Here is a 72,089-nt window from a genome sequence, read left to right on the forward strand (position 1 = left end):
GTTCCACCCTAGGTGTGAGGAAGGAGCATAAGTCATAACGCAATGACGTGTATGTGTGGTGTGTGTGTGTGGGATGAGAGGTGCTGTGTGAATATTCATCCATCCGTTGATTAACAGTGTGAAAGCAGGGTGGGTGTGGTGATGCGCCATACACCTTCCAGTCCTTTCAATTCTTCCTATGTATTCATGACGTGGTTTAACTTTCCTGAACTTGGATGACCATTAAGCTATTCCTGCCACTCTCCTGCTGTCTGGGGGTGGTCAAGGTGGCACTCACTGCCTGTGCTACACTCTTCTTGCCAAGGGGAGTCAGTGAGTCTTTATCTTCATCTCTGCTGATAACACATTCACTGATTGGGTGGCACGGTGGCACAGTGGTTGGCACTGCTGCCTCACGGCGCCAGGGACCCCGGTTCAATTCTGACCTCGGGTGACTGTATGTGTGGAGTTTGCACATTCTCCCCGTGTCTGTGTGGGTTTCCTCCGGGTGCTCCAGTTTCCTCCCAAAGATGTGCGGGTTAGGTTGATTGGCCATGCTAAATTGCCCAATAGTGTCATGGGAATAGCAGGGTAAATACCTGGGGTGAAGGGGATAGTGTCTGTGGTTGGTGCAGACTTGATGAACCGAATGGCCTCCTCTGCACTGCAGGGATTCTATGATTCATCAGGAAATCTGGTAGCAGTTAACACAACAGGTTCCCACTGCAGTATATTCTTCTGCCACTGCAATCAGTTTCTGCTCAACTTTCTATCTCTTTCTCTTTTTTTTTTAACCTTTGCCTCTCTTTCTCCAGTTTAAATGTGTCTGCTCATTTTAAAGTATATGTATTAGTGTCACAAGGTGGCTCACATTAACACTGCAATGAAGTTACTGTGAAAATCCCCATGTCGCCGCACTCCGGTGCCTGTTCGGGTACACTGAGGGAGAATTTAGCAAGGCCAATGCATCTAAGCAGCACATCTTTGGACTGTGGGAGGAAACCGGTGCACCCAGAGGAAACCCATGCAGACACGGGGAGAATGTGCAGACCCTGCACGACAGTGACCCCAGCCTGGAATTGAACACAGGTCCCTGGCGCTGTGAGGCAGCAGTGCTAACCACTTGCCATCGTGCCGCCCATTTTAACCTCTGTGGCCCTTTAATAGCTACATCTTAAATTTCATTTCCTTTGCAAAGTAAACCAGTCAGTAGCATGAATAACGCCGGAAACTGCTTCGCTGTTTGAGATGAGGACTGCCCCAGGAAAAATAGAGCATGCCTACGGTGGTATTTCCAACATTGTAACAAGTGAGCACAATTCAAAATTATTTACTTGGCTGGGAAGCACTTTGGGATGACCTGTGGTTGTAAGCAGTGTTGTATAAAAGTACAGTCTTTCTCAAGTTCCCTTAACATTACTGTCTTCTGTATTACAGAACAGCAACATTCAGCCCTTTGAGTTTCCATTGCTAAAACTAGCTCCTTTACCTCATCAGCAAAAGAATCATAGAATCCCTACAGTGCAGAAGGAGGCTATTCGGCCCATTGGATCTGCCACCAACCACAATCTCACCCAAGCCGTATTCCCGTAACCCCATATATTTACCATGCTAATCCCCTGACACTAAGGTCAATTTAAAAACATGATCAATCAACCTAACCCGCACATCTTTGGACTGTGGAAGGAAATTGGAGCACCCGGAGGAAACCCACGCAGGCACGGGGAGAACGCGCAAACTCCACACAGACAGTGACCCAAGGCCTGAATTGAACCTGGGTCCCTGGCGCTGTGAGGCAGCAGTGCTAACCACTGTGCCACCGTGCCACCCTTAATAGCATAAGCTCACATTTTTAGACAATTATGGTTCTGTGGCTGGGATGAGGAACTTGCTTCGAGCAACGTAAATGTAGATATATAAATGTTGAGGTCATCTGATTGAATGAAACCTGTGTTGAAGTTTTTTAAAGTTATTCTTTCATGGAATGTGGGCATCACTGCCAAGGCCAGAGTATAAAAAAAGGGAAGTTTTGCTAAAATTGCACAAGGCACATGTTGGATCATATCTGGAATACTGGGAACAGTTTTGGTCCCCTTATCTAAGGAAAGATATACTGGCATTGGGGGCAGTCCAGAGAAGATTCACTAGGTTGACATTGGATATGGAAGGATTTTCTTCTGAGTAAAAGTAAAGTGAAGTAAAGTTTATTTATTAGTCACAAGTAGGCTTATATTCACACTGCAATGAAGTTAGTGTGAAAATCCCCTAGTTGCTTTGGTCCGGTTCCTGTTCAGGTACACTGAGGGAGAATTTAGCATGGCCAGTGCACCTAACCAGCACATCTTTGGAGGAGCAGTTGAGTAGATTGGGCCTGTACTTACTGGAGTTTAAAATGATGAGAGGTGACCTTATTGAGACATACAGGCCGGAACTCTACCACCTCGCCTGCCACGGTATCGGAGTGGGCGAGGATCTGACAACAGAAATCTCCGTTGCCCTCGGGTGGGAATTTCCAACCTCGCCCGAGTGAGGCCATAAAATCGCACCCATAGCGTGCAAATTTTATTGGCTGTTCACGCCACACTCCTGTTCCAGCGAAGACGGAGAATCTGGGACTCAGCCAAAACTCCATTCACAGCAGCGGGATGGGAAAATCCCGCCGACGTGAACGGCCATAACATTCTCAGAGGGTAAATGTTGAGAGGTTGTGGGAGAGTCCATGACCAGAGGGCATAATCTCAGAATAAAACAGAGATGAGGAGAAATTTCTTCTCTCAGAGGATAGTGAATCTGTGCAATTTTGTACCGCAGAGGGCTGTCGAGGTTGGGTCATTAAGCATCAAGGCTGAGATAGGCAGATTTTTAATCAGTAAGGGGGAATCCAGGGTGATGTGGATAAGGCGGGAAAGTGGAGTTGAGGATGATATCATTGAATGGCGGAGTAGACTTGATGGGCTGAATGGCCCACTTTTGCTCCTATGTCGTATGTTTTATGGTCTTATTTGTTCTCCATCCCTAATTACCCTTGAGACTGAGTGGCTTGCTTGGCAATTTCAGACTCAATCACAATGTGGTGGGTTTGAAATCACATGTAGGCTGGATATAATGGCAGATTTTCTTCTCTGAAGGACATTAGTGAATCAGATTCACAGATAGTTCTCATTGTCACCATTACCAAGACGAGCTTTCAGTTCGAGATTTATGAACTGAATTTTAATTCCATCAGCTGCTGTGGTGAGATTTGAACCCGTTGTTACGAAACCCGTACTTACTTCTGGAAGTATGGAGCTCCGGTTTCTAACAAACCTCGGGCCTCCTGAGCATTCACGGACTGGGAAATGGCCACACTTGTGCAGTTCTTTTTTTTTTGTTCTTCAGGCTGGGGGTTGGCCATGTGCAGGAGGGAAAAGAGGAAATAGCATGAAGAACAGGCCAGAATGAGACAGCGTGGTGGTTAGCACTGCTGCCTCACAGCGACAGGGACCCGGGTTCGATTCCCGGCTTGGATCACTAACTGTGTGGAGTTTGCACATTCTCCCCATGTCTATGTGGGTTTCCTCCAGGTGCTCCGGTTTCCTCCCACGGTCTGAAAGACGTGCTGGTTAGGCGTATTGGCCATGCTAAATTCTCCTTCAGTGTACCTGAACAGGTGCCAGAGTGTGGCGACTAGGGGATTTTCACAATAACTTTATTGCAGTGTTAATGTAAGCCGACTTGTGACTAATAAATAAACTTTAGCTAGATAAGATGATTTGGAGTGCCATCATAGAGTGTGCGCCCCAGGGAACAAAACAAGGGAGGAGGATGAGGATAGGTTCCAAAAGATAGGGGACAGGGGACAGGAATAGGTCCCGTTAAGTAAAATTAGAAGAAAGGCATGGAGTTATAGGCTCCATATTCAAGAAAGAGCTATAGGGAGTTGACTTTGAGCCAAGTGAGCGTAAGAGGGGACCCAAAGATCAAAGAAGGCAGGTTGTTGACTCCATGCTGCGGGCCTTCAGGGGTGGGAGTAGGGGGGGGGCGGCTAAGGTACCCCTTTGGAACAGTAACATTCTGCTTGGCACAGCTGAAGATCTGAAAGGATTCATGGAAAGTGAAGTTTGAGTACGCTCAGAGATCCAGGGGAAAGGACTCTCAGAAGACGAGATTGAAACTCTGCAAGGCAGGTCATTGTTGAAGATGTCCGAATGGGGGTGACCTTTGAGGAGAATTCCAAGGTGAGATCTTCAAATGTGGAGATCATTACCCTGTGAGAAAGACAAAGTTTCAGTGAGATTGGTTTGGCTCACTATGTGATAGGCTGTTGAGAGATCCATGGAATCTGTTTTGGTCACATCTGTCATCTATTGTGCATATTGATTGAATTAGTGTGGTGTGTCCGACCATAGTTCACCTGTGTACATCATACTTACCCTGAATGTTAGAGTATAAGATAGATATTGTAAATTGTTTTATCTTTCTGGACTTGGATAGTAAAGCTTATTTTTGTTTCCATGGACTCTTGTGGCTTTACTTTCTAGGTAAATGTCTCGACTCGCAAACTTTATCCACTTTAAATAAAATGTTATTGGTCCTTAACTGGATCTCTCCCCCCACGTCCCAAGATCTGACCAAGGATAATAATATTGTCCCCGGAACTTTAGCCTCTGAGTTATTAGTCCAGAGATGTGACCACCACAGCACCATTATTGTCCTATATGATGTCTATACTGTCTACAGTAGCAGCTCTGCCACCTTACATGTTTCTAGTCAAAATCTGTCAGAGGACCCCGAGGAAATACTCCCCCTAAACAATTATCATTGTTCCAAAGTCAATCAGAATGTCAATGGAAGGGAAAGGGAGCCTACAGTTCTCATACAAACAAATGGCACCCACAATAGATATTTAATTGGCTTCTTAACCTCCTTGCTCCATACACCACTTCCCTATGTCTGGACTATTTGCTTAAGTGGCATTTTAACACCATCTTGCTTGTTTAAAAATAGACGATAAGTTAATGGTCTTTACAGAAAAGGCATCAGTTACCTTATCCAAGAGAATGGCAAGAACACTTAATTACAATTTTGACTCTTTTTTCTCTTAAGTATTACACACCTATTGAGGGATATTGATTAATGACAACAATTAGCTGAAGGAAAGGCTTTACTTATCATTGGATTATGCTGAAAGATTCAGCAAATTTATCCGAGGAATTGCCTTCCGCTGCAGGAAGCGGGCAGCTTTACTCGGTGTTGAACTCTAGGTAATCTTCTGTTCCCTCAAAAAATTCAAACTGCGATTAAACCCCACCCCCATTCCACATGGTCAATGGTGAAGTTCGGTTTTCACTCTGCTTGCAGTGTAGATCTATTCAACAGTCTTTTACTTTGACTATCCCTTAATGAGCTGGAAACCACATAAGGTCAAAACTGCAACTAACACTCAGCAAACTTCCAGATCCATTGAAAGCACAGAAGGCCGTAAGTTCCACCTATCATCATGATGACTATGTGATGTCCCCAAACTACCCTTTAGATTAAGTATCCATCATGGATAGATAGAAGATTGAAATATAAGATAGGGTTCTATTTTCTATCTATCTATGGGATTCCATCTTCTATCTATCATTTATGATTTCTTCTTTGACCTGGTGAAGTAAATGGGTTTTACAACTTTTCAGGGTTCACTAAATGCTTTTAAACCTCACAACACCAGTTAAAGTCCAACAGGTTTATTTGGAATCACGAGCTTTCGGAGCGCTGCTCCTTCATCAGGTGAGTGGAGAGGTGGGTTCACAAACACAGCGTTATATATGTTATAGGCCTGGGCCTCCCAACTGTCCTGGCTTGAGACAATTCACACCTCTATAACCTGTGATTATTCCTCTCTCCACTCATACTGTCTGTACCTGTAAAGACTTGATTACCTGTAAAGACTCGCATTCCAACCATTATCTTAAAATTGAGTCTTTGTCTATATATGCCGTGTTTGTGAAACCTACCCCTCCACTCACCTGATGAAGGAGCAGCGCTCCAAAAGCTCGTGATTCCAAGTAAACCTGTTGGACTTTAACCTGGTGTTGTGAGACTTCTTACTGTGCCCACCCCAGTCCAATCCTGGCATTTCCACATCATGTTTTTAAACCGATTTAGCATTTACTCACAAAAAAGGCATCTCTCTGAACTGCCCTTATTGCAATTTGCAGACATCATGTCTAAAAATCAACAAAAAATTACCTCTGAAATATTAACATGAATCATGAGCTTGATGATTGGTCTCTCTCTCCAGAGGTGTTCTGGAAGCTCCTGTTAACCTAAGGCAAGCAAGTATATCTGTGTTTTGCTAACTAATTTTAAAGAGGAGATTAAGTCTATAAGAGGAATATTGCTTGAATTACAACTCATAATGATAGGTTAGCAGTTAAGACTTATATTTTGCAATGTTTAAGTACTGTTCAATTGTTAAAGGTTAAGCTAATTCATTTGTTATTGTTAAACTATGTTGTTAAATAAAGTTTATTTTGAGAAAAGCTTCCTGGTTTGTCAGTCGAATCGTGTCTGGAATGAGACACATTCATGCCAAAATAGAAAATTGTTGGGTTCCAATTTGGCTTCATAACATACCTTGGAGTTTCTGATCTGGTATTCTAACAAAATTGTTGCGATTGTGTGAAATTTGGCATTCTTGAATTTGTCCTGATGAGTGCAAGATGAAAAGCTTTAGCGGCACTTTTCAGAAATAGTCAATAAAACTTAAACGTCCTTTTTTTCCATCGGGATACCGTGTGAGTTTCTCATGGTTCATATATCCCAGTCTAATCCTGTGCTGAGTGTCTGACTGGAGTTATTTATGGTGCTACAATTCGTTTGAACTCTGCTAGGTTATGGATGAGGAAGATCAGTCAAGGTTAACAGTCCTGGCCAATATTTAGTGACATTTGCATCTGCGACATTAGGCAAGGACAGGATAAAACTCCGCCATTCCATTAATCTTACAGCCCACTGACAGCGAGACACTGGGAATATAAGGCAGGAAAAAAAACCCACTAAGTTTCTTATAGGTGAATATCCATTTACCGAATCAGGGGACATGATGGTAGAGTGGTTATCACTCATAGCTGCCTCATAGCGCCAGAGATCCAGGTTCAGCGCCAGCCTCGGGTCACTGTCTGTGTGGAGTTTGCACATTCTCCCCTGTATCTGCATGGGTTTCCTTCGGGTGTTCCGGTTTCCTCCCACACTCCAAAGATATGCAGGTGAGATGGATTGGCCATGTTAAATTGCCCCCTTAGTGTCCTAAGGTGTGTCAGTTAGGTGGATTGGCCATGGGAAATGCACAGGGTTACGGGGATAGGGCCGGGGTGAGGGACTGGACGAGAAAGCCAGAAAGTCAGTGCAGACTCGAAGGGCCGAATGGCTTCCTTGTACATTGTAGGGATTCTAGGAAGACACTCTGATGATTCACAACCATTTTACTGTGATACTAGAGCTCGGTACAAATTCTAGTTTCCGTGCTTTCCTTCTGGATCCTCTCCCTGTCCAGAAGCCGAACCCTCCCTGCCACCGTATCCCCACCCGCCGCCCCCCCCCATCACCCCCTCCAACCCCCACTAGGAAAAACCCAGCTCCCAAGTACAATGAGCATCAGCTGCTTTCAACTCACTCTAAAGCAAGCCCTGGTTTAGAAACATTGAAACATGGAAAATAGGAGCAGAAGGAGGCCATTTGGCCCTTCAAGCCTGCTCCATCATTCCTTATGATAATGGCTGATCCTCCAACCCAATAATGATTTCCTCCCATATCGTTTGATCCCTTTACTCTTAAAGGGACCTGCGCTCCTGACATTGTCATGTGGACCATTTGGCCCATTGCCGTGTCTGGCAAATGTTTTCCATGACATGTATCGTTCCCAGTGTTAAACATTCCTCTGTATCCAACTCACTCCCGAACTTGCTGGTATAGTCTGTTGGTATACCCCCTTCCTTTCCATCCATGACATATTGTTCTTTTAATCTATTCCTTCCACAGCAGTCTTGCTATAAAACCTATGAGCATGTTAAACAATGCTAAACATTGTCCAGGCTCTCATTTTGAGGATGATGCTGTATAGATGATGATAAACTAGTCTCAGTTAGGGCTGTGTGGATGTTTTAAATGACCCAACCTCCCAGAGTAAAACAATACATCGCCCACTCATTGCAACCCACTTCATGGCACCAGATAAAATAGCCCCGCCAAGATTATTTGTATTTGTTCTTCCAAAAATCAATGATTATTATTTTTTGTTACTAGTTTGTCGCTCCTTATGCAGGGAGGGGATGGTTGTACAGGGGAATGGGTGAGGGAGGGGGGTGGGAATTGGCTATCTGTGATGGTCCCTGCCCTTTCATCAGCTTATGTACAACAGAATTGTCAGCTTTGGGGCCGACAACACTGCTTCCTTCATCTCTCTATCACAAAGCGCTCCAAAGCAGTCCATGTTAGGCCTCACAGTCGCAGTTCGATGATGCAAGTCCTGCTTCTTCATAAACTCTACTGTGTTGCACAACTCCACATACACACCCAACCCCCAGTGCCACCTATAGCCCCTTTATACATCAGTGATTTCTATTGAATTTCGCTGGAGTTTAGACGAATGAGGGGGGGACTCTCATAGAGACTTATAAAATTCTAACAGGACTGGACAGGGTAGATGCAGGGAATATGTTCCCAATGGTGGGAGAATCCAGAACCAGAGATCATAGTCTGAGGATTTGGGGTAGGCCATTTAGGATGGAGGTGAGGAGACATTTCTTCACCCAAAGAGTGGTGAGCCTGTGGAATTCATTACCACAGGAAGTAGTTGATACCAAAACATTGAATGTATTCAAGAAGCGGCTGGATATAGCACTTGGGCCGAATGGGATCAAAGGTTATGGGGAGAAAGCAGGATTAGACGATTGAGTTGGATGATCAGCCATGATTGTAATGAATGGCGGAGCAGGCTCGAAGGGCCAAATGGCCTCTTCCTGCTCCTATCTTCTATGTTTCTATGTAATAATTGACATCAAATTAAGATTTAAGTGGAAGGTCTGTTCACCCATTCCTAACAGCCCAGGGCTGGCATGAAAGTCTCTGATAGCGAGGACATCAAGTCTACTGGCACTTTTTGCTGACATTATTTATCCCTGGGGTGAAGGCATCCTGGTCCGAAAGATTCACTTTATGCAGCCTTTTTTTAAATGAGCAAGATCTAACTCGATGTGAGATGCAACCTATCTCCAAAGTACTCCAAACGTTGCTCTCTTCAGAAGGGTTGAGAGCTTATCAACCTTAATCCAAAGATGTGTAGGTTAGGTGGATTGGCCATGATAAATGTGTAGGGTTACAGGGTGGGGGAAAGGGCCTGGGTAAGATGCTCTGTCAGAGAGTTGGTACAGACTGGATGGGCCGAATGGCCTCTTCTGCACTGTGGAGATTCTATGATTCTATTATGGGAATGCAGCAACTCAAGGTTATTCAAATGCATCCTCCGAATCTACGACCTTGAATACCTAGAAGGACAAAGGCTGCAGGTTTTCCACACTGCCCACCAGCTCCCCCTTTTAAAAACATATTTTTACTCCATCCTTAAAGTTGCAAAGCCAATGCTCAGAGTGCATCGGGCAAACCCGAACCTACCTCCTTGCTTGCTCCAAAAACCAAACTCAAATTCCAATTGAATCCAATTCATGGTCCCCACAAGAGAGACAAACAAGATCCAAGCTGGCAAGATAAGGCATTGCACCCCAGCTTGGGCTTGGTCTGACGCTTGATCTTAGAGAACACTGCCCACAAGTTCACCTCTAAGCCACACGCCATCCTGATTTGGAACTAGATCACTGGTTCCTTCACTGTCGCTGGATCAGAATACTGGAACTCACTCCCTAACAGCACTGTGGGATTACCTACACCGCCCGAACAGCGGGGAGTCAAGAAGACAGCTTCACCACCACCAAGAGGTCTATCTGAAGCTAAGTGCTGCCTGATGTAATTGGGGGTCCCCTTCCTAAACCTCTCCTCCTCACTACCCCCCTTTTCTCCTTTAAGATACCTCTGATAAACTACCTCCTCAACCAAGGAAGGCACGGCGGCACAGTGGTTAGCACTGCTGCCTCACAGCCCCGGGGACCCGGTTCCAATTCCATCCTCGGGTGTCTGTGTGGAGTTTGCACATTCTCCCCGTGTCTGCGTGGGTTTCCTCCGGCTGCTCTGGTTTCCTCCCACAGTCCAAAGGTGTGCGGGTTCGGTTGATTGGCCGTGCTCAATTGACCCCTTAGTGTCAGGTGGATTAGGAGGGTAAATATATGGGGTCTGGGTGGAATTGTGGTCGGTGCAGACTCAATGGGCCGAATGGCCTCCTTCTGTAGGGATTCTATGGTGATTCTAATTTTTATCCATCTGTCCTAATATCACCTCATAAGGCTTGGTGCCAAATTTGATAATTGCCCATATTAAACATCTCGGGCCGTTTTACTACAACAACAACTTGCTTTTATGCGATGCACTTTAATGCAATAATTTATAAAAGGCGCTTCATATTGCTATTGATTAAAACAGTGAATCTTCAGCATATTAACACATATTGAACCATATTTTTAATATACTGTCTTTGAAGCAGAAAGAGAAATTCCCATGAATCTTGAGGCAAGCTGCACTGGAAGGGAATACTGGCCCAATCAGCACTCTGGCAGGTGGCACAGTGGTTGCACAGCTGACTCACAGCGCCAGGGACCCGGGTTCAATTCCTGGCTCGGGTCACTGTCTATGCGGAGTTTTTCACATTCTCCCCGTGTCTGCGTGGGTTTCCTCCGGGTGCTCCGATTTCCTCCCACAGTCCAAAAGACGTGCTGGTTAGGGTGCAGTGGCCATGCTGAATTCTCCCTCAGTGTACCCGAACAGGCGCCGAAGTGTGGCGACTAGGGGATTTTCACAGTAACTTCATTGCAGTGTCAATGTAAGCCTAGTTGTGACACTAATAAATGAACTTAAACTCTGAGCTATGCTTCCGGTTAACCTGGCCCTCTACTGGAGGATGGTGGAATTGCTGAATTATCCAAAATGCTCACACCACAGAATCATAGAATCCCTACAGTGCAGATGGAGGCCATTCGGCCCATTGAGCCTGCACCGACCACAATCCCACTCAGACCCTGTCCCTGTAACCCTGCTAATCCCCCTGACACCAACTGGGGAAATTGAGCATGGCCAATCAACCTAACCCGCACATCTTTGGACCGTGGGAAGAAACAGGAGCACTCGGAGGAAACCCACGCAGACATGGGGAGAACGAGCAAACTCCACACAGACAATCACCCGAGCTGGGAATTGAACCTGGGTTCCTGGCAGTGTGAGGCAGCAGTGCTAACCACCGTATCACCGTGCCGCCCCAATTGTGAAATGTTCCAATATTATTTAAAAATCATTATTTATTTTAAATGAGTTACTATCTCAGTTACATTCGGGGGCGGGGGACTATCATATAAATATTCTAAAACTCTAAACATTCACTTCTATGTTTCTTACTTTCTTAGTTGGTCCAAATGTTTTCAATATTCACAGAATCACAGAATCACAGAATGCTACAGTGCAGAAGAGGCCCTTCGGCCCATCAAGTCTGCACCGACGCATGAAAGGCCCTGACCTGCCCACCTAATCCCACTTGCCAGCACTTGGCCCATAGCCCTGAATGTTATGACGTGCCAAGTACTCATCCAGGTACTTTTTAAAGGATGTGAGACAACCCACCTCCACCACCCTCCCAGGCAGCGCATTCCAGACCCTCACCACCCTCTGGGTAAAAAGGTTTTTCCTCAAATCCCCCCTAACCCTCCCACCCCTCACTTTTAACTTGCGTCCCCCTCGTCACTGACCCTTCAACTCAGGGGAACAGCTGCTCCCTATCCACCTTGAATTTCAGTCCCTGAAATAATACAATTTGACCTTATCTGTCTGCCCGTACAGGTGGATGTACAACATCCTCTGGCACTTTGAGGAGCAGGGTATTCTTCTGGTATTCATCCCCTTAGCTAACACAACTGAGAAATAAACAAAATGGCCTTTCATCCCGCTGCTATTTGTGGGACCCGGTTGCACACAGTCTGGTTGTCATGTCCACCGCACATCGTAGTAACTAACTGGCTGTGAAGTACTACGAGATGGCTTGACAGTATGAAAAGTGCCAGCAAGTTCTCTTCCTTTTGTTCTTCAAATACACTTTACATTCAAAAGGACAACGCTGGTTTCATTGATATGCACTGCAGCAACTCACCAAGGCTCCTTCAACAGGACCTTCCAAAACATGCAACCTCTACCACCTGGAAGGACAAAGGCAGCAGATACATGGGGACATCACCAACTGGAAGTTCCCTCCAAGCCACTCACCATCCTGACTTGGAAATATATTCCTTCACTGTGGCTGGGTCAAAATCCTGGAACTCCCTCCCTAAGGTGCTGTGGATGTACCTACACCACATGGACTGCACCACATGGACTGTGGTTCACGAAGGCAGCTCAACACCACCTCTCAAGGGCAATTAAGGTTGGGCAATAAACACTGGCGTTCCCAACAATTACTGCATCCCATGAATGAGTTAAAAATAGTTTTTTTGTCATGCGTTCACAGGGTACGACTGGCCAGGCCGACAACAACTCAGGATTTTGACCCAGCGACAGTGAAGGAACAGCGACATATTTCCCAGTCAGGGTGGTGAGTGGTTTGGAGGGGAACTTCCAGGTGGTGATGTTCCTGGGTATCTGCTGCCCTTGTCCTTCTATGATGTGGAGATGCCAGCGTTGGACTGGGGTGGGCACAGTAAGAAGTCTCACAACACCAGGTTAAAGCTCAACAGGTTTATTTGGAATCACGAGCTTTCGGAGCGTAAAGACACAATTGCAAGATAATTACTGATTAGAATGTGAAGGATGATTGGAATGTGAGTCTTTACAGGTCATCAAGTCTTTACAGTACGAATAGTGTGCATGTAGAGAAGGATAATCACAGACTCGCATTCCAACCATTCTTCACATTCTAATCTGTGATTATTTTGCAATTGTATCTTTGCCTATATATGCCATGTTTGCGAACTAACCTCCACTCACCTAATGAAGGAGCAGTGCTCCGAAAGCTCGTGATTCCAGATAAACCTGTTGGACTTTAACCTGATATTGTGAGACTTTTGACTTGTCCTTCTAGATGGTAGAGGTTGCGAGTTTGGAAGGTGCTGTCGAAGGAGCCTTGTTGATTTGCTGCAGCGCATCTTGTAGATTGGAACCTAGGAATTATGAGCAGAAGTAGGCAAATTTAGCCCTTTGAGATGGTACACACTGCTGCCACTGTGGTGGGATTGAATGTTTAAGGTGATGGATGGGGTTCCAATCAAGCGGGAATTGTTGTTTTCAGCCATTCACACCAGGCAGGTTGCGGATTTGACACTTGGCTTGTGCTGACCAAGCCCAGCTGTGGTGGTAATACGAGGGACTACAACTGGCCATTGTATATCTGGACAAGGAATGAGAAAAGTCAAGCAGTCATCCTGTTAGAATTTGCCCGAGTCCTATCGTTAATGACATCTCGATGTGACTATCAGAATTAGAATTTGTGTTAACATCAGTTATTGAAAACAATAATGGGAATAGGAACTAAAGCGGACATGTTGGCTACATTCCATGCCAGGTGCAAGTATTGGCCAGAACAATGCAGTAACGTTTAATGACTTAGGATTGTTTAGGTCATCCTGTTCCTTTCATATTAACTACTTAACTCTTCAGCCATCAAGACAGCCATTATATCAAGTCTGGTGGTTAGATGTTGGGGAGGAACTCATTTTAATATCCATACTGCATATCACGGGATATAACTCATTAAGAAAGGATACATAATGTATCAGAAAACAGCCCCTTTAAGGTCAGAGCTCAGGTGACAGCGAGAGGGATATTGGGTGGCATTTTACCATTTTTAGTCTAAGTGCCGGGTGGGTGTAGAACTGGGAGAGTTCCAGATCCATTTTTGGGTGTGTTTCTAGGCCCCACCCCATACGCACTCTGGCTGAAAAATTCTGAGCGAACCTGTTGCTCGCTGCTGAAGCCTGTAGGCGGGGCTTAACGCGCCTGAAAGCCTGCAGAGGGAGGTAGTGCGCATGTGCAGGCCGCTGACGCTGAACATGCGCATTGGCAGTAGCAGAGATCTGACAGACAAAGAGAGAGCTGTCAGGCCCCTGCTACTGCAGGCAGCCTGAAGCAGCTCCCCCTCCCCACCCCTGCAATCATGGGGGTCCGCGGCCATAGATGCAGCCCCCACCGACCCCCCCCCGCCCGCCACCAAGACCGATCGTGGACATCCTCCTTCCCCCACCGATTGTGGCCCTGCTGCCCTCCCTCCATCGATCGTTGCAGAGTGGCAGCAGGCGTCCTCCCCCCATTAGCCAATTGAGCCCGGACAACAGCGCCCAGAGATGGCTAAAGAGATTGAAATTGGATCATGAATATTTACATCAGCCTTGAGCTGGGGAAGGGCGTGAGGCTGATTATGTGAAGAAAAATGGCCTAGGTGAGTCTGCTGGCCGCTGGGCGGGAATTCGATTTATTGACTCCCACTTATATTTTCCGTCCCACTATGCTACTCGCCCAGTGTAGTGGAATGGGAGAATCGCACCTGTATAGGTTGGACAGATTGGCCACGGTGAATGTGCAGGGTTACGGGGATCGGGCAGGGGGATGGGCCTGGATAAGATGCTTTTTCAGAGAGTCAGTGCGGGCTTGATGGGCCATATGGCTTACTCCTGCATTGCCAGGATTCTATGGTTCTAAGAGGCCTTGCCACTTAACCGAAATCTCTTAGCCACCAGCCAAGATACCACACGTATCTTGCAGGCTAGCGTGGAGTTGGGATCAGAATGCCCAGAGTCATTGTGCAGGCCAGGGGAAGAGGATTGTACACTGCAGGTGGATGAATTCTGTTGTTGAGGAGAGTGGTGAGTATCTTAATGGGCTGGTGTACAGGGCAGTGCTGATGAGGATGAACACTGAGATGCTGGGTTTATTGGCTGCCTTGCCAGACACCCTCCTGTCAACAGCCAAGGAGCATGAAGGGAGTCCAACTCCAACTTGGCAGAGGGCATGAAGCAGCGATTGCCCTCTCCCGCAGCCCCTGTCCCATCTCCCTGCCGTGTTGCAACTGTTGCCCCCACACTTGCTGCGTCTTTGTCTGGGCAAATCGCCAACATCTCTGTGACGCTGCAGCAATGCTCTCTGGCAAGTCCAGTACCTGACAAATAATTTGGGTGCTTGGCACCTTAAAAATCGTCCCGTCTGTAATTTGGGTGCCTGGCACTTTAAAAATCGTCCCGTCTGTAATTTGGGTGCCTGGCACTTTAAAAATCGTCCCGTCTGTAATTTGGGTGCCTGGCGCTTTAAAAATCGTCCCGTCTGTAATTTGGGTGCCTGGCACTTTAAAAATCGTCCTGTCTGCAATTTGGGTGCCTGGCACTTTAAAAATCGTCCCGTCTGTAATTTGGGTGCCTGGCGCTTTAAAAATCGTCCCATCTGTAATTTGGGTGCCTGGCACTTTAAAAATCGTCCTGTCTGCAATTTGGGTGCCTGGCACTTTAAGAATGTGAGTGCAGAGCGCATTTTGCAACCTGATGCTGGCTGTCTGCACAGCGATGTAAGCATTCCCTGTCTGACCCCGCTTGGTCTGGATTAGATATCCATTGCACCAGCTGGTCTCCAGGATAAGGATCTCTCAGAATCTTCCAGCACACACTGGGGACAGAGACGTGGGGAGGGGGGTCCTTCTGGAACATGTGAATACCCTGGGAGCGGCACTATACCTGGCTTGCAACGCCTGGGGTATCCCAGTGAAATGGCGTGGGACCCGGTGGAGATGAATTTCTCACATCCCCCACCAATAGTTTAAAAGACAAAAGTAACAACATTGCCGTAACGAGAGAGTTTATTTTGTTTCATAAAGATAAGGAACAAACTAGATCATCGGAAACTGTTGCAGCACAAATATCCTGTTTACTGTTCCTTATCAGCCTTCCTTTATCAATACATGGTCATCTATAATTCTCCATCTCTTCACTTCCCAGCTTGATGCTGCAAGGCCAGACTTGGCAAATGATGTATTGGAAAGTTAACCGAGCATTCACACTGTCATTCATTCTCGCCAAGGCACAGAGATCACTTCCACGTCGGAGAACACTTTGAAAGCTTCTTCTCCCACAATCCAAAGATGTGCAGATTAGGGGATTTTCACAGTAGCTTCATTGCAGTGCGAATGTAAGCCTACTTGTGACTAATAAATAAACTTTAAACTTTAGGTTGATTGGCCATGCTAAATTGCCCCTTAGTGTCCCGGGATTAGCGGGGTAAATACGTGGGGTTTACGGGGATAGGGCCTGGGTGGGATTGTTGTCAGTGCAGACTCGATGGGCTGAATGGCCTCTTTCTGCACTGTAGGGATTCTATGATTTTTCAAATGGCGTTAAGCAAACCTGGAGAACATCAGAGGAAAATCTACTTCCATCTATGGTCTCATGGTGCCCCAATGTTTATTTATCTTTTAGTTTTGCAAGTAAGCTTTACATTAACACTGTGCTCTGGTTTCCTCCCACAGTCCAAAGATGTGTGGGTTAGGTTGATTGGCCATGCTAAATTGCCCCTTAGTGTCCCGGGATGTGTAGGTTAGAGAGGACTAGCTAGGGTAACTGTATGGGATTGCTGTCGATGCAGTCTCGATGGGCCGAATGGCTTCCTTCTGCACTGGAGGGTTTCTATGATTTCTATGAAGTTACTGTGAAAATCCCCCAGTTGCCACACTCCCAGTGTCTGTTCGGGTACACTGAGGGAGAATTTGGCACGGCCAATGCACCCAACCAGCACATCTTTCCTCCCATGGATTGTGGGAGGAAACCGGAGCACCCGGAGGAAACCCACACAGACAAATGTGGTTTTTAGCTGTTAAGTAATTTTGAACAGGAGTCACTGCTGAGGTAGTGACAGCTAATTTATGCAAGCTCCCACAAATGGCAATTTGTGTTAATATTCACACAATGTGCTAATCTGTTTTGATAATGATAGAATCAGTGCAGAAGGAGGCCATTCAGCCCATCGAACCTGCACCTGACAATAATCCCAATCAGGCCCTATCCCCATAAACCCCACGTGCTAGTCCCAATTTCCCACATTTGGCCCATAACTCTCTACACCCATCATGTAACTATCTAAATGCTTTTTAAAAGACAAAATTGTACCCCCCTCTATTACTACCTCTGGCAGCTCATTCCAGACACTCACCACCCTCTGCCCCTCTGGACACTTTTGTATCTCTCCCCTCTCACCTTAAACCTATGCCCTCTAGTTTTAGACTCCCCTACCTTTGGGAAAAGGTGTTGACTATCTAGCTGATCTAAACCGCTCATTATTTTATAGACATCTATACGATCACCCCTGGGTGCTCCAGCTTCCTCCCACATTCCAAAAGACGTGCTGGTTAGGTGCATTGGCCATGCTAAATTCTCCCTCATTGTACCCGAACAGGCGCCGGAGTGTGGCAACTAGGGGATTTTCAATGTAACTTCATTGCAGTGTTAATGTAAGCCTACCTGTGACATTAATAAATAAACTTTACACTTTAAAACCTTAAACTTTAACTTTGAGTACTGGCAACTAGGGATGGGCAATAAATGCTGGCCAGCCAGCAACGCCCATGTCCCATGAATGAATAAGAAAAACTTTAATTATAAAGCCCAAGATCCCATATTTTCACTAACTGCACTCTGAATGTATCCTGCTACAAAGTTGAACTGTTGAACTCCCTGGAAGTCTGATGCATTGATACAACAATCAAGAAGGAACTGAGGTTTTATCTGCAATTGTGTAGTGAATGAAAAGTGAGTCATTTGTCAATGACTCTACATTTATTTGTGAGTGGTTTAGTGTAATAATTTAATTGAGTGTGACTAAAGAATGCAATTGGCTTAACAAAATATATACCACACATCATCTTGAGCATGTCTTCCCCTCTCATGTACAGAAAGTGCAGAACCTTTTTGAAAAATGATTGATAATCTTCCAGATGGTCTGAAAAATGTTATATTAAGTGAAAGTTGAAGGTATTTACTATTATTTTTCACGTCACTTTTTAATGTCCAAATTTCTTCCTCTAGTAAATGCATGGACTCGCTAATGGGTCGTACACACACTCTCGTTGACCTCTGGTCACAAGTGTGCCAGGGAAAGGGACAGGGGAATAGTGCAGACTGGCTTTACTGCAGGGGATTAAGATGTGGACTCTATGGGCCCAGTCCGCTGACAAAGATTGATGGCCACGTACCAGGAGAAGGTAGATGCATTGGTCACCTTTATAGCTATGGCCCAGAACATTTTGGGGCTTTGCGCAGAGTTTGGTGGTCATAGAATCCCTACAGCGCAGAAGGAAACCATTTGGCCCATCGAGTCTGCACCAACCACAATCCCCCCAGGCCCTATTCCCGCAAGCCCACGCATCTACTCTGCTAATCCCCCTGACTCTAGGGTCTATTTACCATGGCCAATCTACCTAACCCCCACCTCTTTGGATTGTGGGAGGAAACTGAGCACCTGGAGGAAACCCACGCAGACACGGGGAGAACATGCAGACTCCATGCAGTCAGTGACCCAAGGCCGGAATTGAACCCTGGATCCTGGCGCTGTCAGGCAGCAGTGCTAACCACTGTGCCACCGTGCCGCTCATTTTGACCAGCATAGACTGAAGGGTCAGATGTTCAGAACAATGTCACCCAGCTTATTGGAGCCTCTGCAGACAGTGCTGACAGCCTCCATAGCAACGTCTAATGCTGATAACATGGAAGTTCAGGAAGATGGAAGCCAGGTTCCAGAGTGACACATTGCTCCTTCATTTTGCCCTGGTGCAGAGCAGAGGAGAGCTGAGACGTATAGTCCCAGGAGAGTGAGCTTAGCTCCATGAGAGAGTCACCTGCTGACACCATGGGCAGATTCTCTGGCCTCCCAGCCACGTGTTTCCCTCCGGCGGGAGGTGACATGTTGTTTGCTAGCGACGGGATTCCCTGGTCCCGCCGCTGTCAATGGGAATTCCCTTTGACGTCACCCCACGCTGGCGGGAAACACACGGGCAGGGGTGCGCTGCCGGCGGGACCAGAGAATCCCATTGGTGTGAACGGCCGGAGAATCCTGGCCCATTTCTGTCACCTGCCTGACTCTCTGCCAATGATCTTCTAAGTGCCACAGCCAGGCTGCTCTGGTCCAAGCTGAGATGCCGGGATCGGCAGCCAATTAAGCACTCAAGGGTCAGAGTTGCTTAGAGTTTCCCAGACGTCTGAAGTTTCCTCAGTGAAAACTCAGCCTTCCAATTCCCAGATCCATTAGATTGTGATTGGAGAGCAGAAACACAGGCTGAATTATACCTCCATTAACGAGGGGATTGCCCATGCTGAGATGAGGGAACTCAGCACGGAGAGAGGTTGAACATGGGCCACTTCTGCATGGCTCATTGATCAACTGAGCCCCCCCCCCCCCCCCCCATCCTCCCCGACTATCTTTAGTCCTTTGGTTCAATTCTTACAAGGAGAATTGTTGATAAAGCAATGCTGTTCTGCCGGAGATTACATCAGGTTAACAGTCAAAGGCGTTTAATAGAAACACAGAAACTAGAAGCAGGAGTAGGCCATTCTGCCCTTTAGGCCTGCTGCACCATTCATTATGATCATGGCTGATCACCAAATTCAATATCCTGATCCCCCCCTTCCTCCCATATCCCTTGATCCCTTTAGCCCCATGAGCTACATCTAATTTCTTCTTGAAATTACACAACGTTTTAGCCATCTCAGACATCTCACGCTGTCTTTTTCATGAGGGGGTCGTGTTTTCTCAGGGGGTAGCGTCGCTACTCTGGGTTTGAGTCCTACTCAATGGCCACAGAAAGTGTGTTCATCAAATGGCCAAACAGGTTGATTATCAACTGGTAAATCCTCCCAATGTGCCGATGGTGGGTGGTAAGAGTGGGAGAGTCTCCCGGTCAGCCATGCCTGATGCATAGTTTTTCTTTCTTTAGTCACTCAGAGGATGTAGGCATCATTGCCTAGGCCAGCTATGTTATTGTTCATCCCTCATTGGCCTTGAGAAGGTGATGGTGAGCAACCATCTTGATCCGCTGCAGTCCATGTGGTGTATACCTAGAGGTACACACTCCATGCTATTAGAGTACCAGGATTTTGACCCAGTGACAGTGAAGGAACATTGATATATTTCCAAGTCAGGACGGTGACTGACTTGGAGGTGTTCCCAGGTATCTGCTGCCCTTGTCGTATGGGTGGTAGAGGTCGTGGGTTGGGAAGCTGTTGCAGAAGGTACCCCTTGAGCTATAGCCTCCGATGACAAGCTAGCGACCTGTTCCAGAAGAAATCTAGCTATGGAAACAGATGTAACTGTTGCAACAGATGTCTCATGGGCCACTAGGTACGGGAAACGAAATCATAGAATCATGGGATTCCCACAGTGCAGGAGGAGGACATTTGGCTCATCGAGTCTGCACTGACTCTCCAAGAGTGTCGAACCCGGGTCCTATCACCGTAACCCTACATATTTACCCCTAACTGATACATCTTGGGACACTAAGGGGCAAGTTAGCATGGCCAATCCACCTAATCTGCACATCTTTGGACTGTGGGAGGAAACTGGAGCACCCGGAGGAAACTCACGCAGACACGGGGAGAATGAAATCAACCCTGATTGAATGGTGGAGTGGACTCGATGGGCCGAATGGCCTTACTTCCGCTCCTATGTCTTATGGTCTTATGGTCTTATGGAATGTGCAAACTCCACATGGACAGAGTCCCAAGGCCGGAATGAAACCCGGGTTCCCGGCGCTGCGAGGCAGCAGTGCTAACTGCTGTGCCACCAATGCTGGGCGGTCGGTGGTGGGTTGGGGGTGAGGGATGCTCTGGCCTCCCCACAGTGTGTTTCTCAGGGTGTGAACAACCGGAGAATTCCGCTGAAATCTTTTCAATCGTTTTTTTTTGCGGAAGTGTTTATTGCGAAGGTGTTACAATTGGCGAATCGCTTTCTGATTTAGAAAGTCCGGAGTCTAACCAGCTGCCACGGAAACATTTAACCATTTTGTCCACATTATCTCTTCTGGGATCACTTGCTTAATCTTTCATCGACTTCCAGCCTTGAGAACGCCAGGCTTTTCCAACAGGTTTTACCAAGGGCCAGCCACTAGGAGGCTGAGATCTTTCCGTTGGGATTTCCTCTGATTCACAGCGATGATAATTTTCTCAATGGAGATGATTCAGCAGTTGCTGATGAGGATGAAAATGAACTTGATAAGACCGACTGGAATTCAATAATGTGCCGGAATTTGATTCTTCAACAATTAATTCGTATCAAAATAAGGATTTTAACAATGACATTTTTTGTTAAGAAGGATGATGCTTTTAAATGTAGTTCATAGTTGGTTCACCTCTTGCAATTGGCAGTTAAAAGCTTTCATAGAATCCCTACAGTGCTAAAGTTTGCGTTCTTTTTGAGCTTATTTATTATTGTCACAAGTAGGCTTACATCAACACTGCCGTGAAGTTACTGTGAAAATTCGGCCATTCAGCCCATTGAAACTGCACTGACAACAATCCCACACAGACCGATCTCCGTATTCCCATGTATTTATCCTGTTAATCCCCCTGATACTAAGGGTGGGATTTTCCAGCCGTGTCGCCCCCCCCCCCGCCCCCCCCCCAGGCCAGAAATTTCCACCCGAACTCAAATGGGCCTTTGCATGGTCCGCCCCCGCACGCTACAATTCCCGTGGTGGGCGGGTCGGGAACATTCCGCCCTAAGGGGCAATTTAGCATGGCTAATCCACCTAACCTGCACGTCTTTCGGACTGCGGGAGGAAACCGGAGCACCCGGGGGAAACTCATGCAGACACGGGGATACCATGCAGACTCCACACAGACAGTGACCCGAGGCTGGAATTTAAAACGGGTCCCTGGCGCTGTGAGGCAGCAGTGCCGACCGCTGTGCCACCGTGCCACAGGAATAAAGGACAGGTTAATGTTTCAGTCAGCGACGCTCAATAGAACTGAAAGATGAACATGCTATTTACCAGCATCAGATAAACCGGGGATGCAAAACACAAGCCAACAACAGCTACAGGGGCGGCACTGCTGGTTAGCACTGCTGCCTCACAACGCCAGGGACCCGGGTTTAATTCCAGCCCTGGGTCACTGTCTGTGTGGAGTTTTCACATTCTCCCTGTGTCTGCATGGGTTTCCCCTGGGTGCTCCAGTTTCCTCCAAAGATGTGAAGGTTCGGTGGATTGGCCATGCTAAATTGCCCCTTAGTGTCAGAGGGATTAGCAGGGTAAATGCATTGGGCTACAGGGATAGGGGCTGGGAAAGATTGTTGTCTTGATGGGCTGAATGGCCTCTTCTGTACTGTAGTGATGCAATGAAATGGTTCCGTTAACGGGCGAATACTCTGCAAAGTAACTGAAGAAGCTGGAGATTGTCAGCTGCTGTGTGGAATTCTGTCAGCGAGACAACGTGCAGGCGTCACCGCGATTAAGGAGAGATCCGCCGGGAGAGAAAAGCTGAAAGCAAAGGTGAGAGGAACTCTGTAAATGTACGGGCCCTGAATTAAAACAAAACGGTTGGAATTTGGAGAATTTAGGGGAAGATCTGAACGTACTTAAAGTCAAGGCTCAGACCATCGGACTGCAGAATGTCCGTAATAAAAAAATCAGGTACTGTCCCTGATATTGGGCTTGGGCAGAACGGTATGTGAGACCAAAGGTGCTAAATAACAGCAGCACTGCAGGGGGTGGGGCTGGGATGGGAGTTGAACTCACGAATCACAAAGTGTTCAGGGTCACACTTGCAAGCAGAGGGGATGTTTTCAGCAAGGCAGTCATTTCATCTGTGTTTGGTGTCTGCGGTGTAAAGAGGCCTGCACTGTGAATATAGATGAATAAGATGGCTGTTCATTCCTTTGGGTCTGTTCCACGGTTCAATGAGATCACGTACTTCAACACCACTGATCCACCTCCACTCCATATCCATTCATGCACCTAATTAACATAAAAAAGATCTGTGCTCCCAATCCGTTTGCCACTGGAATTCTAGCCCGCGCGGGGCAGACCATGTGAATGTCTAGGCGTCACTGCCAGCAGGAACAGAGAATTTGGCACTCAGCCAAATCTCCATTCACTGCAGCGGGACCAGAAAATCCTGCCGGCATGAACAGCTGGAAAATTCCAACCCTAGAGTTTTGCAGCACAGGAACAGGCCCTTCGGCCCATTGTGTTTGTGCCGGTCATCATGCATCCATCTATTCCGATCCGACATTTGGTCCGTAGCCTTGTATGCTATGCTGTTTCAAGTGCTCATCTAAATGCTTCTTAAGTATTCTGAGGGTTCCTACACAGGCAGCGAGTTCCAGATTCTCACCACTCTCTGGGTGAAAATTTTTTTCCTCAAATCGCCTCAAAATTTCCTGCCCTTAACCTTAAATCTATGCCTCTTGGTTACTGACCCCTTTATGAAGGGGAAAAGTTTCTTCTTAACTACCCTATCTCTGTCCCTCATAATTTTGTACACCTCAATCATGTCCCCTACTCAGCTTCCTCTGCTCTAAAGAAAATAACCCCAGCCTCTCTTCATAGCTGATACGCTCCAGCACAGGCAAACATCCTGGTGAATCTCCTCTGCAACCCTTCTAGTGCTTTCACATCCCTCCTGTAATGTGACGACCAGAACTGCACACAGTGCTCTAGCTGTGGCCTCATGAGCACTTTATATCCTGTGAACACAGTTAGGGCATTTGCTTTTCCAAGGCAGCAGGAAACATTGCCAGCCTGACACCTGGTACTGTCCACCAGGCACCCTAGCACTGCAGCCTGGCACCCTGGCACTGCCCAGTAGGTAGTGCCAAGGGGGCAGGGCCTGAGGGGGCGGGCCTGAGGGGTGGGCCTCATGGGGGAGGCGGGGCCTAAGGGGAGGTGGAGGAGACTGCACACTCTGAAATGGGAGTCTGCCAGGCCCAGGGATGGGGAGGGGGAGGGCGGGGGGGACGATCGGCTGGGCCAGGGTGGGGGGGGTGATTAGCCGGGCCGGGGGGGGGGGGGGGGGTGCGGGTGGCGATCAGCCAGGGAGGCCAGTGATCACAGGGTGTCGCACAGATCAGAGAGAGAGAGAGATCTGCGCATGCGCAAGGGTGCCCTCTGGTGTGAGCAGCTGAAAACATTTGGACTGCATTTCATCACATTCATGGGGTGCTGAGAGTCTTCAAACTTCCTGGCAGCTCCTCCTTGTCTCTTTTTATATGTCCTTCTATAAATTCGTAGAATCACAGAATCTTTACAGTGCAGAAGGAGGCCATTTGGCCCACAGAGTCTGCACTGGTGGTCTAAAAGAGTATTCTCCATCCTGCTCCTTATCCCCACAACTTTACACATTCTTTTCAGATAACAATCCAATTCCTTTTTGAATACCTTGATTGGACCTGCCTCCACCATCCTCTTGTTCCAGGCTCCAACCACCCTCTGGGTGAAATGTTTTTTCCTCACATCACCTTTGCCCATTGTTTCGAATCTGAGCCCTCTAGGTTTTGATGCTCTCATTGGAGAGAACAGTTTCTCACTATTTACCCTTTCCATACCCCTCTGGACCTTGAGAAACCTCTATCAAGTCTCCTCTCAGCCTTCTTTTCTTCAAGGAAAACAGTCCCCACCTCTTCAATCTATCCTCAAAAGCTCTTCATCCCTTAAATAATTCTTGTGAATCTCCCCTGTATCCTCCCCAATGTCTTCACATCCTTCCTCAAGTATGGTGCCCAGAGCAGGACATAGTACACCAGGTGAGGCCTAACCAGTGTATTATGTGGAACTCTTTGCTGCAGAAGGCTGTGGAGGCCGGGTCATTGAATGTCTTTAAGACAGAGATATATAGGTTCTGGATTAATAAGGGGATCAGGGGTTATGGGGAAAAGGCAGGAGAATGGGGATGAGAAAAATATCAGCCATGATTGAAGGGGGGAGCAGACTCGATGGGCCGAGTGGCCTAATTCTGCTCCTATGTCTTATGGTCTTATACAGTTAATGATTAAGAACATAAGAAATAGGAGCAGGAGTAGGCCATCTAGCCCCTCGAGCCTGCCCCGCCTTTCAATAAGATCATGGCTGATCTGACATGGAATCTCATCACAGAAGAGGTGAGAAAAGTAATGACGGCCAACAGAATAAGCTGACAACTTTGTACATTTTGGCTGATGGAGTGATGGTTTGTTTTTGGACTTCACTCAAGATTTTGTTTTGGAATTTGTGGCAAGCTGTGTGGGCTCAAATCAAGAATGGACGCCAAGCCCTCAAAAATATTATTTCTGTAAAAGTCGACTCTTATGTTTCTACCTAAAATATTGGATATATTCAGTGCATCAACTGCATTGTCTTCATCTATACAATTGGTTACCTCTGCACAAAAACTCCATTCGATTTGATTTGATTTATTATTGTCACATGTACCGAGATGCTATCTTGCTTTCCATACAAATCATCCTATACATAAATACATCAGGAAAGTGGAACAGAGTGCAGAATAGAGGGTGGAATTTTCCCCTCCCGCCCGCCATGGGAATCATAGTGGGTGGGACATGGATCATGCAAAGATCTGTTGACCTCAGATGGGATTTTTTGGCCTGGGGCAAGCGTGGTCGGAGAAATCCAGCCCATAGTGTTACAGCTACAGAGAAGGTGCAGAAAAGATCAGTTCAATATATAAGAATCATAGAAACCCTACAGTGCAGAAGGAGGCCATTCGGCCCATCGAGTCTGCACCGACCACAATCCCACCCAGGCCCCACCCCCACATATTTTACCCGCTAATCCCTCTAACCTACGCATCCCAGGACTCTAAGGAGCAATTTTTTTAACCTAGCCAATCAACCTAACCTGCACATCTTTGGACTTTTTAAAATTCATTCATGGCACATGAGCGTCACTGGCTGGCCAGCATTTATTGCCCATCCCTAGTTGCCCTTGAGAAGGTGGTGAGCTGCCTTCTTGAACCGCTGCAGTCTGTGTGTTGTGAGTTGACCCACAATGCCATTATGGAGGGAATTCCAGGATTTTGACCCATTGACTGCGAAGGAACAAAGATGGACTTCCAAATCAGGATGGTGAATGACTTGGAGGAGAACTTGCAGACGGTGGTGTTCCCATGTATCTGCTGTACTTGTCCTTCTAGATGAAAGTGGTCGTGGGTTTGGAAGGTCTAAGGATATTTGGTGAATTGCTGCAGTGCATCTTGTAGGTCCATTCAAAAGTCTGGTAACAGTGCGAAAGAAGCTGTTCTTGAAGCTGTTGGCATGTGCTTTCAAACTTATGTATCTTCTGCCCGACGGAAGATGGTGGAAAAGAGCGTTTCCTGAGGCAGCGGGAAGTATAGATGGAGTCAATAGATGAAAAGCTGCTTGCGTAATGGACTGGCTACATTCACAACTCCCTGTAATTTCTTCCGGTCTTGGGCAGAGCAGTTGCCATATCTAGCTGTGATGCATCCAGATATGTTTTCTATTGTACATCTATAGAAGTTGGTAGGAACCATTGTAGACATGCCGACATTCCAGACATGTCAAACCCCCTCTTTCTCTCACACCTGTGACATTGCTCCAAAAAATTAATTGAAGCTTCAACTCCGTAAAGATTCTTAGTTTTTCTTTATTTTTAAAAAAGTCATGAACACACTACTGGAAATTAGAAATAAATGTCAGAGCTGTTAGATTGACTAAATGCTGCCAAAGTTTTCTGTAAAGTTGTGTAAATGGCACTTAATTGGAATGCAAGGCTTGCACAATTGCAAAGGGTCTAAGCCTTGAGCTAAAATATCAGATCTGAGCCAAGACAAAAAAGAGAATTCAATGAGCACATATGATCACCTGATTATAAATTATAAACTGTGTATTGCTTTAAAAACGAGTTTTTTATTTTGGCTGAACATTTAATTTGTGGTAGTCCCAAAAAAAAAGCAAAGCACGGAATTTTTCTCAATAAGCATGACCTCAGTGAGGGGGCTCACAGAAATCTTAGCTCAACTGAAGCATGAAAAATAAGTTAATGGTCATCTCTTGACTGAAAGTCAGAGTCAGAACGGCACGATGGCATAGTGGTTAGCACTGCTGCCTCACAGCGCAAGGGACCCGGGTTCAATTCCGGCCTTGGGTCACTGTCTGTGTGGAGTCTGAATGGGTTTCCTCTGGGTGCTCCGGTTTCCTCCCAAACAGGTGTGAATTAGGTGGACTGGCCGTGCTAAGTTGGCATCTAAAGATGTGCGGGTTAGGGGGATTGGTAGGGTAAATATGTGGGGTTATGGGAAAGGGCCTTGGTGGGATCCTCTGTCAGAGAGTCGGTGCAGACCTGATGGGCCATATGGCCTCCTTCTCTACTACAGGGATTCGATGAGTGTGTAAGTGGTTTGTTTCACCAACTTCAAGAGGAAATTCGGGAGAAACCCATTTGCTCAGATGGAGGTTAGAATGTGGAAATTTATTTATTTATTTATGAGTCACAAGTAGGCTTACATTAACACTGCAATGAAGTTACTGTGAAAATCCCCTAGTTGCCACACTCCGGCACCTGTTCGGGTTCATTGAGGGAGAATTTAGCATGGCCAATGCACCCTAACCAGCACATCTTTCGGACTGTGGGAGGAAACCGGAGCACGCGGAGAAAATCCGCGCAGACACGAGGAGAACGTGCAGACTCCGCGCAGACAGTGACCCAAGCCGGGAATCGAACCCGGGTCCCTGGCGCTGTGAGGTAGCAGTGCTAACCGCTGTGCCACTGCGCTGCCCTATCTACCCAATCAGATTCCATCATAATCCTGAAGACCTTAGTGACTAGTGTCGATGCATTTAAGGGGAAGCTGGACAGGTACAAGTGAGAATGTAATGGAAGAATACGTTGATGGAGTTAGATGCCAAAAGATGGAGGATGGGCTCATGTGAAGCACAAACCCTCTCATGGACCTGTTGGACCAAATGGCCTGTTTCAGTGCTAATAAATACAATGCAACTATGAAAGCCGTTAGCCACTTATTATTAGTAGTGGTCTTATTGTCTATTTTGCTTCATATATTCCCAATCTTTTCTGTTGTTTTAGTTTGAGGCGATTGATGTGGAAATAGTGTGAGGAAATCGATGATGGCATAAATTGTAAGAACAGGAAGTAAATGCAAACAGGAAATGCATGATGAAGATAGACTTTTAATATGCTGTATATAAATAAAAATTCAGCTCAGCTATGTGCAGAGATTTATTGAGAGAGGGGCTATGTATCTGCACAAAGGCTCCCCAGTAATCCTAAACTCAATGCTCTCATTATGTGGCCAGACCTTCTCACAACACATTTCTTTTCACTTGGACATTTTTTTGTTTCCCATACCTCATGTGTGCACAACAAGAAATCATTTGATCCAAGATTACGAGATGTTTCTGTCAACTCTTGTGTACTCTCCCTTTCCCGTCCATTCTTGACCACACTCTGTGCAAACTTCTCTTCTTCTCTGTTGCTTTTCTCGTTTTTTTAATTGTGCTCCAATACAAATGATTTTCCCCGTGGATAGAACCATTGCGTCACAAAAAATTACTGTGTCCCATTCTCAACCCAGCGAATCGTTCAGCTTGGGTTTGTCTGGGAAATTGAAAGATTGCATGAAGGAAACCATACTGTTCATTTTCTTCGCAAGGTGTCCATTACCTTGTTAAGAGCAAAAGGTGGAAGCTATTTCATTCGGTCTACTTCAGCCAGAATATAAACCTTTTCATTTGATAAAAATGGAAAATAGCACAATGTCTGGTGTTCCAGAAATCTTAAGCTCAACAGCAGCATAGAATATAAGGTAATGGTCATCTCTTGACTGAAAGTCAGAATCAGGGCGGCACAGTGTTTATTTATTAGTCACAAGTAGGCTTACATTCACAAAGCAATGAAGTTACTGTGAAAATCCCCGAGTCACCGCCCTCTGGTGCCTGTTCGGGTACACTAAGGGAGAATTTAGCACGGCCGATGCACCTAACCTGCACATTTTTGAACTGTGGGAGGAAACCGGAGCACTCGGAGGAAACCCACGCAGACACGGGGAGAACGTGCAAACTCCACACAGACAGTGATCCAAGCCAGGAATTAAATCTGGGTCCCTGGCACTGTGAGACAGCAGTGCTAACCACTGTGCCACTGTGTCGCCCCAAAGTGGCACTATGGTTAGCACTGCTGCCTCACAGCGCCAGGAACTCGGGTTCGATTCTGGCCTTGGGTGTCTGCCTGTGTGGAGTTAGCACGATGTCCCCATGTCTGCATGGGTTTATAAGTTTATTTATTAGTGTCACAAATGGGCTTACATTGACACTGCAACAAAGTTACTGTTAAAATCCCCTAGTCGCCAAACTCCGGTGCCTGTTCGGGTACACTGAGGGAGAGTTTAGCACGGCCGATGCACCTAACCTGCACATTTTTGGACTGTGGGAGGAAACCAGAGCACCCGGAGGAAACCCATGCAGACACGGGGAGAATGTGCAAACTCCACACAGACAGTGATCCAAGCCGGGAATTGAATCCGGGTCCCTGGCACTGTGAGACAGCAGTGTTAACCACTGGGCCACCCCAAAGTGACACTATGGTTAGCACTGCTGCCTCACAGCGCCAGGAACTCGGGTTTTGGACTGTGGGAGGAAACCGGAGCACCCGGAGGAAACCCATGCAGAGATGAAGAGAATGTGCAGAATTCTCTTCACACAGTGACCCAAGCTGGGAATCGAACTCCGGTCCCTGGCGCTGTGAGGCAGTAGTGCTAACCACTGTGCCACCATGCCGCCCCTTCACTGTCACTGGGTCAAAATCCAGGAACTACCTTCTGAAAAGCACTGAGGGTGTTTCTTCACCGCAGTCCAAAGAGGCAGCATGCCATCACCTTCTCAAGGGCAATTAAGGATTGACAATAAATGCTAGCCTAGCCAGCGATGCCTACATCCCATGAATGAATAAAACAAATGGAACTAATAGTTAAATATGTAGACATGGAAGCAGTAAATGTAGAAATGACATTGATTGGAACTACAATTCCTCCTTAAGTAAACTTGACGGTTTTGCAACAAGAAATAAATCATGATGAAGCTGTAGGAAGTTACTAAACTCTGTAACTATGGAGTTTCATTTGCTTCACTCGAAGGCCAAATGTCAAAACAAAATATTGTTCTTCATTCTCAAAACAGTAAGTTTGTACCCCAAATTTTAAAAGTGCACAGTATTGAGTGAACGCTGCAACAGTTGAAGGTGCCATCTTTCAGAGAATATATGGCACAGAAACAGGCCATTCAGCCCAACCAGTTCATGCTGGCGTTTATGGTCCAATGCTGCATCCTCTTACCTTTTTCCCTCTACCTCCTATTCCCTTCTCCCTCAAACATTTGCCTCACTTTCCCTTAAATGCCTCTATACTCTATATGTCCCCTTTAACCACTCAGTGGTAGCGAGTTCCATATCCTTACCACACTTTAGCTAAAGAAGCATCCTCTGAGTTCTCCCTGGTCTGCGTGGGTTTCCTCCGGGGGCTCCGGTTTCCTCCCAGTCCAGAAGACGTGCTGGTTAGGTGCTAAATTCTCTGTCAGTGTATCTGAACAGGCGCCGGAGTGTAGCCACTAGGGGATTTTCATAGTAACTTCATTGCAGTGTTAATGTAAGCCTACTTGTGATTAATAAATAAATGAACTTTAGTCATTCTCTTATTGCTGTTTGTGGGAATTTGTTGTGTTCCCTACATTACAATAATGACTACACTTCAAAAAGTACTTTATTTGTCAAATGTATTGGGATATAGTGAAAAGTATTGTTTCTTGCTGCCAATACAAAGAATTCATATAGTGTAAAGGGGAGAGAGTGCAGAATGTAGTGTTACAGTCATAGCTAGGGTGCAGAGAAAAATCAACTTAATGCGAGGTAGGTCCATTCAAAAGTCTGAAGGCAGCATGGAAGAAGCTGTTCTTGAGTCTTTATTGAATTCTTTATTGGCTGTAAAGCATTTTGAGACATCCTGGTGGTCATGAAATGTTGTGGAGATGCCGGCGTTGGACTGGGGCAAACACAGTTAGAAGTCTAACAACACCAGGTTAAAGCCCAACAGGTTTATTTGGTAGCAAAAGCCACTAGCTTTCGAAACAGGCTGTTCCTTCGTCATGAAATGTGGCATGAAAGTGTAAATCTTCCAACTGAAGGTGTTATCTCTCAGAGAGAGATTCCCTGCTGGAGATAAGGGAGTAAGAGTTTTAACAACACTCAAGTCCAACACCCCAGTCCAACGCCGGCAACTCCACATCGGGGATAAGGGAGCCCAGTTTGGAGCTCTATGACAGTCTCCTTCAGAGGCCAACAGGAGCATCACGTGACAGGCCTGCCTCCAGGGAGCCCAGTGCTCAAACGCGCATGCGCACAATCCTCCCCTCTCCCCGTCGCCAAGGCCCCGTCCCACCCATAGCGCCTGCTGCTGGTCGACGCAAAATACTGCGGGTGCTGGAATCTGAAACAAAAACAGAAAAATACTGGAAGACCGACTGAGATTTTCTGGCATTTTTTCTGTTTTTTGCTCCTGACCCGGCCTCAGGCGGCGCAGATAGCGACGAGTGAAACCGCCCAACCGGCCGTGGGGCGTCTGACCAATGGCGGAGCGGGGGTGGAAAGTGACATTCGCCTCTTACGTCGGGATCGCGCGAGACGGGCCAGCAACAAGAGCAGGGATTGGAGGAGGGAGGGGGGCGCGGGGCGTTATTCGCCTCTGACGCGAGACGCAGCAGCATGAGCAAGGGATGGCGAGAGGGCGGGGCCTAGGGTGGGGGGCGGGGCGTCATTCCCCTCTGACGTCATGTATGCGAGACGGGCCAGCAGCCGCAAGGATTGGAGGAAGGAGTGAGTGGTCGGGGCTGGGGGCGATTTCCACGCATGCGCTCTTGCGCATTCAGCTCCCCCCCTCCTTCCAACCAGGCCTGGAGTGGATGGCAAGCGCGTTACGCGAGGAGGGAGAGGGCGGGTCCTCGGCGGGTGGAAGCGGAGGGAGGGGGCGGGTCCAACTGTGCGCCTGCGCCCTGCGGCGCACAGCTGCCCCTTTCACCCGGAATGGACGGCGGGCGCGTCACGTGAGGGAGAAAGGGGGCGGGCTTGGTGGTCCGGGTGACGGAGAGGAGGGCGGGGCTGGAGGACCAGGCGGGCCGCGCATGGGTACTGAGCTTCCGGCTGGCGGCGCCGTGGGGGCTTTTCTGACGGGGCGGCCGGGCCCTTCAGTTTAATCACGTCAGCGAAAAGTACAAGCGGGGCGATTGTTGACGGCGCGGAGCAGGTTTTAATGTGGCTCTGTGTGTAAATGTGAGGAGGAGGAAGACGGGGGCGGGAGGGGGGGGTGGGAGAAGAAAGGAAAAGAGAGAGGAGGGCAAAAAAAAAGGGAAAGAGAAAAAAATATTAAAAATAAGGAAAAAAAATCAACCCCCCCAAAAAAAAATTAGTGGGGGAGGGGATGAGGGGGGGAGAGAGTGAGGAGAAAAAAATCCATAATATAATAGGGAAAAAAAATCCCCCCCTCCCCTTGAATAAATATTTATATTGAGAGAGATTTTTGGATCGATTTATCATGGAGGATAAGAAAGATGAGCACGAGTCAGAGATACAGGAACATTGCCCCGAACACTGGTTTTCCAAATGGGAGAGGCAGTGCCTGGCGGAGAGCGAGCAAGAGGAGCAGAGCCAGGAGGAGAGGGCGTCGCTAGAGGAAGAGCAGAGCCAGCAGAAACTTTGGCATTTATTTCAAAATTCGGCCACCGCCGTCGCCCAGTTATACAAAGGTACAAAGACAAAATATATATATATATATAGCAACAAAAATACCCCTCCCTTCCAACCCCCTCCTCCTCCTCACCCCCCCCCCCAACCCCCTGGGGCTCCATTTATACCCCAACATCCTCCTCACTCTCACCCCCTCTCCATTTTATACCTCCTTTCACCCCCGTCCATTTTATATCCCCCCCTCTCCATTTTATGCTTTCTTCCACCCCCATTCCATTTTATTACCCCCAAACATCATCCTTCCACCCCCCTTCTCCATTTTATGCCCTCTCCAACACTCCTCATCCTTGCCCCTCTTCATTTTATACCCCATTCCACCCCCTCTCCAACACTACTCATCCTCGCACCTCTCCATTTTATACCCCCTCTAATATCCCCCTTCCCATCCAATGCCCCCTCCAACGCGTCCCTCCTCATCCCCTCTCCATTTTATACCCCCTTCCACCCCCTCTCCATTTTATACCCCCTTCCACCCCCCTCCATTTTATACCCCCTTCCACCCCCTCTCCATTTTATACCCCCAAACATCCTCCTTTCACCCCCTCCATTTTATGCCCTCACCAACACCACCTTATCCTCACCCCCTCTCCATTTTATACCTCCTTCCACCCCCTTTCCATTTCATACCCCCTCCAATATCCCCATACCCCCACGAATATCCCCCTCTCTATTTTATACCCCCTCCAATATCCCCCTCTCCATTTTATACCCCCTCCAATATCCCCCCTCCATTTTATCCCCCTCCATTTTATACCCCTCTCCATTTTATACCCCCTCCAATATCCCCCTCTCCATTTTATACCCCCTCCCCCAACATCCTCACCCTCACCCCCTCTCCATTTTCTTATTTCAATTTCCCATCTTGTGTTTTTTCTTCTCCTTGAGGGGAGAAGCAAATGAAGGACGAGAGAGAGAGAGAAAGGGGCAACAAAAATATCCCACAAACATCCTTTCCCCCCCCCCCCACACCACTCATACCTTCTCCATTTTCTTATTTCAATTATTATTTAATATCTTGTGTTTTTTCTTGAGGGGAGAGAAGCAAATAAAGGGGGCAACAAAAATACCCCCCTAACATCCTTCTTCCACCCCCTTTCCCCCTCATCATCTCCATTTTCTTATTTCAATTATTATTTAGCATCTTGTGTGTTTTTTCTTCTCTCCTTGAGGGGAGAGAGAGAGAAAGGGACAACAGAAAGCTCCTGGTTTTGTCGGTTTCTCTTTTAATCCCACCCTCTTCCCCCATATATTTTTTCTGAACATATATTATATTTTTTCTCTCCCCCCCCCCTTTTCTTGAAGGGTGGGGGGGGGGTGGACCCAAAAAGAAAAAAATAGTCGCAACCAAAATGGCGAAATCAAACATGGCCGGCAAGAGTCTCTCTATCCTCTCTCCAAGAGGGTTGTCCATCTCTTTTTAATATATATAAACTGTGTGTGTGTGTGTGTTTTTTAAGCACTCAGTTTGCATTCATTGCTCTCCTAATTTTTCTTTCCCCCCATCTCTTTCCCTCCCTCTCCCCTTCCCCTTCTCCTCTTCCCCCCCAAAAAAACCTTGTGTGTTTTTTTTTCTCTCTCCCTCTCTCTAGATCGGGTCTGTCAACAACAAGGGCTGTCACTCTGGGTCCCGTTTCAAAATGCCGCCTCGGCTGTCACCAATGTGTATAAAGGTAAATTCAAACAGATCCTCTCTTCTTTTAAAAAAGAATCTCTCTCTGTTGGCTGCAGTTATTTGTCACTCGTGTGTGTCTGGAGGGTATTTTTTTTTGGTGGAGGTGGGTTGTAGCAGTGGTGTTTAAACTCTGCCCTCCAAATGGAGGATGGACTCTTTTTTTTGTAATGTTTGCAGGCCTCCTCCTCGTCCATTAGAACTACAGTTTAAAAATAATGCCGAGTGATGCTATATCATTTAATTGTAGTTCCCAGTAACCACCAGCAAGAACGTATGTGCCCTGAATTACCAGGGTTGAAGGTGAAATGTTGAGGTTTAGTTGGTTTAGAGGCTTTGATTCTTAATAATAATTTGTAAAAAAAAAAATCGGCTCTTGTATTTTAACTTTTTTCCCTCGTTTTAGTGTGACTATAAACTTTCAAGAACTGAACTCATTTTGTTTCATCAGTATGATTTTTCAAATGGGTTTTACTTTTCTGAATTTTGCTGAATTGAGATTAGGACTCCCCCCATTTCCCCCCCCCCCCCATTTTCATTCCGGTGTCCCGAGCATGACTCATGATTTCTGGATAGCTCATGCAGTCAAAACAAAACTGCTGCAATATATATCCATTCTTGCAGCAAGCTTCTGTTTTATCTAATGCTGGTCTCGTGACAGTAGTTACTTCCAGTGTATTCTTAAATTAAAATCCTGTCCCATTTAGTATCTAATGTGCAGCAGAGTGCACTTTCTTCTGTGGAATGATGTGTTGTTTTTTATTTGGGGGTTGGGGAGAATTTCAGTTTTGACATATGTAGGACCTATACTTCAGTTGATTTTGTGAGTGACTTTTTTTCTTTTGTATGATATTTGTGTAATTATATTGTAATATATTAACCTTGGTTGTATGCACGATACTATACATAACACATGCCGAAACATTGATTTTAATTTTTCAAGTTAAGCTTCAAGAACATTTAAATCTGGATTGATTGCATTGTAATATAATTATATTAAAAACATTGGATTTCCACATTTTTACTCTTCAAAGTTGTGCAGATCCTTTACTGAGCAGTTCTCACAGTAGAGAGCTATAATACAGCTAGAAGCTTCCTGTCAGCCATCTAAATGGTGGCAGTGGCTAGCACTGGTGCCTCACCGTGGCAGGGACCTGGCTAGACCACTGTCCGTGTGGTGTCTGCATGTTCTCCCCGTGTCTGCGTGGGTTTCCTCCGGGTGCTTCGGTTTCCTTCCACAGACCAAAGATGTGCTGGTTAGGTGCATTGGCCATGCTAAATTCTCCCTCAGTGTACCTAAACAGGTGCCACTGTGGATTTGCACAGTAACTTCATTGCAGTGTTAATGTAAGCCTACTTTGTGACACTAAGTGAACTTTAAACCTAAAATTTTAAATTTTAACACTTTTATAAAAAAAAGAAATCTTATCCTCTCTTGACAGCCCTTGTCAGGTGAATAACATTGTCAGGTTAAGTGGAGGTCATTTGTTTCCAATTCTAATGTTCTGTGCCACTCTTTACATGGGCTATAAGAGTGCCCATCTTCCAAATGCTATGCCCATCCTTGCAATGCAAAGAGAAATTTGGGGGCGGGGGAGGAATCAGCCAAGTGTCTAAATGCTTCATTCCACAGTGTACTAGGGAACCATGTCCAGCTACATTAGTTCAATTGGAATCACTGATTTTACACCTGTTCTGTAGCAGCAAATGCATTTTGTGTTTTTTTGGTGAAATGGTTCTGATCTTACAAAGCAACATGTGATCAGGACATATCAGCACCACAGTTGGCATATCAAAAAATGTACTTGCCAAAATCTGGCCAAGATTCGTTCAGTATTTCTCAAATAATTAATGTGCCAATTTCGCAATAAGAGGGGGAGTCATTTTCTAAAAGGAACTCTTTGCCAAGCATTTTGTTTATTGCAGTTGCAGTATTGGTACAACTGTTGAGTTGGTTATGTTCTTTTTGACTTGAAAGAACCCAAGTTATGTGGACTGATTCAAATGTCTGAATGGAACGTGGTTTTATTTGGACCTTCCAGAAGCATATTTGGGTCAATGAAATTTAGTCAGCTGTGGCATTTTAAATGTTCTTTTTTCTGTAGTTTTTACATTGCCTTGTTAACAATTTGGAAATCAGTGCAGTTTTAACAAATGTGGATTGGAGCTGAAATTTACTGAGATTACCAGTGGTAAACATTAGTAACTAGTTGAACCTCCATCTTATGAGATTCGGCTTCTTACAACAGTGTTTTAAAGCCACAAAGGTATGATCCCCATGTTGCAAATAGTACAATATTGAAAAGGTTCTTTGATACATTTTCAGTTTTGAGGAGTTCTCTGAGTTTGAGCTGTGCATGAAATTACTTCTGAAATAAACTCGGTTTTAACCGTTGCCTGAATAACGGAGATCAGAGGCAGCGTTCCTTCTGCTGATCAAAAGAGTTGGATCTTTGTGTATCTCAAGTGTGTTGCATTTGAAACTTCTCAAGTTTTCATCAGATTAGTTTGACTTAAATGAGTGTACGCGGAAATTTTAAGTGCGTTAGATTTTTTTGAAATAAAAATTGCGGTGCAGTCCATCCTTTCTGTAAACTGGTGTCCAGTAATGTATTAATTTGTTTTCAGTTGCTCACTTTAATCTCTGCTTTTCATTTCTTGGCTCACTTGGTTGCACTTTCGCCTCCTGAGGCCCACTCCAGAGACTTGAGCATAAAATTCAAGGCTGGCACTCCAGTACTACTGCTTCCCTGCTGCTGTCAGACTTTTGAATGGACTTACGTTGCATTAAGTTGATCTTTCTCTACACCCTATACTATGACTGTAACACTACATTCTGCACTCTCTTGTTTCCTTCTCTATGAACGGTATGCTTTGTCAGTAGAGCGCGCAAGAAACAATGCTTTTCACTATGTTAATACATGTGGCAATAATAAATCCAATCAAAATCAAACCAGTGCAGTACTGAGGGAATGCTGCATTGTCGGGTGCCAGCTTTTGGATGAGATGTTAAACTGAGGCCTTCTCTGGATGTAAAAGATCCTGTGGCACTATTCCAAAGAAGAGCAGGAAAGTTCTTCTGGTGTCCTGGTCAATATTTATCCCTTAGTCAACAAGAGCAGATGATCTGCTCATGATCACGTTGCTGTTTGTGGGAAACTGCTGCGTGCGCATGAGTTTATTTCCTCTGTTACCACAGTGACTATGCTTCAAAACGTTCTTCATTGGCCGAGAAGCATTTTAGGACGTCCTGAGGTTGTGAAAGACACCGTAAGAATACAAGTCTTTTGTTTATTAGCGTCTTTGTATGTACTGTACCCAAAATAACTTGTGTGGTTATTTTCATTATGTTTAATCAAATGAGATGTCATAAGCCACAAATTTTCTAAATAATGATGCTCGCATTGGATTAAACCCTTGCAAATTTGATTCCCAAATTTTGTAATGGTGAAAGAATTTGGTCTTAGAAATGAGATTGTGGTATTGAGAATATTTTTGATCCAGAAATTCCTAGCTGTGTTGAGAAATTTGTTCTGTTTTTGTTTCAGAAAGTATTGAAGCTCACCGTCGAAGCTATGACTTAGGAATTCAGGTCGGTTATCAACGGCGTAATAAGGATGTGTTAGCTTGGGTCAAAAAGCGGAGACGGACCATTCGAAGAGAAGATTTGATCAGCTTCTTATGTGGCAAAGCTCCACCACCGCGCAACACCAGAGCTCCCCCTAGACTGACAGTCGTAACCTCTCCCACTAGAGCACCTACAACAGAAACTAGTTCATCTGTAGAGACTGACTTGCAGCCTTTTCGTGAAGCCATTGCACTGCATGGTAATTATACTGTTAAGTGATTAAGCACTTGGGGAAAGTAAATGTGGAGTTCAGAGAGCCTGTGTTTCTCTCGGTGATATGTACAGGCTGAATTTCAGCATTCAGACAGATCCTATCTCAATTTTGACTACAAAATAGGTTAACTGATGGTATTGTGAAATTTTGCTATATTGCAATCTGGAAATCCAGCATAATTGCACCAGCTGCTTCTGCATCGTGATAAACATTAATTGCAATAACAGCCTAAAAGGTTGAGTGGGAAATGGATTCAAATGTTTTTTTTTAGAAGATTTACACGTTTAAATGTTGGTAGCACACTCTGTTCGACTGGTATCATGATTCAATGCAAATTCTCACAAATTACACAACTGAGTAAGGAATGATTGAAGATGCATTGGCAACATGTCTGAATTTGTTCATTGACTTTGTGCTATTGTAATTATAGTTATCTGGTCACAGGAAGTCAAGTGATCCACACGCATACCGTTCTAATTTATTTTTGTTCGCCAATTTTTGTTCATGATGGACATGGGAAGTCTTCCAAATCTAGCGATGCACGAGGTAGACAGCGCATGTGCTTATGTCTATTTTGACGTAGCTTGGTTTTCCGGAAATAGGTTGCTAGGCTGATGCCAGAGACTATAACTTGTTGAGAGCCACTGTCTTTCAAGCATGTCGGAGCAGGTTTCTTTAGGCCTGCTGTAGGCATGTTGGAAGGACTTGCAGGTTTATAATCAGCCTCTTGGCCGCGTTACGAATGCACCTTCTGTGGCCATCAAGTCCTGAAGTGGGACTCAAACTTGGAGCTTCTTGCTCAGAGGCCAGGACGCTACCCACTGCACCACAAGACTTGCCCATTCGTGATATATCCAGGAAAATTAAGCTTTGCCTCAGGAGGCTTGAATTGCAGGTTTTTCTGGATGGTTGTAAAGACCACTCCAGTTATAAACATCCAATGTCAGCTTTGTGTACACGCTTTCCATCTCCCCATATGCCCGTGTCTTCTTCATGAAAGAGGGGCTCGTATGCCACCTAAAACTGTTATAGTTGGTGCCTCTACAATTAGGAGGGTAGGGGATTGGCATTCATGAATTGGCTTCCTGTATTGGCGTGACTAAAACCAACGCCCTTATCCTGAGAGTAGAATAGTGGACTCCAGCTGTCAGAATAAGGGAGCTGGTTTCAGCAGTGCACCCGAGAGGAGACCCAACATTCAGAAATTGTTCTCCTTCAATCCAAACTAAGAGCAAATATCAAGGTGTCTGATATGTATGTTTCGTTACTACTAACAGTTACTTGCATGGCCTACCTAGCATAATTCTGGAAGTGCGAAATAGAACCAATTTAGAATTGCTGCTTGATATTCTGCAAAAAAAATGTAGTCTTTCCCACATAATTCAAATGCCTGTAACTGTACAGATTATAAAAAAAATTGCTGTTCATTTATTTGAAAGTGTAAATGTGATGAGTGTTCTGCTAATTGTAGAGTTATGGCCTGCTTCGCATGTAGTTCCCTTAAATCTAGAGTTGACATACATTTACTGAGCTCTTCAAGCAGTGAAAAGCTGGTTGGTGTGATTGTCTATCTTAATTTGTATATTGCAACTAAGGCAGCAGGTTATGTGAAACCAGTTATTGAATTAGGAGCCTGTACTATCACTTTATTCAACTTTTTGTGGAGGCTGTACATATTGCATAGATTTGACACTCTTTGTTGCTAAAACAAAGCACCGAACAAGTTCTCAGTTGAGTTCCTCTGTTATACAGTTAGGAATAGTGGAAATTATAATCTTTTAATCTTTAACCAAAATGATTTGCAATGATAGCTTCATTTTTCAACCTGATTCCGGTTTATTTCAACCTGATTTCTACGACTTATTCAACACTGAAGTTCACATATCTTAATTACCCTTCCCTTTTATCAAATCTTTTTGTCTTCCCTTATGGGTTCATTTGTGTTTATTTCATTTTTCGGGGCATCACAGACCACAGCGTTGCGATGAGCATTAACCTAAACTGTCGCCACTCGAAATGATTAGTTCAAAACTTTCTGCCTTCATGCTAAAAACCCGTTAAATGGTTTATACTTTTCCTCAAATGATTTCCGAGTATGAATCCAAGACTGCATATTTCCATCTTCGAAACTTCTCTGCTGACACAACTCCTGAAACCAACTTTTGTACCTTTATTTCTTTTAGACTTGTCTATTTCAAAGCACTTTTGGCTAACCTCCCACAATCTGCAAGCGCTCTGGAAACCAGAGGTCATTGTAAACTTTGCTGTCCATGTCTTTTCTCGTACCAAGTTCTGTACACCAATCACCATGTGTTCGCTGATCTACATTGGCTCCTGGTTAAGCAATATCTTAACTTTTAACTTCTCATGTTTTCAAACCTCTCCATAGCCTGACCTCTAATCTGCAGCCCTTCAATATGAAGTTTATTTATTAGTGTCACACGTAGGCTTACATTAACACTGCAATGAAGTTACTGTGAAAATCCCCTAGTCGCCACACTCTGGCGCCTGTTCGGGTACACTGAGGGAGAATTTAGCACAGCCAATGCACCCTAACCTGCACGTCTTTCAGACTGTGGGAGGAAACCGCAGCACCCGGAGGAAACCCCACGCAGACACGGGGAGAACGTGCAAACTCCACACACACTGGGAATCAAACCTGGGTCCCTGGCACTGTGAGGCAGCAGTGCTGACCACTTTGCCACCGTGCCTTCCAATATCTCAATGCTCATCCAGTTTTTTGTTTCTTTCAGCATCTTTGAGTTTAATTGCTCCATCATTGGCGACCATGCTTTCAGCTGCCTAGCCTGTAAGCTCTTGAATTCTCTCTCTAAATTCTCAGCCTCTCCTCTTAAAACCTACCTTTGTGGCCAAGCGTCAGAGTTGTTAGCTGTCTGTCCTAATTGTGTCTTTTGTGATTTGGTGTCAAGCATTCCTTTCTAACACCTTGGAATGTTTTATCATGTCAGAGGTGCTATATAAATGCAAGTTGTTGGTTGCTTGCAGGCTGCAATGCTGCATGCTTAGAATATGAATCATCCTGATTATTTAGATGTTTGCCTGGTTGGTGTTGGAAGAAACTGAGAAAATGTCAGCATCAGTCTTTTTAGGAATACAGACCTACTAGGATGAAGTTGTTCGATAGTTAGGGAACTGAATCAGTATTCTTGGTGTACCACATCTGGGTTTCTCTGTATTCTTCTCCAACCCTTTTGAGACCTGTGCTCCTCCACCACATCTCCTGATTTTAATCACTGTCATTGGCGACCATGCCTTTAGCTGCTTGAGTGCTAAACCTGTCTGTCTCTCTACTTTTTAAGACGTTCCTTTAAAACCTACCACTTTGGTCAAGCTTAAATGACTGTCAAATTTTGTTTCATGCGTGGGTTTCCTCCCACAATCCAAAAGACGTGCTGGTTAGGTGCATTAGCGGTGCCAAATTCTCCCTCAGTGTACCCGAACAGGCGCCGGAATGTGGCGACCCAGGGGATTTTCACAGTAACTTCATTGCAATGTTAATGTAAGCCTACTTGTGACACTAATAAATAAACTTTAAAACTTGGAAATACTCACATTAAAGGCATTATATACACTTGTTGTTATGATTTAGGCTGTCACTACCTGTAGGCTAAGCTCTTCCCATCCCCACCGCTATTGTTGTGATTGCTTGTGTCAGGTGACTGGGAAAGAGAATGGACAAATCAGTGGGACAGGATCTAAAGATCTTAATCACGAATAGCTGGTGCAGGTAATGAAATTCCTCGAATGGTGTCTATTTTAGATTCCTTGTAATTTTCTGCAAAATTCAGCAGTTTCTCGTAACCCTTTGTTTTGCTTTTATTTCCTTACCCTTTTCTGAATTGTGTTCACGTGAGGTTAACTCAGATCTCAGGAGAGGTGGGTAGATGTGAGCTGCAGGCGATGGAGGGCGTAGGTAGGCTGATGCAGGGTGGCTGTTAATTGCTAGGTTACGTCTCTAATATTTGCGAAGAGAAGTTGTGCAATTTACCTTTGGGAGATAAAGGTGTAAAGGAATAAAATGGCCGCAGTTTTTGTACTTGAGCAACTTGTTTTGATCCATCAGTTTGAATCTATTACTCAAACGTGTTGGGGAAGTCTGACAGAGCTATTTCCCAGAAACCTTGTAGACTGAAACCAGTAACTGGGGCAGAAAGAAAATGTCAACGCGACCATTGAGTTGCCGGAGCAGTACTTCATGTCATGTGTATTTTAGCGATTTGGGTCAGGCATAAAATATCTTGTCATGATTGATTCCATGTAATCCCCTCCCTAAGTTAGGTGGCCAAAGCTTCGTGTGGCCTATATGTCAATTTAATGTTCAGTTTTGCAATGAAATAAACAACAAAGTGGTTAGTCTGATTTTAATGATTGGAGAAATGCTGAGGCAGTGCTAGTGCTTTTGGTGTTTGTAGTGAGTTATGGGAAGAAAACTTGATGAGTTTTTGGGTCACAGAAAATATTTCAGATCGTCAAAGATTGCTTTGAAGAGTATAGGCACTATATTTCTATGCAAGGTGCATTTGATGATCTTTGTTACTTGGTAGCTTCTGCTTTTGGGTTGCAGATTGTGTGGCAATGGAAAGTAATACTTAAACGCCCAGTTCTGAAGGTGAAATGAATTTTTCTGTGAAATTCACAATTGCCAAACCACTGGGCATGATGGTCTTGGTAATCAACGCTGTTTTAAATGTATCATTCTGATTCAGAAAATGGCACAGCCTTGCTTAAAAAGTATCTGCTGTGTTGGAACTCCAAGCTTGTAAGAATGCTCGAGTGCCTACTCAGTTACTCCATTCGGAAAGAAGCTTCAAATCTTGGGATTCAAATTCTGCCCTGTCCTGCTCCTTTTTTTGTTTGGCGAAGAAGTTTGAGAAAAAACCTGGGTGGCACAATTATGCCGGGCACCAAAGAATTGTTGAGCAGCTTATAACTTGGGTTTAACTTGGAGTTGAGTAAAATCGAAGAATTTACAGTGGCGTGTATAGACATGTTCATTTGTTTTCAGTTGGGGAAACCATCCATTTTTTCACCCCAATCCCTGTGGCTGGATCTTGTTTCCAGGATAGGGCGGCACGGTTGTACAGTGGTTAGCACTGCTGCCTCACAGCACCAGGGACCCGGGTTCAATTCAGCCTTGGGTCACTGTCTGCGTGGAGTCTGCACCTTCTCCCCATTTCCTCCCACAGTCCAAAGATGTGCGGGTTGGGTTGATTGGCCATGCTAAATTGTCCCTTAGTGTCAGGGGGATTAGCAGGGTAAATATATGGGGTTACGGGGGTAGGGCCTGGGTGGGATTGTGGTCGGTGCAGACTCAATGGGCCGAATGGCCTCCTTTTGCACTGTAGGGATTCTATGATACCTACACGGTTCTGCGATGACCATTGAGCTGGTTATGATCCTCAATGTTGTCTTGTTTACATGACAGCGGAGTTCAACAAAGTGAATCTTTGCCTCGCCATTATTAAGTGGTTCACCCGTTAGTGGTTGATTTGTTCTGTAATGTGTAATTGAAAGCACAAACTCAGTTAAATCCCTTAACCAGATTTGTGTGGAATTGATCGCAGCATTGAAAATCTCAAAGGGTCTCGACAGGGGGAATGTGGAAAGCACGTTTCCTCTTTTGGGACAATCTAGAACCCGGATTAACAGTTTAAAAATAAGGGGTTGCCCATTTAAGACGGAAGGATCGCAAATCTTTGGAACTCTTCCTTAAAAGGCAGTAGAAGCAGAGCCTTTGGATATTTTTGCGGCAGAGGTAGATTGATTCTTGAGAAGGGGGTGCAAGGTTATAAGGGATAGGTGGAGAAATCGAATCAGCCATGATCTTATTGAATGGTGGAGCAGGCTCAAGGGGCTGCATGGTCTACTAATGAATGTTTGTATTGATTTTTGTCCCACTGCTTCTAAAAATTAGTTTTATTTGAGCGTTGAATATTTAATTCTTGGCAAACAATAGTGTTGTTTGTCAGCCGTTTGCAATACTAAAGTTTGAGGTGATAGCTATTTGTTTAAGCTTGCACAATAACTTTGCTTGGCACTGATTTTGTTACTATTATGGGATATGAGATGTTTGTTCCTTTTTAATTCTGTCCTTTTGAGTGTCCCAATTTTAATTGCTCCAGTGTTGGTGGCCATGCCTTCAGTTGCCTAGCCCCCAAGCTCTGGAATTTCCTTCCTAACACTCTCCACCTTGATTTCCTCCTTTAAGATGTTCCTTAAAATCTCTTTTGACCAGGCTTTTGGTAATCTAACGTGATATCACTTTGTATGGCTCCATGTCAGATCTTTTGTAATGCTGCTGTAAACCGCTTTGGGATGTTTCATTACATTAAAGGTGCTGTATAAATATAAATTGTTGAGATTGACTTTTTACCACGTGCACTTTTATTGGAACCGGAGTCTGTGGTTCTGCTGTTGAAGTGACGGGTGTAACCTTCAAGGTTGAATTACAACTAGAGTCATACAGCACAAAAAAGACCCACTGAGTCTGCACCAACCATATCTACCGCTAAAGACGTGCTAATCCCATTTTCCTGCACTTAGTCCCTTATCCTCAAATATTATAGTATTTCAAGTGCTCATCCAAACAGCTTTTCAAGGTTGTAAGGCTTTTGGCCTTGACTACCTTCCAGGCAGTGCGTTCCAGATTCCCACCACCCTCTGAGTGAAAAAGACTTTTCTCAAATCTGCTCTGAATCTCCTCCACCTTACCCTAAAACTTAGGCCCCTTTGTGATTGAACCCTTATCCAAGGGGAACAGCTGCTCCCTACTCACCCTGTCCGTACACCTCAATCTTAGATACCTCAATCATGTCCCCCTCTTAGCCTTCCCTGCTCTAAAGAAAACAACCCAAGCCTATCTAGTCTCTTCTTACAGCTCCAGTGCTCCATCCCAGGCAATGTTTTAGTGAACTTCCTCTGTACCCCCTCTAGTGCTATCACATCCTTCCTGTAGTGAGGTGACCAGAACTGCACGCAGTACTCCAGCTGTGGCCAACCAACATTCTGTAGGACTCCAACATTACCACCTTGCTCTTAAACACTATACCATGACTCATGAAAGCAAGTGTCCCAAATGCCGTCTTAACTATCCTATTCGCGTGCTCTGCCGACTTCAGGGATCTGTGGATAATTATTCCAAGATCCCTCTGTTCCTCTTAGCTTCTCAGTGTCCTGCCATTCATTAAATACTACTTCATCTTGTTTCTTCAAAGTGCATCACCTCACACTTATCAAAGTTAAATGTCATCTGTCACTGTCTACGCAGCTGACCAATCCATCTATATCTTCCTGTAACTTAAAACCATCTTCACTATTGACCACCCTACCAATCTTCTTGTCTGCAAACTTGCTTATCATTCCCCTGCATTTTCATCTGTATCGCTTATGTATATAACAAACAACAAGGGTTCTAGTACTGAACCTTGTGGTACACTGCTGGGCATCCAGTCACTCAAACAGCCTTCTACCACTAACCTTTGAGTCCTATTACTAAGCCAGTTTCTGATCCATCTCACCAAGTTTCCCTGAATTCTGTGCGCTTTAGCCTTCCTGGTCAGTCTCCCATGTGGGACCTTGTCAAAAGCTTTGCTAAAATCTATGCAAGCTGCATCAACTGAACTTGCCTCATCCATGCACTTGGTCACATTTTCAAAAAATTCTAACAAATTAGTTAGGCATGACCTCCCTCCCTCTGACAAAGCCATGCTGACTATTCCTAATTAACCCATGTATTTCCAAGTGGATACTAATCCTCTCCTTCAGAATTTTCTCCAATAGTTTGCCTATCACTGGTCTTGAAAGGTGGAACCACATTAGCCATTCTCTAGTCCTCTGGCACTTTCCCTGTGCAGTAAGAAGTCTCTCAACACCAGGTTAAAGTCCAACAGGTTTATTTGGTAGCAAATACCAAAGCTTTCGGAGCTTGCAGCTCCTTCGTCAGATGGAGTGGTCTCTGTTCTCCAACAGTGCACAGACACAGAAATCAAGTTACAGAATACTGTAATAAACCTGTTGGACTTTAACCTGGTGTTGTGAGACTTCTTACTGTGCTTACCCCAGTCCAACGCCGGCGTCTCCACATCATGACTTTCCCTGTGGACAGAGAGGAATTAAAAAATTGTATCAGAACTCCTGGCTGTTTAGCTGGCTGTTTAACTGTGATGATACTAAGATTGCTGGAGTTGCGGATAGTGATGAAGATTGTCAGAATACAACAGGATATAGACTGGAAAATTGGGCAGAGAAATGGCAGATGGAATTTAATCCGGACAAATGTGAGGGGATGCATTTTGGTAGCTCCAATTCAGGTGGGAGCTATTAAATGGCAGAACCATCAGGAGCATAGACACAGATCTGGGAGTACAGGTCCACAGATCTGGGAGTACAGGTCCACAGATCCTTAAAAGTGGCAGCACAGGTGGGAAAGGTGGTGAAGACAACTTCATCGGCCAGGGCATCAAGTATAAAAGTTGGCAAATTATGTTAGTTGCAAAAAATGTTGGTTAGGCCAAATTTGGGACATTGTGTTCAATTCTGGTCGCCACACTACCAGAAGGACGTGGTGGCTTTGGAGAGAGTACAGAAAAGGTTTACCAGGATGTTGCCTGGTATTAGCTATGAGGAGAGATTGAATAAACTGGGATTGTTCTCCCTGGAAAGACAGAGGCTGAGGGGCGACCTGATAGAAGTTTATAAAATTGAGAGGTATAGATAGGGTGAACAGTTGGAAGCTTTTTCCCAGGGCAGAAATGACAATTACAAGGAAGCGCAAGTTCAAGGTAAGGGGGGGGGGGAAAGGTTCAGTGGAGATGTGTGGGGAAGTTTTTTTACACAGAGGGTGGTGGGGACCTGGAATGCATGGCCAAGTGAGGTGGTTGAAGCAGGCACATTAGTGACATTTAAGACTCTTCTGGATAGACACATGAACAGGTGGGGAATAGAGAGATACAGGCGGTTGGTCTGGATAAGACAACATGATCGGCACAGGCTTGGTGGGCCAAAGAGCCTGTTCCTGTGCTGTACTGTTCTTTGAGAGCACCTTGAGTTCAGTCTTATCTTTGACTGACATCCACACACTGTACTTGCAGTGAAGATAGCCGTCACGGGCAGGAATCCTGCAGTTCATATCACTCTCCTTTTTCCATTCTCCTTGACTCATGAACGAGGCCAGGTGTAATGCCTCTGTTTTTTTAATGGACCAGTTCATTGAGTTGTTGATGAAGAAATCCTTATTAAATACTGTAATGGTATTTTCAAGTCAAGAGAACCTATGCCCAAGGAACCATTAACCTGTGTTAGTCACCTATGATGCTGCCCAGGTTCAAGCAGGCTTCCAATACTCAGAAGATTTTATATTAAGAATGGACTCTTGGCTTTAAAATTTAAGCAAACTAAAACTCCCTCCTTGTATCAGTATTCCAAATAAAATGGTGGTTTTGAACCAGTCTCTTTCCTCAGAAGCAAATAATCTTTTACAGTGCAGAAGGAGGCCATTTGGCCCAGCAAGTCTGCACTGGTTCGCATTTTACCAGTCCCACTCCCCTGCCTTATCTCTGTAACCTTGCATGTTATTTCTTTTTAGATAGCAATGTAATTCCCACTCGATTAAACTTCTCTCTGCCACCCTCCCAGAAAGTTTGTTCCAGACTCTAACCACCTTCTGGGTGGTAAACATCTTTCCTCATATCACTCCTCATTTTGCTCATTATTTTGAATCTGTGCCACTTAATTCTTGCTGTATGCTTGGAGAGAGCAGTGTTTCTCACTATTTACCCTGTCCATATCTCTCTGTATCTTGACTACCTCTATCAAGTCCCCTCAGCTGCCTTTTCTTCAAAGAAAACAGTCCCAACACATCCAATCTATTGTCATAACGACAGTTGTTTATCAGAGAATCCCTACAGTACAGAAGGAGGCCCTTCAACCCATTGAGTCTGCACTGACACTCCAGAGCATCCCACCCAGACCCTATCCCTGTAACCCCAGGTATGTACCTTGCTAATCCTCCTCAGTCTCTCATCCTGGGACACTTGAGGGGCAATTTAGCATGGCCAATCCACCTAACCTGCACGTCTTTGGAGTGTGGGAGGAGACCAGAACCACCCAGAGGAAACCCAAGACGGGGAGACAATGCAAACTGCACAGAGACAAGTCATCCAAGGCCAGAATTGAACCCGGGTTCAATTCTGAATCTGTGAGGGCAGCAGGGTTAACCACTGAGCCACCGTGCTGCCCTCTGGAATTATCTCTGGAATCATTCTTGTGAATCTCCTCTGTATACACTCCAATGCCTTCACATCCTTCCTCAAGTATGGAGCCTTGAATTGAACACAGTACTCCTCTTAGAGTGTCTTGTACAAGTTCAACATTATCTCCTTACTCATGTACTCAACACCCCTAATAATAAAATCTAGGATGCCAAAAGCTTGTTAACTGCTCACTCAACATGCCCTGCCACCATCAGTGACTTGTCTAACGTCTACACCGAAGTTCTTTTGCTCGTGCACCTCCATTTCTTTTGTACTGTCCATATTCATTCCGCAAAAATAAATCCCCTCACGCCTCTCTGCATTGAATCTTGTCTGCCCAATGCATAAACATGTCCAAGTTCTTTTGAAATTTATTTTTGATTTTGGAAGATTCATTTCATGGGCAACAGTTCCACAAGTTGTGTTTGGCTTTGGTAGTTTGTCTAAATCGACATTCCGTGTGAACTTGGAAACTGAGCATTAGTAGGTTGTTTTAACATCAGGGCGTAGCGCAGTTGATTGTCATTTGTTGAATACTTGCACGTCAGTTTTAGGCAAATCTTCCTGTTAAATCTTCATCTGGGACAGAGAAAAGATTTGTATTCCATCTTTAGGTATGTAAACTATTATGATGTATAAATTAAAGATGCTAAAAATTCTGTTCCAATGCAAAGCTTTTTGGGTGAATTTTTACTTGGCCTATTAATGCTGGCTTATGGATTAGTCAGAAATGCGAAATACGTTCAGCTTAAAGGAGGAATTTCTTCAGCCAGAGAATGGTGAATCTGTGGAACTCTTTGCTGCAGAAGCCTGTGGGGCCAGGTCATTGAGTGTCTTTAAGACAGAGATTGATAGGTTCTTGATAAGGGGATCAGGGGTTATGGGGAAAAGGCAGGAGAATGGGGATGAGAAAAATATCAGCCATGATTGAATGGCGGAGCAGACTCGATGGGCCAAGTGGCCTAATTCCGCTCCTATGTCTTATGGTCTTATGGTCATGGAATCCTAAATAGCGTTGGCTTTTGAAATTTAATAGTGCTTCAGAATTTTGCTAGTTCCATCTATGCCGACTCGCTATCATGATTCTTTATAAAATGTCCGCTATGCAGCTTCAAACAGAAGTTTAAAAAGACAGAATTGAATGTAAGAGTGTGATTAGAATCATAGAATCCCTAAAGTACAGAAGGAGACCATTCGGCCCATCAGATCTGTACTGACCACAATCCCACCCAGCCCCTATTCCCGTAACCCCACACATTTACCCTGCTAATGAGTTTAATCCGGAGTTTAATCCGGATAAATGCGAAGTGATGCATTTTGGAAGAAATAATGTAGGGAGGAGTTATACAATAAATGGCAGAGTCATCAGGAGTATAGAAACACAGAGGGACCTAGGTGTGCAAGTCCACAAATCATTGAAGGTGGCAACACAGGTGGAGAAGGTGGTGAAGAAGGCATATGGTATGCTTGCCTTTATAGGACGGGGTATAGAGTATAAAAGCTGGAGTCTGATGATGCAGCTGTGTAGAACGCTGGTTAGGCCACATTTGGAGTACTGCGTCCAGTTCTGGTCGCCGCACTACCAGAAGGACGTGGAGGCGTTAGAGAGAGTGCAGAGAAGGTTTACCAGGATGTTGCCTGGTATGGAGGGTCTTAGCTATGAGGTGAGATTGGGTAGACTGGGGTTGTTCTCCTTGGAAAGACGGAGAATGAGGGGAGATCTAATAGAGGTGTACAAGATTATGAAGGGTATAGATAGGGTGAACAGTGGGAAGCTTTTTCCCAGGTCGGAGGTGACGATCACGAGAGGTCACGGGCTCAAGGTGAGAGGGGCAAAGTATAACTCAGATATCAGAGGGACGTTTTTTACACAGAGGGTGGTGGGGGCCTGGAATGTGCTGCCAAGTAGGGTGGTGGAGGCAGGCACGCTGACATCGTTTAAGACTTACCTGGATAGTCACATGAGCAGCCTGGGAATGGAGGGATACAAACGATTGGTCTAGTTGGACCAAGGAGCGGCACAGGCTTGGAGGGCCGAAGGGCCTGTTTCCTGTGCTGTGCTGTTCTTTGTTCTTTAATCCCCCTGACACGAGGGGTCAACTTAGCATGGTCAATCAACCTAACCTGCATATCTTTGGAGTGTGGGAGGAAACCGGAGCACCCGGAGGAAGCGCACGCAATCATGGGGAGAAAGTGACCGAGGCCAGAATTGAACCTGGGTCCCTGTGAGACAGCAGTGCTAACCACTGTGCCACCGTGCTGCCCGACTATTGAAATTGATGTTAACATGCGATTTTTCTGGCCAACACTTCACTGCTGCCTTCACTCACTGTCGTGTTAACCATCTCCACCCCCAACCCCACCCCCTGCTCTGTCCACGTTCAAGCCCCTACCCCATCGCACTGCCTCCTCCCCCCCTCCCTGCTCCACTCTCCCCCTCGCACCCTTTACAGTTCGGAACCCTGGCCAAATTTGCCTTCTCTTTGCTTTCAAATGCGTGGCCGGCACGAGCTATGATTTGCAACATTTAGGGAGATTGGGTTTGCTGCACGGGATGGAACCGAAGTTGGGAATTTCCTGGTCTATTGCGTTGCTTTTTCTGGGTGAAACAGGGCCGCTGGAGGTGGCCCCACTTTGCGTTTCGGCAAATTCTTTTTGTTATTGCCTCATTGAATTACCAACGTATCAGCATCGTTTGCTGGATGGAACGGAGATCGCCCACGTTGCTGCTGCTTCACAAATGGTCGAACATTACTAGTTGGTGCAAAGGTATTGACCTGATTTTCTTTATCATCAGAACGGTGCTGTTTTATTAAAGATCTGATGAACAATGTGTGTGCAATGCTGCTCACACCATCAGCTATTCTGAATCCATCTATTCATTGGCATAAACGATTGAATGGGAGTAGCTGGCAGCAAGATGTGATTTTGTGAAGGACTGAAAATCTGGCACTTTTAAAGTGGGATTGGCAAAATAAGTGGAATTCTGGTGGTCAGTGAAGTGTCAGAACCATTGCCATTTAAAGTGACTATTAATGCTTTTCTCTTTGTCTCCACAGGTCTTAGTGGAGCAATGGCTAGTATAAGTGTGCGCTCAAGTACTCCAGGGTCTCCCACTCATGTAAGTGGTAGCTCCAACTCTTCTCGAAGGAGAAATGGACTCCATGACGTGGATTTAAACACTTTCATATCAGAAGAAATGGCGCTCCACTTGGACAATGGTGGCACTAGGAAGCGTACTTCAGCCCAGTGTACTGATGTCATCACAGACTCCCCAACGCACAAGCGCAATCGGATGCTTTGAACTTTTATATGGTCGCTGTGCTACTTGAAAGCCACTTGATACTCGACACTTTCTTGAATGGAAATGGAGGGCCTTCAAAACTTGTTTGATTGTGAAAGTACAAGTGAATTCAATAATGATTGCCATAAAGGAAGTTCTAACTAATGCAGTAGATGCCTCTTGTAATTATGGCTTTCCCCAATACTGGTCTTGTGACAGAAGACATCCAGTCATTTGTGTAGTAGTTAGCAAGATCATCATAGGTAAACACATTAGATTCCAAGCTAAAGTGACCTTAACTTGTTTCCTTTTAAAGGGAAGGGTAATATTGGATGTTAATTTGGTTCAAACTGTTAATTGCCCTTTTTATTTCCTTCTGTGTTGATTGTCTGCTTCAACAGTATTGCCAGTATATCACTGATAGTCTATGTTAAAATGGCATCTTCCATCAAATCTGCAGACTTCCATTTTACAGCACTGTACTAAGACTCTACTGGTTTTTTTATAGTGCGAACATAAGTTGTATCAATATTGGACTATTTTTAGTTAAAACTCAACAGCTGCTAATTCTGTGGATTGTGGAAATGGTGCTATGATGGTCATGCAATTAATACTAATATCAATCAACATAAAGATCTTTATTGGATTCACTTCTTGTGTTTTAGTGTTGCAAAAATTACAACAATAATATTGACTTTCCCATAAAAATTCTAAAAAAAAATACTCATGTTTAAATATATAAATATATTATAAATATATGTAATGTATATACTAAGCATTTGGATGCTGGTATAGTACTCGTGCTACATAATGTAAATAAAATGTGCACACCAAACCCTGGAGTGGATATCCGAAATCAGAATTGCATCATGCTCGGTTTAAAACTTTTCCTTTCACGTGGTGGAGCTGGCCCAGTCAGTCAGGTAATTCGTGGGACAGAGTCTTCTGACAGTGGGTCAATAGTTACAACTTGCTCAGCTATCTTGTGGCCTGTTCATTTTCAAAAAATTGTCGACTAGTCTGCGAAAGGAGGTGAACTTTTTCGTACGGAGATATGTTTGTGTAAACATAGCTTGCGTAAACCTGGGGGAACTGCTTTTCGACCCAGTTCGTCACAGCATAAACCTGGGGGAACTGCTTTTCGACCCAGTTCGTCACAGCATAAACCTGGGGGGAACTGCTTTTCGATCCAGTTTGTCACAGATGTACTAGATTTCTGTAACTACTCCTTGCATTCTTTTTGTTTGTACAGTGACGTCTGAAAGGAGGGGCACTTTAGCCTTAAAGTCTTTTTGTTTTGGGAGGAATTTTAACTTGTGTGAATTTACACTGTGGTAAGCAGGCTTAGCAAAAGAAACTTCTGCTATTGACTGTATTTTAAGTGGAGAAATTCTTGCTTCAGTTAATGTACGTTTTTGATTTTAAAAAGGATACGACAACTGAAGGTCACTACATAATTCAACAACTTGCACAGAAACTTAAAAGAGCTGATGTACACACACACTAACTCGAGCAATTTTGCCCTTTTGCACATGCAGATACATCTCCTGGCAACTCTTGTGTTGTCTTGTTTTTTCACTGGGAAACCTATGCAAAGTGCAATTTAAGTATTTTAAGTAATACTAACTGGGGGAAGCAGGGTGGGTGTTGTCTGTTACCCTCACCTATTTGCTGGCAGCAGATGACCCAGTCCAAAAGATGGCTTGTTTGTCTTTTCAGCCACAGGCAGTTGGGTTTTGCTGCAAGACAGCACTTTTTTTCCCCCTCCTTTATACAATCGAAGTATAATTTTTTTAGGTAGATTAATTATCCTACATCCACAATTCTCTTCTCTGCTCCGTTCGCCGACTTCAGGCCAAGTATAGGTCATATTCTAGGTGTTAAAATATGGCTTCATAGTTGGCTTGCTGGCGTGAAGCTTTATTTAAAAAAAAACACAATCTTTGAAAGTGTACGAAGGACATCTGATACTGGAATTCGTACAAAAAGAATCTACGTGGTGAGAACTCTGGGTACATCTGCAAACGATGGTGATCTGTATGAAATTTTAATAGTTTACCCTTTTCGGATACTGGGCCCATTTTTTGAAATTGGAATGGCCGGGAACTGTCGTATGATCAGTGTGACTGATTATAGGCAAACTATGGAGTTTAAGATGTATTGACGTTGTGTTGGGGAGGGCAGGGCATGTAAAGTAAAGTTGCCCATGCTACAGTTTCAGAGATGACACCTTTTGAACCAGCATGTTTTTCTGTGGGGGATGGGGGACGATAAGCGTTGAGTTTGAGACACGTTTTATTTTTTGGGGGTGGGGGGATCTTATGTGCATTCTAAAAGTCAAAATTAAGGCTTTCGGCAAACTTTGCACTAACAGATTTTCAGTTTACAGTGATTGACGTTTGCATGTATTTTCTTCTCATCACGTTTATTATCACAGGCCCCTCTTGCCCTTTTTGCAGGAGTTTATTTTTGCCACTTTTTCTAGCTTAATGTATAATGTAAATCAAGGTAGGGGTAGACCACCACCACCACCACCACTGAGGCGATTGATAAAATTCCATAGAATGTTTTGATAAAATTTGAATTTTAATAGTGTGCTGAAAAGGTATTGCCTTGATGGTGTAAAGCTAATTGGATGGCTTTCTAAGTTGCACGCTGTTTGTTTTCCTTGTTAAGTCGTACTTTCATTTGGTGGAAACCACTTGTAAGCTGTAATTGCCATTTCAAGAATAGGTAGCACTTAATTTTTAATGAGTAAGAAAACTGTACCAAACTGTTATTTCATCTAACTGTAGCGTGCACTTGGAAAAATAAACACCATGCAAATCAGACATTGCCTTTTTCAATCGCACTTGTCTACTTGGAATTAATTTTTAAAACTGCTTCATTTTAGGAGGAAATTGTGTCTGTACTTCCCCTCCCCACCCGTTCCCGTTCCCATTCCCTTCCCCGGAGTTGCAATTCAGTTTTGTGGAGAGGAAAATGAATGAAAAATTCAGGGTTGGTAAACGTGTTGTACTTGCGCTAATCGCGGCACGGTGGTTGGCACTGCTGCTTCGCAGCGCCAGGGACCCGTGTTCGATTCCCGGCTTGGGTCGCCGTCTGTGCAGAGTGTGCATGTTCTCCCCCGTGTCTGCTCGGGTTGCCTCCCACAGTCTGAAAGACCTGTGGGGTAGGTTGACTGACTGCTAAATTGCCCCTTAATGTCAGGGGAATTTGCAAGGTAAATAATGGGGCTGCAGGGATAGGGGCCTGGGTGGGGCTGTTGTCAGTGCAGGCTCGATGGGGCGGAATGGCCGTCTCCTCCATAGTAGGGATCCTATGATTGAGGTGTGCTGGAAGTTCCAGGAGTGGGAAACCTCATTATTTTATAGACCGTTGCATATTCTCCCTGTGTCTGCGTGAGTTTCCTCCAGGTGGCTCCAGTTTCTTCCCACAGTCCGAAAGACGTGCTGGTTAGGTGCATTGACCACGCTAAATTCTCCCTCAGTGTACCCGAACAGGTGCCGGAGTGTGGCGACTAGGGGATTTTCACAGTAACTTCATTACAGTGTTAATGTAAGCCTACTTGTAACCTGATGGATAAATTAATCTGTGGAAAAATTTGGGTCACTGAAACTTTTCAGTGCAGCTGTAAGATGGTTGAATTTTTTGGTAATTAGCTTTGAATATTGTAATTTGCAGCTATCACAGTGCAGAAATGAACTAATTTTGGTTTCCCTTTCTTGCTGTCCTTATTCCCTTCGCCACTCGCTATGTAAGTGCGGGCATTGCCGCAAAGTCAGCCGATGGTGCACCAATGTCTCAAGTGCATGACACTGGTACCAGTTAACTATTCAGGTATAAGCTAGCAGGTAGCTTTCATAATGTGCCGTGTTTGCCAAGTCCCCCCCCCCCTCTATAACTAAATGCTAGCTTAAGGTTTTATGGAGGTTTCGGCCTATTTCAGACTCCAAACCATTCCTACACTGAAGCAATCCATTGATAAATACGACTATACTTTTGGAATGTCTGATTTAAGTATGATGGTAATATAAAGCTATAAATTAGATGCGTCAGTTTGCTTGATGCGTGTGTCTCTGCCTGTAGTTGGTTGCCTTCTGTACTAGTTCCTGGCTATTTACTTGGAAGCACTCCTGAACAATAAGTTCTGTTGTTTGTATTTTATGAAAGTTACTTCCTGTGAAGTTGACTCCCTTCTGACAAAATCATGGATTTCTTAACTGGAGAATGGAACAATGCAAACCATAAATACATCTGTCCAAGCCACTCTGGCAGAAAGTGAAGGATTTCTGCCAGTTTTTCCCTGTTTTAGTTTTCTTTTCAGAGATCTGTTGAATTATTTTTCTGGAGCAACGCCTGGACAGTGGAATTCAAATGGGCGCTGGAAGGAAGCTGTGTAGCCTAGGTACCAAATGCAGCTGTGCCACTGTTCTAACCATGTTAACATGGAGCACTTGAGTATCATATTTAATATACCCTTTACATTGCCTCAGTGTAATGGCGTTAAGCCCCAAGCTTAAGTTTGTTTGCCTCTCTCTAACCTGTTTTGGTCTGTGGGTCATGCACCAACTGGTTGCGAAAGTTGACACAGTATCCACTCCCAGACCACTTCCATTGTTGTGTTGAGCTGCTAAGACATGTTGTGCAGTTAGTTACGGATGATTGCTTTTTTTTCCGCTGCTTGTGGGAAGCTTATTATTGGCCTCAGCACCTCCCCATTGGCATGATGGACTCAGGAACACCTAGGCTTTATGTTTATGCTAAAATCCGTGCAGACAGTTCAATCAGAAACCTATATAACCTGAATGCTACAGCAATTCTTTACATTGTTGATTGGTGCAATGCTAATCTATAGATTTTAATTTGCCTGCAATGCAGAACACCTGCACCGTAGGCAGTAAATTGTTCCTGTGCAGTGCAACATTCTCCTGTGATGCAGAAAAGCAGACTGTTTGGTGCAAGCACTTCCTGCAAAACACTTCACATTAGCCAGGTTAATGATCTGAATCTTAATTTATGGAATTCCCAATTGCATTTGTGTGTAGAAGCAAATATCTGCACAAGTTTTCTGTCCAACTCTCGGCCTGGCCTTGCCGCATCGTGTACTATTCTCTGGTCTGCTGACAAACGTTATAACCCAACTAGTAACCAGGTATGCTTCTGACTAGGCATTTTGGTTAAAGCAGTAGGCAATACACTTGTCAAAAGCGGAAAATGCCGGGGAAGACTCTGACGAAGGCTCATCCCGACTCGAAACGTTGCCTCTGTTCTCTCTCCACAGGTGCTGTCAGACCTGCTGAGATTTTCCAGCGTTTTCTGTTTTTCAGATTCCAGCAGCCGCAGTATTTTTCCTTTCATATTTATGACGATACTTTAGCAAGCAGGCATTTGATTTTGATGAAACTTTGTAACTTGCAGATAATTTGTTTTGGAGCAGGCATTAAGATCGAGAGACTGACTAGAATTTGAGTTTAGACGGCTTGTACTGAGATGGTTTGTGACTTATAGCACTGATGCAATGCTTTTGTAGTGGTTGAGAACCGGGCTGTAAAATCATATTGGTAACAGGATCTTAGTTTCTTTCCGACTGGTTTTACACTTTTCTGTTCACTTGAAAGATGAATACTGGCTGATCTTACCAGAGCTCTTGTGCTCTGTGACCGGATGCCTCTACAAGAGTGTCGTTATGAGTCACTCTCCCTCCTATTTTCCCTCATTGGCAATGCACCTGGGCTCCTTTCATCATCTTGTCGTCATTTGATGACTGAGTTAGCCGTTGTGCAGAGAATTCACTCCACCATTTTGGGACAGTTCATTAGGAGTGCAGTGTGAAGTTACTAGCAAATTCAATTGGGCAACATGAAGAGTATCTTTTGCAATTCCCCTTTTTTGTAAGTAACGGCGGTAGAGATTTATGCATGTAAACTAAAGTGTGAAACTCAGCAAATGTGGAAAACAATTGATATTTAGTTAAGCAGCAAGTTGCCAATCCGTACAAGTTACCTAGAGCAAGAGGGCAACATGATGGCCCAATGGTTAGTGCTGCTACCTCACAGTGCCAGGGACCCGGGTTCGATTCCAGGCTTGGCTCACTGTGCGGAGTCTGCACGTTCTCCCCGTGTCTACGTGGGTTTCCTCCGGGTGCTCCGGTTTCCTCCCATTGTCTGAAAGACATGCAGGTTTGATGCATTGGCTATACTAAATTCTCCCTCAGTGTGCCTGAAAAGGTGCCGGAGTGTAGCGACTAGGGGATTTCACTAACTAAATTGCCGTGTTAATGTAAGCCTACTTGTGACACTAATAAATAAACTAAACTTTCCCTTTTTGATTTATTATTGTCACATGTATTGGGATACAGGGAAAAGTATTGTTTCTTGCGTGCTACACAGACAGAACATACCATTCATAGAGTACATAGGGAAGAAGGAAAGGGGAGGGTACAGAATGTAGTGTTACACTGATAGCTAGGATGAAAGAGAGAGATCAGCTTAATATATGGTAGGTAGTCTGATGGCAGCAGGGAAGAAGCTATTCTTGAGTCGGTTGATACATGATCTCAGACTTTTGTATCTTTTTCCCGGTGGAAGAAGGTATAAGTGAGAATGTCCAGGGTGCATGGGGTCCTTAATTATGCTGGCTGATCTTCCGAGGCAGGAAGTGTAGACGGAATTGATGGATTTGTGCCAGTTGTCTTCAAGTTTACTAATGGTAGGGTTGAGGGGTAGTGGTGCATGGCAGATTAGCTAGAACTTGGGCTGGTCTCATGTAAGATATACTTGAAGGACCAAAAGAGCGAAAGTAATATAGCTAACTTGTAAGGGAAGGCTTTGGGTGGATGGAGACCAAGGTAGTAAGGCTGTATAAGGTTATATAAAGTATAGAAATGGTCCATTTGGTTCAACTTGTGTATACTGGTGTCTGTGCTCCACATGAGCCTCCTACCAACCTCGCCTAACCTGGTCAGCATACCCTTCTATTCTGCCCCTCATGTCCCCATCCAGTTAAATAGTGTGTGTGTTATTTAGCTCATAGCAAGTCCCATTTTTAAGTGGGACAAGACAATAAAAATGCAATCAGGATGGGAAAAGGCAAAATAAGTCACGCTAATCCCATCCCACTCTAACCGTGCTCCCTCTCTGTAGTCCTGTATCTTTCAGATTACCCTCTATTATTGCCATCCTGTCAGAATAAATAATGTTTCCCCATACATACAAACTACCAAAGCCCTTTATAATTTTAAACAGCTGCAATAAATCTCTGAACCATTTCTGCTTCAATAATCATTTCAATATTTGAAGCTTCTCCCTCTTGCATTTAATTTCCACCCCTTGCGCCATCCTGGTGATTCTATAGTGTTTCTTTCTACAACTTTATTGCCTTAGTAATCGGTTGCCCAAAATTAACCTTGGCCTAAACAGGTACAATCTAACTCTTACACTTTATGCTCCTATGTTAAAAACAAAAAGCAGCGAAACATCAAAAACTGGAATTTGAAATCCTTGGTGGGTGTAGGGGGTACAATTTGATTTATTGTCACATGTATTTTGGAAGGTCTAATACAGATAGGAAATATACAGTAAATGGCAGAACCCTTAAGAGTATTGATAGGCAAAGGGATCTGGGTGTGCAGGTACACAGGTCACTGAAAGTGGCAATGCAGGTGGAGAAGGTAGTCAAGAAGGCATACGGCATGCTTGCCTTCATCGGCCGGGGCATTGAGTTTATAAATTGGCAAGTCATGTTGCAGCTTTATAGAACCTTAGTTAGGCCGCACTTGGAATATAGTGTTCAATTCTGGTCGCCACATTACCAGAAGGATGTGGAGGCTTTGGAGAGGATATGTTCACAATACTTTGCCAGCATGTTGCCTGGTATGGAGGGCATTAGCTATGAGGAGAGGTTGGAGAAACTTGGTTTGTTCTCACTGGAACGACGGAGGTTGAGAGGCGACCTGATAGAAGTCTACAACATTATGAGAGGCATGGACAGAGTGGATAGTCAGAAGCTTTTTCCCAGGGTGGAAGAGTCAATTACTAGGGGGCACAGGTTTAAGATGCGAGGGGCAAGGTTTAAAGGAGATGTACGAGGCAGATTTTGTACACAGGGTGGCGGGTGCCTGGAACTTGTTGCCGGGGGAGGTGGTGGAAGCGGACACGATGGTGACTTTTAAGGAGCGTCTTGGATGGGAATAGAGTGATATGGTCCCCGGAAGGGTAGGGGATTTTAGTTCAGTCGGGCAGCATGGTTGGTGCAGGCTTGGAGGGCCGAAGGGCCTGTTCCTGTGCTGTAATTTTCTTTGCTCTTTGTTCTATTGGGCTACAGTGAAAAGTATTGCACGCTGTACAGACAAAGCAACATTAAAGTTTATTTGTCAGTCACACGTAGGCTTAACACTTCAAAGAAGTTACTGTGAAAATCACCTAGTCCCCACAATCCAGTGCCTGTCTGGGTACACTGAGGGAGAATTTAGCATAGCCAATGCATCTAACCAGCACGTCTTTCGGACTGTGGGAGGAAACCGGAGCACCCGGAGGAAACCCACACAGACACGGGGAGAACGTGCAAACTCCACACAGACAGTGACCCAAGCTGAGAATTGAACCCAGGTTCCTAGTGCTGTGAGGCAGCAGGGCTAACCATTGTGCCGCCCCAGCATACCGTTCATAGACTATAGAGGGGAAAAGGAAAGGATAGGATGCAGAATGTAGTTTTGCAGTTACAGATAAGTTGAAGAAAAAGATCAGCTTAATATATGGTAGATCCATTCAGAAGTCTGGCAGCAGGGAAGATGTTCTTGAGTTGGTTGGTACATAACCTCAGACTTTTGTATCTTTTTCCTGACGGAAGAAGGCGGAAGAGAATGTCCGGGGTGCGTGGGATGCTTGATTATGCTGGTTGCTTTTCCGAGGCAGCGGGAAGTGTAGACAGAGTCAATGGATGGGAGGCTGGTTTGCGTGATGGACTGGGCTATGTTCACAATACTTTGTAGTTTCTTGTGGTCTTGGTCAGAGGATGTACCATTAAATAAGGCATTCTATTAGTCCATTAATTGTGAAGGAATAGTAAAAATAGGGGCAGAGCTACTTGGAGAAAGTATACAAGCTTGAAGAGGCAGGCATTGACAGACACAGTATTCTGGGTTTCACAGATGTATCAAGATGGTCAAACCACCTGTGCATAACCTTATTGTTCCGTGGATTCACAAGAGAACTAGGAATGAACTAGAAGCGGCCCTGATAATTTTCCAAGGTTTGATGAAAAGGAAAACTCTTGATGGAAAGGGCACCCCAACTGAACAATCCTGAGTGTGCTCACACTAAACATAAAAAACACAGTTTAGGATAATCGGTCAGGGTCAGCGTCGCTCATTGACAATTACCAGAAGTAAAATGTATTTGTCCACGGGGACATGCTGAGGTGGCATGGTGATTAGAACTACTGCCTCACAGTGCCAGGGACCCGGGTTCAATTCCGGCCTTGCGTCTGTGTGGAGTTTGCACGTTCTCCCCGTGTGGTACGTAGGTTTCCCCCGGGTGCTCCGGTTTCCTCCCACACTCCAAAGATGTGTAGGTTAGGCGGATTAGCTGTGGTAAATGTGCGGGATTAAAGGGATAGGGCAGGAGAGAGGGCCTGGGTAAAATGCACTGTCAGAGTCGGTGCAGCTTCAATTGGCAGAATGGCCTCTTCTGCACTGTAGGGATTCTATGATTCCATGACCTGTTCTCTGTTAGCAAGAGGAATGTGCGCGAGCCTTGCACATTATTGAATTATCCAGGATTTGGGGAGCTTATAGTCCATTCCCCGCGCTTTCTCCATGACACTACCTCAGCCAGTCAGAGTTGGCTTGCTTATCAATCTGCCACCTTTGAATCATAGAATCATAGAAACCCAACAGTGCAGAAGGAGGCCATTCGGCCCATCGAGTCTGCACCGACCACTTTGCTCCTGGAGTATAAATTGTTTGAAATTTGGCATTCTTCCATTTGTCCTGAAGAGCGCAAGGCGAATAGTTTCAGCAACATGTCCCTCTTTGTAGCAATATTATGAAAGGCATAGATAGGGTGAACGGTGGGAAGCTTTTTCCCAGGTCGGTGGTTACGTTCACGAGGGGTCATAGGTTCAAGGTGAGGGGGGGGGGGAGGTTTAACACGGATATCAGAAGGACGTATTTTACACAGAGGGTGGTGGGGGCCTGGAATGCGCTGCCAGGCAAGGTGGTGGAGGCGGACACACTGGGAACGTTTAAGACTTATCTAGATAGCCACATGAACGGAATGGGAATGGAGGGATACAAAAGAATGGTCTAGTTTGGACCAGGGAGTGGCGCGGGCTTGGAAGGCCGAAGGGCCTGTTCCTGTGCTGTATTGTTCTTTGTTAATATCAAAGGAAACTTTTCAGGCCATTGAACTAGAGGGTAGCAACTGTGGTATCTTGCTACACATAAAAATGAGCTGGAGCTAAGCCAGGAAATTATAGACTAGAGGTCTTGCATCCTTGTTGATAAACTGGGCACTGAAATTCCAGTGGATGTCCCATTCACTTGCTGGACCTTTGGGCTACTAGCAAAACCACTGGGGAAACGTTTGTTTTATCCAGGGCTCCAATGCTTACTGCAGTTATATTGGAAGATGAAACAAAGAATTGTAGAGGGACAGGTAGTATTGAGGAAGCAGGGGGGCTGCAGAAGGACTTGGACAGGTTAGGAGAGTGGACAAAGAAGTGGCAGATGGAATACAATGTGGAAAACTTGTCATATTATGATTTCTATTAACCACATCCTTTGCTGAAGGGAATGAAAAGAGGTTATGCACTTTGGGAGGAGGAATGGACGCATAGACTATTTTCTAAATGGGAAAATAGTTAGGAAATCAGAAACACAAAGGGACTTGGGAGTCATTGTTCAAGATTCTCTTAAGGTTAACGTGCAGGTTCAGTCAGCAGTTAGGAAGGCAAATGCAGTGTTAGCATTCATGTCGAGAGCGCGAGAATACAAGAGCAGGAATGTACTTCTGAGTATAAGGCTCTGGTCAGACCCCATTTGGAGTATTGTGAGCAGCTTTGGGTCCCGTATCTAAGGAAGGATGTGCCGGGCCTTGGAAAGAGTCCAGAGGAGGTTCACAAGAATGATCCCTGGAATGAAAAGCTTGTCGGATGAGGAACGTTTGAGGACTCTGGGTCTGTACTCGTTGGAGTTTAGAAGGATGAGGGGGGATCTTATTGAAACTTACAAGATACTGCGAGGCTTGGATAGAGTGGACGTGGAGGGGATGTTTCCACGAGTAGGAAAAACTAGAACCAGAGGGCACAGCCTCAGGCTAAAGAAATGATTCTTTAAAACAGAGATGAGGAGGAATTTCTTCAGCCAGAGAGTGGTGAATCTGTGGAACTCTTTGCCATAGAAGGCTGTAGAGGCCAGGTCATTGAGTGTCTTTAAGACAGAGATAGATAGGCTCTTGATTAATAAGGAGATCAGGGGTTATGGGGAAAAGGCAGGAGAATGGGGATGTGAAAAATATCAACTATGATTGAATGGCAGAGCAGATTCAATGGGCCGAATGGCCTAATTCTGCTCCTATATCTTATGGAAGACCGGGAATCCCCTTGGAATTTCCAGGTCTAGACTTAATCGAGGATGAAATTATAAGGCACTTGGGAAAAACTGAGACATTAATTGCACCCTGTTGGTGTGGGTTTCTATAAGATAATTTTACCAACTTTATGGAGGTTTATTGAAGAAACAACAGGATAGAAGTGATGTAATAATCATTAAGTTTGTAAAGAAGTAAGTTATGACAAAGGTATTAGCACAGACATATGATGCAAATGTAACAACATGGTTAGGGTTGTGAATCTCTAGTTCATAATTCATAATTTTTAAATTGAAGGGTCCACAATCATGAAGTATTTAAAGAAAATTGGAGGATCACTTAGCAAAAAGCTAATGGAAGGACCCCGTCACATGTCATGCCTCACAGAATAGCTCAAATACCGAGAAGAATTAAAGTGAATTCTGGAGGGCTGTGGCATACCTTTGGGTTGGTCCCGAAAGAGGTGAATGGACCTTCGTAATTTGTGTAATAAATAAGGGAACTCTTGGGGGTGGAATTGAAAAGAAGAACTGAATTAATAATGTCTTTATAAAACGTTACGTTAATAGTGTTTGCTTTGTTTAATTATTTTTGATATACAATAAAGTTTGTGTTTTGTCTAAAATGTGAAATCTTGTGCTATAATTCTGTCAGTTAATTGTTGGGTCTTTGGGAATCTTTAAACATAAACAGTCCATGATCATAACATTTGAAAGCTTTAAGCCAGAAGTTAGAGGAGGAGTGAGGTTTTTCAGGTTTGACATATGATGAATGGACTGGTTTTACTCACTGTGTGGACAAGCGATCTGGAATCCAGAGAAGAATATTGAAATTTTATTGATTGTATCAAGTTTGCTGTTTCGTCAAGTTATGATAAGGACAGCACGGTGGCACAGTGGTTAGCACAGCTGCCTCACAGCGCCAGGGATCCAGGTTCGATTCCGGCCTTCTGTGGCTGTCTGTGTGGAGTTTGCACGGTCTCCCCGTGTCTGTGTGGGTTTCCTCCCATGGTCCAAAGATGTGCGGGTTAGGTTGATTGGCCATGCTAAATTCCTCCTTAGTGTCAGGGGGACTAGCTAGAGTAAATGCATGGGGTTATGGAGGTAGGGCATGGATGGGATTGTGGTCGGTTCAGACTCGATGGGCAGAATGGCTTCCTTCTGTACTGTAGGGATTCTATGATTCTCCAATACTGTGAAAGATTACATAAGGTAAGGATGGGCTAGCAGAATGGGCGTAAGAAGTGGCATATGCAATCCAGGGTAGCCTGATGTGATACAAAGAACAGTACAGCACAGGAAAAGGCTCTTCGGCCCTCCAAGCCTGCACTGATCACGTTGTCCTATCTCGCCTGTTATCCCTCTATTCCCCGTCTGTTCATGTGCCAATCCAGATAAGTCTTAAATGTTGCTAATGTGTCTGCCTCAACCACCTCACTTGGCAGTGCATTCCAGGCTCCTACCGCCCTCTGTGTAAAAAAACTTCCCCCGCACATCTCTCCTGAACCTTCCCCCCTTATCTTGAACTTGTGCCCCCTTGTAATTGTCATTTCTGCCCTGGGAAAAAGCTTCCAACTGTTCACCTTATTTATGCCCCTCATAATTTTATAAACGTCTAACAGGGTGCCCCTCAGCCTCTGTCTTTCCAGGGAGAAATGATGTACATCTTGCAAGTAAGAGGAGGGGAAGGAAGCAGATTCAAAATGGTATAATTTGAAATAGAACAGAGGAGGAGAGGGTGTGGGTGTGCAAGTTAACAAAGGCGACAACTCCAGTAAATCAGTCAGACAGAACGAAACAGAATCCTTACTTTTCTCTTAGAGCCATTGGATCCAAAGGTTGAAAGATAAAGTTGAAATGAAAAGATCCTAATTGCACAGGGTTGGATTGATGTATACCGTCTTGGTCACCTCAGACGATGCATGTAAATGAGCTGGAAAAAGTGAAGCATCCATTTAAAAACATTGTGTTTTAAGTCTAACCTTTAAAAAGCGCTGTCTCCGAATGCTTCGCAGGCAGTGAAATTCATTTAAACTGTAGTCACTTTATAATGTGGAGATGCCGGCGTTGGACTGGGGTAAACACAGTAAGAAGTTTAACAACACCAGGTTAAAGTCCAACAGGTTTATTTGGTAGCAAAAGCCACACAAGCTTTCGAGGCTCTAAGCCCCTTCTTCAGGTGAGTGGGAATTCTGTTCACAAACAGAACTTATAAAGACACAGACTCAATTTACATGAATAATGGTTGGAATGCGAATACTTACAACTAATTAGTTGTAAGTATTCGCATTCCAACCATTATTCATGTAAATTGAGTCTGTGTCTTTATAAGTTCTGTTTGTGAACAGAATTCCCACTCACCTGAAGAAGGGGCTTAGAGCCTCGAAAGCTTGTGTGGCTTTTGCTACCAAATAAACCTGTTGGACTTTAACCTGGTGTTGTTAAACTTCTTACTGTGTCACTTTATAATGCAGGAGACATGGCCACTAATTTCCCCACAGCAACTTCCTAAAAACAGCAATGTAGTAATTGTTGTATGCCGCATACAGTAAAACACACACACACGCTGTAACCTGAGCCATCCCTGAGGCACTACATGTTACATCATTGCTGCGAATGATGAAGGTTGACCGCTGTGAAGGGAGAGTCATCGCTGGACATGAGAAGATTGAAAGGGGTTTTCAGCATTATCCAGTAATGTGATTGATTATTTCCGTTTGTCAAGACCAGTAAGAAGAGGATAAGTTTAAGATAACTTCTGAGTTGGTCCTGAGATCTGTGGACTTCAGGTATGGAAGGTGATTAGTAGACCGACTCTCTCTTTCCCCCTCTCGCTTCCCCCCTCTCTCTTTCCCCCTCTCTCTTTCCCCCTCTCTCTTTCCCCCTCTCTCTTCCCCCCTCTCTCTTCCCCCCTCTCTCTTCCCCCCTCTCTCTTCCCCCCCCTCTCTTCTCCCCCCTCTCTTCCCCCCTCTCTTCCCCCCCCTCTTCCTCCCCTCTCTCTTCCCCCCCTCTCTCTTCCCCCCCTCTCTCTTCCCCCCTCTCTCTTCCCCCCCTCTCTCTTCCCCCCCTCTCTCTTCCCCCCTCTCTCTTCCCCCCTCTCTCTTCCCCCCCTCTCTCTTCCCCCCCTCTCTCTTCCCCCCTCTCTCTTCCCCCCCTCTCTCTTCCCCCCCTCTCTCTTCCCCCCCTCTCTCTTCCCCCCCTCTCTCTTCCCCCCCCTCTCTCTTCCCCCCCTCTCTCTTCCCCCCTCTCTCTTCCCCCCCTCTCTCTTCCCCCCCTCTCTCTTCCCCCCCTCTCTCTTCCCCCCTCTCTCTTCCCCCCCTCTCTCTTCCCCCCTCTCTCTTCCCCCCTCTCTCTTCCCCTCTCTTCCCCCCTCTCTCTTCCCCCCTCTCTCTTCCCCCCCTCTCTCTTCCCCCCCTCTCTCTTCCCCCCCTCTCTCTTCCCCCCCTCTCTCTTCCCCCCCTCTCTCTTCCCCCCCTCTCTCTTCCCCCCCTCTCTCTTCCCCCCCTCTCTCTTCCCCCCCTCTCTCTTCCCCCCCTCTCTCTTCCCCCCCTCTCTCTTCCCCCCCTCTCTCTTCCCCCCTCTCTCTTCCCCCCCTCTCTCTTCCCCCCTCTCTCTTCCCCCCTCTCTCTTCCCCCCTCTCTCTTCCCCCCCTCTCTCTTCCCCCCCTCTCTCTTCCCCCCCTCTTCTATATTTTTTCCTCTCTCTTTTTTTCTCTCTCTTTTTTTCCTCTCTTTTTTTCCTCTATCTTTTTTCCTCTCTATCTTTTTTTCTCTCTCTCTTTCTTCTTTTTTCCTCTCTCTTTTTTTCTCTCTCTTTTTTCCTCTCTCTTTCTACACTCCACATCCCTCTCTCTTCCCCCCTCTCTCTTCCCCCCCTCTCTCTTCCCCCCTCTTCTTCCCCCCTCTCTCTTCCCCCCTCTCTCTTCCCCCCTCTCTCTCTCCCCCCCCTCTCTTCCCCCCCTCTCTCTTCCCCCCCTCTCTCTTCCCCCCCTCTCTCTTCCCCCCCTCTCTCTTCCCCCCCTCTCTCTTCCCCCTCCCTCTCTCTTCCCCCCCTCTCTTCCCCCCTCTCTCTTCCCCCCTCTCTCTTCCCCCCCTCTCTCTTCCCCCCCTCTCTCTCCCCCCTCTCTCCCCCCTCTTCCCCCCCTCTCTCTTCCCCCCTCTCTCTTCCCCCCCTCTCTCTTCCCCCCCTCTCTCTTTCCCCCCTCTCTCTCTTTCTCTCCCCTCTCTCTTTCTCCCCCCTCTCTCTTTCTCCCCCCTCTCTCTTTCTCCCCCCTCTCTCTTTCTCCCCCCCTCTCTCTTTCTCCCCCCCTCTCTCTTTCTCCCCCCCTCTCTCTCTTTCTCCCCCCTCTCTCTCTTTCTCCCCCCTCTCTCTCTTTCTCCCCCCCTCTCTCTTTCTCCCCCCTCTCTCTTTCTCCCCCCCTCTCTCTTTCTCCCCCGCTCTCTCTTTCTCCCCCCCTCTCTCTTTCTCCCCCCCCTCTCTCTTTCCCCCCCTCTCTCTTTCCCCCCCTCTCTCTTTCCCCCCCTCTCCCCCCCCCCCCTCTCTCTGACTGAGGCACTGTGGAGGGTAAATGGTTCTCAAACTATATAATACAACTATAGTCATTGATTGGAGAGTGGCAAATGTTGTGCCTTTGTTTAAAAAGGGCTACAGGAAAAAGCCTGGGAACTACAGTGGGTAAGTTGTTGGTAGGTATTTTGAGAGACAGGATCTACAGGCATTTAGAGACTCGAGGACTGATTGGGGACAGTCAGCATGGCTTTGTGAGTGGAAAATCATGTCTCACAAATTTGATTGAGTTTTTTGAAGGGGTAACCAAGAAGGTAGATGAGGGCAGTGCAGTTGATGTTGTCCACATGGACTTTAGCAAGGCCGTTGACAAGGTACTACGTGGTAGGTTGTCACATAAGGTTAAATCTCACAGGATCCAGGGTGAGGTAGCCAAATGGACACAAAATTGGCTTGATGACAGAAGACAGAGGATAGTTGTAGAGGGTTGTTTTTCAAACTGGAGGCCTGTGACCAGCGGTGTGCTCCAGGGATCAGTGCTGGGTCCACTGTTATTTGTCATTTATATTAATGATTTGGATGAGAATTTAGTAGGCACAGTTAGTAAGTTTGCAGATGACACCAAAATTGGTGGCATAGTGGACAGTGAAGAAAGTTATCTCGGATTGCAACGAGATCTTGATCAATTGGGCCAGTGGGCTGACGAATGGCAGATGGAGTTTAATTTAGACAAATGTGAGGTGATGCATTTTGGTAGATTGAACCAGGGCAGGACTTACTCAATTAATGGTAGGGTGTTGGGGAGAGTTATAGAACAAAGAGATCTAGGAGTACATGTTCATAGCTCCTTGAAAGTGGAGTTACAGGTGGACAGAGTGGCGAAGAAATCATTCAGCATGCTTGGTTTCATTGGTCAGAACATTGAATACAGGAGCTGGGACTTCTTGTTGAAGTTGTACAAGACATTGGTAAGGCCACACTTGGAATACTGTGTACAGTTCTGGTCACCCTATTATAGAAAGGATATTATTAAACTAGAAAGAGTGCCGAAAAGATTTACTGGGATGCTACCGGGACTTGATGGTTTGAGTTATAAGGAGAGGCTGGATAGACTGGGACCTTTTTCTCTGGAGCGTAGGAGGCTGAGGGGCGATCTTATAGAGGTCTATAAAATAATGAGGGGCATAGATCAGCTCGATAGCTAATATCTTTTCCCAAAGGTAGGGGCATTTAAAACTAGCGTGCATAGATTTAAGGTGAGAGGGGGGAGATACAGAAGGGTCCAGAGGGGCAATTGTTTCACAGAGGGTGGTGAGTATCTGGAACAAGCTGCCAGAGGTAGTAGTAGAGGCGGGTACAATTTTGTCTTTTAAAAAGCATTTAGACAGTTACATGGGTAAGACGGGTATGGATATGGGCCAAACACGGGCAATTGGGACCAGCTTAGGGGTTAAAAAAGGGGCGGCATAGACAAGTTGGGCTGAGGGGCCTGTTTCCATGCTGTAAACCTCTATGACTTTATGATATGATTTGAGACTGGAGGGATATTATGTAAAAATGGTGTTAGCATTTCTCAATGTTGATCTTCATCACCTTGATCAGAGCAAAAAATGAAATCTGCCTCCATCTCCATGTTTTATTAGTGTCACAAGAAAAGCTTACATTAACATCACAATGAAGTTACTGCGAAAATCCCCTAGTCGCCACACTCCGGCGCCTGTTCGGGTACACTGAGGGAGAATTTAGCACGGCCAATGCACCTAACCAGCATGTCTTTCGGACTGTGGGAGGAAACTGGAGCACCTGGAGAAAACCCATGCAGACACGGGGAGAACGTGCAAACTCCGCACAGATGGTGACCCAAGCTGGGAATCAAACCCGGGGCCCTGGCGCTGTGAGGCAGCAGTGCTGACCCACTGTGCCGCCCATATACCAACAATCAGGGCTTGAAGAGGGTAATTGGGATTCCAAGGCCAGTTGTCACAAGAAAACACAGCTTTTCTTTCCCCTCTGCAATTATCGCCACTTAACAAATCGCTCTTGTCCCGGTGGAACAGGAGGCTGTCGGATTAGTTCCCACAGATCGGAGGGCAGGGCAGGACTAAAGGCCCAATCACCATTGGCTAAGAGCAGGCTGCTTGAACCTATCATTCAGACATTCCCTTCCCTCGTCATTGGCCGCACCAGCGAGACTGAGGTTTGAAGATGAGCTGATGGTTTTCGAGAACGAATGCTTACAAAGAATGCTCACTTTTTGCTTTACGCTGAAGAGGTTTTATGAAGTTTACACCCACCACCTGTTAAAAAATTACATTTCTCAAAGAAACTTGACTGCAGTGGCGTGTGAAGTCGAGTTTCCTTTGTCGATGGGTTCTAGCTGGTTTGTTTTTACAGAGGGCTGAGGTTTCACTGGCATGGATGCATGAACTGGCTTTGTTCAAGTATTTTTCTCCACATTGATGCTATTGCCAAGGTTGTGGAAGCATAACAGGAAGTGGGGTGGGAGTGACACGTGTTACACTTAGTGTTCCCATATTTAGGATTCCACTGCTGTGATGTGTGATGCGAACCCTTGCCCAGTCTGTGGCTGAGTCTTGTTATGTTCTGTGACACTTGCGTTCCCAGGGAGACATATTATCACAGTGCCCATTTTAGAGTGATAAACATTTGAAGATTGGTCTTAATACTGGAGCAGGCTGGGAAAACTAACTGGTCAATCTCAGGGCTCAAGATTCAACAAATTGTTTCTCCTCCCTGAAAGCTACACTTTCATAGAATCATAGAATCCCTACAGTGCAAACAGAGGCCATTTGGCCCATCGAGCCTGCACCGACAGCAATCCCACCCAGGTCCTATCCCCATAAATGTTTGTCATTTTCATAAATGACCTGGATGAGGAAGTGGAGGGATGGGTTGGTAAGTTTGCCGACGACACCAAGGTAGGTGGTGTTGTGGATAGTTTGGAGGGATGTCAGAAGTTGCAGCGAGACATAGATAGAATGCAAGACTGGGCGGAGAAGTGGCAGATGGACTTCAACCCGGATAAGTGTGTAGTGATCCATTTTGGCAGATCCAATGGGATGAAGCAGCAGTATAATATGAAGGGTACCATTCTTAGCAGTGTAGAGGATCAGAAGGACCTTGGGGTCCGGGTCCATAGGACTCTTAAATCGGCCTCGCAGGTGGAGGATGCGGTCAAGAAGGCGTACGGCGTACTAGCCTTCATTAATCGAGGGATTGAGTTTAGGAGTCGGGAGATAATGCTGCAGCTTTATAGGACCCTGGTTAGACCCCACTTGGAGTACTGCGCGCAGTTCTGGTCACCTCATTACAGGAAAGATGTTGAAGCCATTGAAAGGGTGCAGAGGAGATTTACAAGGATGTTGCCTGGATTGGGGGGCATGCCTTATGAGGATAGGTTGAGGGAGCTTGGTCTCTTCTCCCTGGAGAGACGAAGGATGAGAGGTGACCTGATAGAGGTTTACAAGATGTTGAGAGGTCTGGATAGGGTAGACTCTCAGAGGCTATTTCCAAGGGCTGAAATGGTTGCTACGAGAGGACACAGGTTTAAGGTGCTGGGGGGTAGGTACAGAGGAGATGTCAGGGGTAAGTTTTTCACTCAGAGGGTGGTGGGTGAGTGGAATCGGCTGACGTCGGTGGTGGTGGAGGCAAACTCGTTGGGGTCTTTTAAGAGACTTCTGGATGAGTACATGGGATTTAATGGGATTGAGGGCTATAGATAGGCCTAGAGGTAGGGATATGATTAGTGCAACTTGTGGGCCGAAGGGCCTGTTTGTGCTGTGGCTTTCTATGTTCTATAACTCCACATATTTACCTTGCTAATCTCCCTGACACAAAGGGGCAATCTACCACGATCAATCCACCTAACCTGCACATCTTTAGACACTAAGGGGCAACTTGGCATAGCCAATCCACCTAACTTGCACCCATTTAGACACTAAGGGGCAATTTAGCATAGCCAATCCTCCTAACCTACACATCTTTAGACACTGAGGGATAACTTGGCATAGCCAATCAACTTAACCTCCACATCTT

At 45.4% G+C, this 72,089-nt stretch overlaps 1 protein-coding gene across 1 annotated transcript; it reads left to right on the forward strand.

Moving 5' to 3' along the window:
- The first annotated feature begins 32,282 nt into the window (after nucleotides 1-32,282).
- hapstr1a (HUWE1 associated protein modifying stress responses a) lies at nucleotides 32,283-54,766 on the forward strand. Its single transcript, XM_078240773.1, has 4 exons — nucleotides 32,283-32,871; nucleotides 34,462-34,542; nucleotides 38,090-38,368; nucleotides 51,714-54,766. Exons 1-4 carry the CDS (start codon nucleotides 32,661-32,663, stop codon nucleotides 51,956-51,958), a joined length of 816 nt encoding a protein of 271 aa, XP_078096899.1. The 5' UTR covers nucleotides 32,283-32,660; the 3' UTR covers nucleotides 51,959-54,766.
- Nucleotides 54,767-72,089: the final 17,323 nt, after the last annotated feature.

The sequence above is a fragment of the Mustelus asterias genome, chromosome 23 (genome assembly GCF_964213995.1).
Source record: "Mustelus asterias chromosome 23, sMusAst1.hap1.1, whole genome shotgun sequence".
Taxonomy (NCBI): domain Eukaryota; kingdom Metazoa; phylum Chordata; class Chondrichthyes; order Carcharhiniformes; family Triakidae; genus Mustelus; species Mustelus asterias.

Coding starts and splice junctions, on each gene's coding strand:
- hapstr1a (XM_078240773.1), top strand. CDS start 32,661: ATGGAGGATAAGAAAGATGAGCACGAGTCAGAGATACAGGAACATTGC. Junction 32,872..34,461: donor CGTCGCCCAGTTATACAAAG/GTACAAAGACAA, acceptor CCCTCTCTCTAG/ATCGGGTCTGTCAACAACAA. Junction 34,543..38,089: donor TGTCACCAATGTGTATAAAG/GTAAATTCAAAC, acceptor TTTTTGTTTCAG/AAAGTATTGAAGCTCACCGT.